This window comes from Xenopus laevis, chromosome 4L, assembly GCF_017654675.1.
Source record: "Xenopus laevis strain J_2021 chromosome 4L, Xenopus_laevis_v10.1, whole genome shotgun sequence".
NCBI classification, from domain to species: domain Eukaryota; kingdom Metazoa; phylum Chordata; class Amphibia; order Anura; family Pipidae; genus Xenopus; species Xenopus laevis.
Window position 1 is genome coordinate 112,767,455 of NC_054377.1, and position 58,685 is coordinate 112,826,139.

General features: G+C 40.0%; 2 protein-coding genes across 7 annotated transcripts; both read right to left on the reverse strand.

The window, feature by feature from the left end:
- Window positions 1–6,130: 6,130 nt before the first annotated feature.
- cebpg.L (CCAAT enhancer binding protein gamma L homeolog) lies at window positions 6,131–17,100 on the reverse strand. The gene is given in 2 exon segments (NM_001095901.1): window positions 6,131–8,080; window positions 16,938–17,100. A coding segment is annotated over 1 exon segment (432 nt). The 5' UTR covers window positions 8,031–8,080; window positions 16,938–17,100; the 3' UTR covers window positions 6,131–7,598.
- Window positions 17,101–27,057: 9,957 nt separating this feature from the next.
- On the reverse strand, window positions 27,058–43,886 carry pheta2.L (PH domain containing endocytic trafficking adaptor 2 L homeolog). Of its 6 annotated transcripts, none has more exons than XM_041589238.1 (3): window positions 43,484–43,886; window positions 41,743–41,927; window positions 28,890–30,163 (listed from the first exon to the last, which is right to left on the reverse strand). In XM_041589238.1, the coding sequence occupies exon 3, from the start codon at window positions 30,138–30,140 to the stop codon at window positions 29,379–29,381; it is 762 nt and encodes a 253-aa protein (XP_041445172.1). In that variant the 5' UTR covers window positions 30,141–30,163; window positions 41,743–41,927; window positions 43,484–43,886; the 3' UTR covers window positions 28,890–29,378.
- Between the last annotated feature and the right edge of the window lie 14,799 nt (window positions 43,887–58,685).

A 58,685-nucleotide genomic window follows, 5' to 3' on the forward strand; every position in this document is an offset into this window, starting at 1 on the left:
TCCAGAATTCTCAGTTTGTCAGTGCAACAGTAGAAATACTAAGGTCATACTATCAACAAATTAGGTGTAAGTGGTTATGGCATGCATCAGGAGCCAGGAGAAAGGAAAGCTACCTACATCAGGGGTCCCCAACCGCCGGGCTGTGTCCCGCCTGCACTGGGTCGTCGAGCCTACTGCGCAAAAAACGAGGCATGCCCCGAATTGGACGTTGTCACGTCCAAATTTGCTGTCGACCCCCGCCAAACCAAGCCCCCCCCCCCAATTTGGTCCTTGCAACAAAAAAAAAAAAACTTTTTTGGCACTGGTCCCCATTCCAAAAAAGGTTGGGGACCCCTGACCTACATTACAGTATTTGGCTAAGAGCAAATTTTCAGAGTATCCGATTGACTAAAGCATTGCTTGTGAATATTGAGCAATGTAGTCATGCAGGTGAATGGTCACACAAAAGCTGGCCACAGATGCAAAGATCCAACAATGTATTATTGGACTTTCCCATCTCCCGACCTACCACTAACCATTCAGATCAAAGTCTTACCACTCCGACCAAATAAAGAAGTTAAAGAACAGATCAGCCGATGTTCTGCCCCTGACAGCAATCGTACGATAGACAAAGCTAGTGACAGTCTCCCACTGAAAATCGTACGATCGGCAATACACGCAGAGATATTATCGGCACTTTCGAACCGAACCAAACGACCGATCTCCGCCGGACGAAAAATGTCGGGACTCTCCACACACGTTCCTGAAAATTGTACGAATCGTACGACTGGTCAGTTGAAGCCCTACATCAGTTTAGCCAAATTCCATGTATATGCATAATATTAACTGTCATTAACCAACTAATTTTTTCTATTCTGAGTAAACAACTTTGGAGTATTCCTCCCACAGGCCCTCTTACACACAATATGCCTTCCATTATTTGTAAGTTGTGCTTGTGACTATGCATGGCTTACTGAAGGTTATTACTGTCTCCATCAGTGTCCCCTCATTTGTGAACCACTGACTGTGAACAAACTCCAATTATTGATTATACTTCATTTGAAATATTGATTTTGCAGTCCACTACCAAAAATGTCATTAGGTCATATGGCTCCCCTGTGACTCTGAACCCTCAAAATCTTAAAACAGCTCAAATCTATAGTTTAATAAATGTGTAAAGTAAGGTGCAATTCAAAGAAATGCAGGGCTTTCCTTTAACATGCTTACAAAGATGTTGTGGTACATTGAATAAATTCGCCAGAGAGTAATGGAATTTCACACTGACAAACTGCCAATTTGTATTTTACTTTTTGATAGCCATGATCCTGACAGTTTATGACTCACAATATAGTACAGGTACGGGACCTGTTATTCAAAATGCTCAAGACCTGGAGTTTTCTGCATTATGAATCTTTCCGTAATTCAGCTCTTTATATCTTAAGTCTACTAGGAAATAATGTAAACATTAAATAAACCCGATAGGCTGGTTTTGCCTCCAATAAGGATTAATTATATCTTAGTTGGGATCAAGTACAAGCTACTGTTTAATTATTACAGAGAAAAAGGAAATAATTTTTTTTAAAAAATGGATAAAATGGAGTCTATGGGAGACAGCCTTTTCATAATTCAAAGCTTTCTGGATAACGGGTTTCCGGATAACTGACCCCATACCTAATATAGCCTGTAACAATGGCTGTCTCAAAGGTTAATTTTCTGACTTGTCTGTACCCATTTTAAAAAAACATGATGTGTATACGTTTATGGCTGAACCCTTTATATCATAAATCGGCATGTCCACTTTTACTAGAAAATGCTTTCTATTGTATATGACAAGTCTGTTGCAAAGCCGTCTTTGAATGCATTGAATAAAATCACAAACCAAGAGATTACATGATTGCTGCATAATCACAATTAGACAGGCCTGCAAAACCACTTTCACTTGAAGGCAGTCTCGCAGGAGAAGATACTTTATATTGACACTGCACAGCTGCTCTCATATATGGGTTGATGGGCCCCGAGAGGCAGGATTGCAGTATAAATGGTCATGCTTCACAGGTTAACACATAGTTCAATCCAATAGATCAGCATGGTTCAATATCAGTCACAGGTCAATTCCCTTTAGAGTATGTTTCAGTTTTACAGTTAGATACTAGATACAGTTTCAGTAAAATAGTTTGTACCTCCAATGCTTTAAAAGGACAATATTATAAAAATATGTATAAATATGTCTTGGCATGAAACCCGACCCATACCTGCAACCTGCAATACGCAACCCGGACCCGCATTCTTACCTGATTGGACCCGCAAAAATACCTTATCCACAACCCAAACCCATGACCCGCTGACCATCAAGAATCAGGAAGTGCTGTCGTTCTAAACCGGAAGTGACATCATTTGAAGTAGACATGATCAGAAAAATAGGAATAAAACAGGAAGTGTTGTCATTGTAAACCGGAAGTGACATCATTGGAAGTAGACGTGATCAGAAAAAAGGAGTAAATATCGCTATTGAGAAGACCCGCGGTCTGACACGAGACCCACAAACCTACAGAACCGCTGACCCGCGTCCATACCCGCACCCGGAAATTCTACCCTCAACCCGCTGGGTATTGCAGGTTTTTGCGGGTAACCCACTGGTACCAGACCTGCTGCAGGACTCTACCTTACAAGAATTTAACAGCAGAATGAGTGAGATAATACAGCTTAGTAAGACAAAGGAAACAACTGTAATGCAGTATTAATTATGTCAAGTTCTTAAATTGGATATATTTAGTAACAGTATTAACCTGAACTAATTAAAGTGCATAAAATATAAATATATAATGAAATAAAATGTAAACCCTTTAAATAAATTATTGTAAAATTGACAAGAGTGATCTTCTGAGCACTTTTACAATTTACATAATTTTAGAGAAAAAAAACGTGAATCCTGCTGTTCATTGTACCAACTTGACACTGTTGGTAGAAAATTATGTTCATGAGAAAAGGAAAGTGTTGTGATGTTGCTCTACTTGAAACTGACCAGAGATAACTCTCTGCTTACTAGATATGCACTGAATCCAGGATTCGGTTTGGTATTAGACCTTTTTCAGCAGGATTCTTTTTTTTGTTAAAAACTAGAATATGAATTGCAAAAGTGCTCAGCTTTTTGAGTATATATACTTGTTTCATGGTTTTACAGTTCCTTTAAACCAGTATCAGTGCTCTTGTGATATTGATGCATAGTAGGGTATTGCATTTTCCCCATTAATTGCTAGGGAGTGTGTAAGAATATCACAGATGCCTTGATGGCTCGGTACATATAAAGATTTTTGGCCTTCTACTCACAATTTCCCTGATGCTTAAACACAAAACTCTACTGGGTGTCATAATCACTAAGTAACTGGAAACATCCCATGCCTTCATTAGTATAACAATTTATACATCATTACCGTGTCTGTAAGGTTTATTTACCCTTTTATTTATATTCTCAATCCAGTATGAGACACGCAAGTTTACTCCAATCTGCCAGGCCTCTCACTACCTATTTGCTATTCCAGCTTTGCACTGATGGTATTTTTAGTCTTCCCATTTTGACCTCGTGTAAGACAAAACTCAGTTAAGGAAAACCTTTAGTAATAGTCAGGCAATTTATTCACATAGAATACAACATAACAGTTTTGTCTGGGTAAGCGGTTGGAGTAACACACAGAATGTCACCCAAGGACTCACCAAAGACCCACCTCTTGGTCCAGGCGTTATATAGCTTTCAGAAGGCATTTACAGTAATTGTGACAAGGGGTACACAGAAATACCATACATGGTCTGGCGAGGAGACTTACTGGCATATACATTTATACATTCCTGTAAGATGTGCAGTTTTGCAACATAAGAGTTTTCTGGTTCCAACTGTCCACAGCCTCGTAAACATCTGTTGGCTAAACATAGCCATTGTGGTAAAGCCAGTAATTGAGCAACACTTCTGCAAAAGGGGCCCCAAGAGACATGCTGACACTCTGGAATCTAAATAACAGAGTGGAGATCATTTATTTGTATGGCCTAGTATAAGTTATAGAAGTGACCATTGTCCACAGTTGACCATCAGCCCTTATAGTCCATCCTGCCTTGGGCCCTATAGCGTTATGGCGATATAGAGGGCGGGGGTAATAGATATTGACCCTCTGACACTAGCCATTCGTCCGTCATAGCAAATAGACCGTTCCAGATATAAAATATATAAACAGCACTTAGTGGGTTTTTTTTTTCTAGCAGTTACCAATTTTTCTATTCTGTTTCATAGTGTGATAAGAAAGGTCCAAGTCCAGAGATTCAAGGGTTCAGCTTTACATAACTCACTCATGTTTTTCAGTTTATCTAAGAAAAGCCTAAATATGGCTAGAAGTTCTGAATATTATACACTGTGCTTCCTGTATGACCTCCGGGGTTCAGCAACTCTTACCAGCAATGATCCATAACTTCTAAGTTGTCCATAACATCTTTCCATTTTCTGACTGTTAGGCCATCATTCAAGCGTCTGTGTCACTGCACTGCTTCAGAACTGAGCAATTGTATACATTGCCTGGGCTGTGGAACAAATTGACTCACAGTCTACTGAAGAGCAGCCTTATAATGTGTTGAGAATCAGCAGAAAAAAAGCCGAGGAGATACTAGGGCTATGGTTGGAGGCACAGACCTTCACTGATAATGAGCAGAGTTGGTCTTGGGCTGGTACAGAAGCCTCTAGTTAGCTTATTGCGACATAATTTGGCACATCCCTGTTGCATTTATCATGTCATTGTTTGTGTAGGCATCTCGTGAGTTAGTAGTATCTGTAGCTTGTAGTCTGCAAAGCAGCAGCTGGGTTTAAAACTATAAGTGTGGAATATTTTTTTTCTTTTCCATTGTATATCAAAATCAGAAGACATGGATAAAAATATAAACGTACAAAAAAAAAATGGTATTTATATACACAAAAATTCTGTTTTCATTCGACTTATCAAATTCCATTCGGAAAAAAAAAGGGGCCACATAATATATAGCAAGTACAGGCAGTCCCTGGGTTACTTACGAGATAGGGCCTGTTGTTAAGTTGAATTTCTATGTTAGTTGAAACATATACATTTACTTATTAAATGCAACGTCGACAGATGTCTGTCTTAACATAGTGTTTATTTTTACCTTTCTGTGCTCCACAGTAGACGACACATGCCAGAGGGGATTGTGGCAGGTGGTTTATTAAAGCTAAATGCTAATAAAAGTCAAGCAAACCATAGTATGTTAATGTAACAGCCCCCATCTGTAAGTGTGAGTTGTAAGTAGGGTGTATGTGACTCGAGGACTCCCTGTATAGTAAGGCACAGCATTCATTTACATACATATTGAATCACATTCATACTTCAAACCATATGTTAGTTAGGAATGCACAGAAAGCAGAATTTTTAAAATGGAATCTGAACTAAAATGTGCATATTATTATATATTTGAGCAAAAAATAGGACAATATCTGTGGACCAAAGATGTACTCACATGTGCAGAGCTTTAAAGTCACAAGAGATTGAGGGCTGTAATTAAGTTCTCCTAAAATACTACTGAATCCAAATTCTGCAAAATCTTCTGGATTTGGAGTATTATCCATTATATAAATTTATTCAGAAGTGGATTAGAAGATGCAGTTTGGCAGAGGGGGGAAAGGAGAGGTGGGTTTAAGAGTGAGTCATTTTTATAAGAACTGATTTTGTCTAATTAATTCAATGCAACACAATTATTTTAAGAATAATTTTTATTAGGGATGCACCGAATCCACTATTTTGGATTCGGCCGAACCCCCGAATCCTTCTCAAAAGATTCAGCTGAATACCGAACCAAATCCTAATTTGCATATGTAAATTAGGGGTGGGAAAGGGAAAACATTTTTTACTTCCTTGTTTTGTGACAAAAAATCTTACGATTTCCCTCCCCGCCCCTAATTTGCATATGCAAATTAGGATTCGGTTTGGCCGGGCAGAAGGATTCAGCTGAATCCAAATCCTACTGAAAAAGGCCGAATCCCGAACCGAATCCTGGATTTGGTGCATCCCTAATTTTTATATACCAAACATTTGGGCTCACGGGTGGTTAAAATGTTTCTAGGTGTTTGGCCTCATTTGCTGTGCTTAAGACATAATACATCAGATAACAGTAAAATAGAATTTATTTACATTAAAAAAAAAATCAAAAACTCCAGCTATTGGAACAGAAACACCAATTGTCAGCCAGCCAATGAATGTGTTTTTCCCCAACAACTAGAGAGGCCATAGTTTTGACAATCCTAATCTAAAACATTTCATAATGAATACATATGAAGGGGATTCTAAAGACTGTATATAGTCTTGCTAGGAAGCCTGGTGAAAAAATAGTTTTTACTTCTGCTGTCAACAAATATATACAATCAGAATGGTTACATTAAATATATGATTTCTATAAGTTCACCACAAACAAAAGGGGCAATATGTACCTATGACTAATCCAAAAATGGTTACTTGAAAATATTAAAAGGGATACTGCCATCTGAAGTTTGTTTTTTTATTCTCTTATCTATCCAACTCTACACAGCAAGATTTGGTCATTTGGTGAGGTAAGCATACAAGCCTATCCTCACCCACTTTGTGGTCCATATGCTGTTCAAACCATTTGACACTAAACCAGCAATCACATAATTTGTGGACATTGCCTGCGGCTCAATAAGCGGTCAAACAAACCTAGTAAATCTCGAAGGTCAGAGAGAGTCAACAGCTAAAGCAGTCTGTGCATGGCCTGCTTTCTATCTTTAAGTCATGGTGGTGTAAATGTAAACAATAAAAACTCTGAGTCATTCGTATACAGAGAATTGCTGCACAGAAGTTTTTTGCTCTTTTGGTTTGTGCTTTACAGCCATATATACAGTCATATGTAGCATATTGCATTACTCCAAAGCTCACTTGTATTTTCTTTTCTGCTCCATAACACTACTCTGATATGCATTATCTTGTGGTTTTAGGCAGAAAATGATCTGGATGACAGTATCCATTTTGAGTGCACATGGAGTAAGAACTGTATTTTTATATCAACTGCCTCCATCTTGCTTTAAGAAAGTCATTGTGAGAGGTGGAGGTGCCCGTACATGGGACAATATCGTGTATGACTTGCTTTTGCCTTCAACTGCAAAGAGGGATAAAAAGCTTCTACCTTATGTGCTGCATACACTCTCAGACATAATAAATAAGTGAATGAGTGGATTATATCATTCAATTACCTCCTGCAGTGAGTATTGAAGAGGCAAGAGTTAATATAACAACAATCCATGTGAACGATATCTTTTTAAACTAACCCTATTTATCTGGTTTGTGCTGGACAAAGGTGAATACTGCCCCCCAGCTTCCTTTCTGTAATAACTTTCCAAAGCAAATGAGTTGCACCAGATGAGCCACAGACAAACATCAACACCAATACACTCCTGCATAAATTATTGGATCCCAGACTGAAAGCAAAATCAGTTACTACAGCCCCTGCTGCTGCATGTCGTCTGTAATTAAAAGACAATGCAGGATTTCAGGGGACTCTCCACCCCTCAAAAAAGTTATTCTTTTCCACCAATAATCAGTGGTAGATCTTCAAATCGGTTATTATCCAGCGGACTCCTGTCCAGGTGTACTGGATTCTGGCTGCACATTGTCCGACAGGTTGTGTGCATGCTCTAAGAACAGGTCCTTCAGCACACTCAGCTCCTTGGTAAGAAGCTTGATTTTGGCCTCCAGTCTTTCGTTCTCTTCTTTCAACTGGTTGACCCTTTGCAGTGTGTCTTGAGCCTTCTGCTTGCTTTTTAAGCGGCTCTTCTTGACGGCCATGTTGTTACGCTCCCGACGCTGACGGTACTCTTCGCTCCCACGTTCCAAACGTTGACTCTTTTTGCTGTTTTTGCTTGGAGGGGTGGCTTTGCCTCCACCTCCAGGGTTTAGCGGCACACGCTGTGGTGTTGCTGGGCTACCTGGCAGGGCATCGCTCAGGCCCTCAGATGCGGTGGAAGGGGACTGGTTCATTTGGTCTAACTTGTCCATAAAGATAAATTTGGAGGACTCTATGTAGTTTAATGTTCAGTAAATTATACCTGAAATCAAACAAACAAATATTACTATGGATAGAAAAATAAAAACTTGGCACAGTACGCTCACCCACAGCTATAGTAAAACACTACAGTAACATTATATTATAGTAAAACTGCCTATTTGTTTGTCTATTAAAGGAACAGTAACATCAAAAAACAAAAGTGTTTTAAAGTAATAAAAATATAATGCAGTTTTGGCCTGCACTGTTAAAACTGATGTGTTTTCTTCAGAAACACTACTATTGTTTATATAAATAAGCTGCTGTGAGCAGATAAGCTCTGTAGAACATAATGGTCTGTTATCCACTATTTTACCTGTGCCATAAAGCCTTTTTATACATTTCTGAGATTGCTACACAGCAGCTTGTTTATATGAACTATAGTAGTGTTTCTGAAGCAAATCAGTTTTAACAGTGCAGGGCAACAATACATGATGTTTCATTATATTAAAAAACTTTTTTGGGGTTACTGTTCCTTTTTATAGACAGTGGCCAGTCTTAAGTATGCATAATATGAACAGTACACTCTCTCTCTCTCTCTCTCTCGCCCGGAGCAGGTCCAGGAGCTCCGGGCGGCGCGTCCTTCCCTGCCGGCGTCGCTCCCAAAATGGCGGCGCCCATGGCCGCCACGTGGGTAGCGGCGCCGGCGCCTCTACCCACGTGGCGGCCATGGGCGCCGCCATTTTGGAAGGACGCCGGCAGGGAAGGACGCGCCGCCCGGAGCTCCTGGACCTGCTCCGGGCGGCGATCGTCAGTCACAGAGTCCTGATGCGCTATGGGAGAGGGAGGTGAGGGATCCGATATTACGGGATTTGAATTTCTTATACGCTGTTTGCTTGGGGAAGTGCAATCCTTATTCTCAGCAGGGCTGTCTATATGACTAGAGGAGCGTTCCTGTACAAAGTACAGATTGATTTTCAATCAGCCCCTAGGCTTATACACGAGTCAATACATTTTTCCAGTTTTCTTAGGTAAATTAGGTACCTCGGCTTATACACGGGTCGGCTTATACACGAGTATATACGGTATATATATTGAATAAAGTACTCCCTTTTGTAAAATATAAGGATATTATAAGTTACCGAGGAGTTTCATGACCATATACAGGTCATGGAACTCCAAGGTAACTTCTAATATCCTCATATTTTGCAACTGGGGGTACTTTATTTATTATAATACACAAACTTCAGTGAGTCATGTGACAGAAATGACATCAGAACTCACCGTTTATAACTGATGACATCAGAACTCACCGTTTATAAGGATATAATTTACAAGATATTCATGGCTTTTGTGTATTATATATATATATATATAAAATACACAAAAGCTATGGATATCTTGTAAATTATATCCTTATAAACGGTGAGTTCTGATGTCATTTCTGTTACATGACTCAATAAAATCTCTATATTATAATAAATAAAGTACCCCCAGTTGCAAAATATGAGGATATTAGAAGTTACCTCGGAGTTCCATGACCTCAGTAATTTATAATATCCTTATAATTTACAAGAGGGGGTACTTTATTTACTATATATTCACCCTCCAAATTTGTATTGATTATAGAATAGTGCTGTTTGCTGTTTATTCCCTATCTTTAGACAAAAGCAGTAACTACTGATTTCCCTGTTTGTCACAGACATAGGACACACAGGAGCAAGGGAAACAGAAAACTCTTAGATTAATGCCACACAGTGTGTTTTTCACTGGCACTAACCTACACTGAAACACAGGGGAGGTTAGAACACCAGTCTGCCGTTCACTACTCCTAATATTACTGAATGTATAGTGCCCTACCTGATACACAAAGAATAGTGACAGGTGGACAATGGTGCCAAAAAAAGCTAAGTTCAGTTACCTCCAACTGCCACCTCTCTGCGTTTGCCCTGAATGGCACTTTAGATTCAGCAGCATAAGCAACAGTGACGTTTGGATTGTCACATTTTTTGCCTAGAGACGCAGTCAAAATGCTGTTTGTCAGTAGTCTTAATTCTCAGCTGAAAATACACAGACTTGACTCACATGGTCTGGAAGAAATGTTGGGTTAGCAGGAGAGGCTAAAACAAAATTTGGCATGTATACAGAAGGTGTATCACTTCTTAGCAAGATTTTGTTGCTTAGTGCCTGATGTTGCTTTTTTTGCCATAAAAAGTCTTACTTTATTTTTGTAAACATTGTGAATCTTGTGATCCAACAATCACACATGCTAGTTGTATTATTAATAGTTATAGTTGTTTTTCTTGGTGAACTCCCTTGTGGTTCTCATTCTGCTTTGTGGTCCCAGCTGCTACAGCTGCTTCGCTTCATATGTAAAAACTCTAATGAGAATACAGGCTGCTTGTGTTTGGGCTCACTGTGCTTATGCGCTGAAGGAGTGAACACATGAATTCTAGCACCAAGGACATAAACCCTGTCATCGCTACCCTCCATGACATGGTGTATGTTTTTGAAAATACTGTGTGCAGTTACATGATGAATTGCATCACATTATTATTAATAAGCATTGGGGAAGAAATAAGTCATGCTGGCCAACAAGACTAAATATAGCCCTAAGGCCAACAGAACTACTCAGGGAGAAATTTTCCTTGAATTTCGTGCAAAGAAATTCCTTTGGGTGCACACTTCAAAACAGTGTGTAAAATCTACCGTAAGCACAACATTATGAAAGGTGGGTGATGTACCATAAGCACACAACAACTTGTTTTGCTATGCAACAGTAAAGTGTTTGGTTAATGAGGAACAAGGTCCCTTGGGTCTGTAGGTAGCATAAGGCAACACAGGATGGATCTGAGACACCTTTACCACCCCTAAACAAGCGCGCACACATCTGTTACCTTCATTATAGTGTCATGGGAAACAGGAGTATTTGGAACAAGTTATTTCATCACCAACCATAAGAAGGCAATTATAGGAGTGTAGACAACATTATCATTTTGGTTACAATTCTGCTTGCTCAGAACATTAAGAAAGGCATGGATACCCATCCTAATTATATATCATTTATAGTTATATTTTTCTGTGGGGCATGTGCATACTCTTATCCTTTATTTGCTAAGTGTACCCTTCCCACTCTTCAGTACTGGAGTTACATTCTAGTCGCCATTCTTACAATAAAAAATACCCGCCTATTTCCTTCACTTGAGTTATCACCATCTTTTCCCTATACAACAGGTTATCAGGACCCACCCTACATATTTCGATAATATCATATTTTCGATAATATCAGTTGCCAACATTTTCCTCTTCTGCCATGAGACCCATTATAAAATGGAAAAAAAAAAAGAAGAAGATTATTCCATATTTATAAGAAGCAGAAACTCCTTTTATCATTCTCATTCGCAGTCATAAAAAAAAAAAAATCATTCACAGACAAATATAAAAATACTTATGTCTGCTATATTTGGCCAGTTTGTATTAAATTCCTTTTGTAGGCATCTACTGCTCTCCCTGTATTTTTTGTCAGTTTGGAGCTGGTACATAGAATATCCACAAGATTCACTCAAACCCATTAACAAGATTTTAAGGTCCCCGGCATACCAAAGGGATCCATATATTAGCCATTTGCTGACCACTACTGTATCCCCATGGGGGTTGGGGGGTACACTCGACCACTTCCCAGAGCTTGCTGCCTACCAATACATAAACACACCAACACTAATTTATTTAAATAGGAAATAAAGAACAGCATGAAGTGAAACATACAGTACAAACCATGGAGACCACTTAATGTGGATATAGTGGATTCTTTGTGCTGAAGAATAGATATACACAAGGAACACAATGCTGCGATTACTTATCCTTTTGCAGCCTCTATACATAGAATGACTTCACTGTATCATTTCAGAAGCATTGCATCATCCCCATGCAAACTCAGTCCTGCAAATCCTTCAGAGAAACAGCGCACTTCAAGCAAGAAGCGTTTCACGCGGCTACAGCACTACTTCTGCCATGAAACCTCACAGGGGAGAATCATTTGTTCAGCCCAGAGAGAATATCAGGAGACAATTGGTAGACTGCAGTTTCCACCATTTCAGCAAATTTTTTCCTAATCTGCATGGTTAAATCTACAGTTCAATTTTGGCAAGTAGAAACCTGAAGGCTACTATAGCTGCCGAGTGACTGCAGTTCACATACATGTGTATAAAATAAAGTGCTTGTAATATTAACAGATAGGTATGTTGTTCTCATATCGAAAAGACCAAAGGTGATTTGGCCTACTAGGGAAGTGATTTTTCTGTAAAGTGGCCATACATGGGTAGATTTAATCTGTCAATTTGGGCCCTTAAGACCGTTTCAGCAGTTTATCTGTCCCTGTATGGGGACTCACGATGAGCCCTCCCGACAGATATCTAGCCAAAAATCAGGCAGGTTTGATTTTTCCCTTCAGATCGTGAACTGCAACGGCTAACTGATGCGGACATTACTCTGATGGCTCTTAATCCCGCCATTATAATACGATCATTTGGCCCTAGAGCCAACAAGTTTATTAAAGCCAGATATTGTCCACCTTTGCTGGGCACATTGGGGAAAGATCAACTCCTCTGGCGACCTCACCAAATGTGCGGATCTGATAAAGTGTATGGCCACCTTGACATGTCAGACCACACACATATAGTCAATGGGTTCAACACAAATTACATATAATGATTAGACTACTGTGGCATGGGTCATTCCCCTGATCTGCTCAAATATGATGTAACAATTTAATTTAAGAATGAAAACAACTATATAAATATCTGAAAGGACAAAAAAATCATCTACTTTATAATTAGCCAACATAATGCCCCCAACTGAAAGGATTATAACACTGCTTTATCATGGTGCTCATCCTCTAATTCAGCTTAGTCAGCTAAAGTGCAATGCTATGAAGTGTCAAGGATTACGAGGCATTAGACTGCCACTGCTATCAGGCAGAAAGGACTGTCAGTCAAACCACTTCCCACTGTAATCTATGGGAAACATGGTGCCCGAAGAATATGTGCTGGCGAAAGAAGGACTCAGACCCTAATGATATATGGGGTGTTTTATGCACATCTCCTGCATTGATATCGAGAAGGGCCGCCATTGCATGAAGGACAGAACTTCCCAGACAGTGTCTAGGATATATGTAGTTAAATATATCAGCAGAATACAATATCCTGTGCCTGACACAATAAATGCCAGCACATATGTGCCTCCAGAGCCAACCTCTTCTAGACAGAGATGCAAACTGCATGTTTGGAGGCCCTGTTTTGTTTCCAGGGCACACAACGCCACCAAAATCCCACTCAAGGAAAAAGACTTTCAAGGGTGACATACAGCAGTGTGGATACTCTAAACACACAACCAACTGTATCACCTACCAGGAAGGATTCTGGAAAAAGTGCTGTCACTTTTAATTATTTCTCCTGGAAAAAGTGCTGCCATTTTTAATTGTTCTTCCTGGAAAAAGTGCTGTCACTTTTAATTATTTCTCCTGTAGTGACAGGACAAGGTGCAACACGGATGGATTTTCAGTGCACCTTGACCTAAACAGGTAACAGTCTATGAGGCTTAATAAAACATAGAGGCACATTTAGCAAAGGTTGAATTTCGAATTCATGTGAGATTTTAAAAACTCCCCTAAACTTCCATAAATTCAACCAATCGAAATGTATTTAAAAAAAATCTAATTTTTAAAACTCCGATGAATTTAATCGACCCGAAAACTCGAATCGAAAACTCAAATGTCAGGAAGGCTGCAAACAAATCCAAATTGATCCCTGGACCTCTCCCATCGACTTAACAGCAATTTGGCAGGTTTTAGGTGACGAATAGTCGAATTCGAGTTCTTAAAGGGCCAGAGTATGATAAATCTCGAAAATCAAATTTGAATAAAAAAACTCGAAACTAATTTGAATAACTCCCTAGTCAACCATAAAAACCATAAAAAATTTTTGAATTTTCAATTCGACCCTTGATAAATCTACCTCTTACTGTTGGTAGAACCGCCATATTGAATATGACAAGGCAGAATAGAAGTATCTGATAGAACACTGTATCCTTTTTGTCTTAGTTTGGAGTTCCCTTGGATGTGAGACACCCATGCTGTTAAATTCCTTGTGTAATCAAATGTGGCTCACAGCTATATGTAGCTAAATATGTGCCAGAAGAAATTCTGTTGTTGCCTGCATGGGAACACACGACTTATTAGCAGTTCCTGAGTATGATGCAACATGTAAGATTGGGGCAGCAACACTGATGGTTCGGGAATCAGAATACAGCGAGGCATGAGGCATTTCTGAGGCAACTTCCAGCAGATCTATTAGGCATATCCCCTCTCTGTCATCCTGAGTCATACTAAGCATTAAGCACAGTATGGAAACTCTGAGACAGTCATAAATTATTCTTAAATAGTTATACTTTCTGTATGAGGTAAGTGAGACCCAGCATTCAACTAAACATGATCACACTTGCACAGTACATGCCACCATCAATTTGCTTGTAATCCGAGATTAGCATTCAATGCAACTCACTGCGCAGGTTAAACTACAGGTTTTTTTACCAAGAAACTTATTATAGCAACTTTAGCCTTTGCTCTTCATCTTATAGGGGGGCTTGTAAAGTAACTCTAAGCAATGGGCTTCCAGTCTTATATTATGCAATGCGTGTAGCAGTATTATTCCTGGGAGGAAACCCACACAAACACAGGGTGAAGCACTGTTGTAAATATTTACAGAGCATTTCATTTTTAAATATCATTGGCATTGTAAGTGACTCTGCCAATCACTGATGATTCAGGTATAAAAGTCCCCTGATTCTGTCCCAAGGCACCGGCTTATTCATACAACTCAGTCATTAATGTAAGCATCAGTTTGTAAGCGGTGAGGGAAAACTTGCAATTTGCTACATTCATCTCTAGTTTATTCACACCACAGTATACTGGCCAAAAAGAAAATGCTTATGATACAATCTAATAGTTTGGAAAGAAGTGAACTGCGTGTGGCTGCACCTCCTGGTAATGACTGTTATATCAAATTAGTACCATATTATGCTTACAAATGGTACAACATGCTACTACTGGTTATATATACAGAAAATCTGCATAACAGCCTGTGGAGCTGCAGGGCAGACACTAAGTAAGGGCATACTGCTTAGCACCCTAAGAACTCAATCATTTCAAATAATCATGTTTCTGAATACACTGGAAAGCCTATAATAAACAACACCATGCTTTCGAGCCCATATGCCCACTATCACTGGGCTATAAACCAATTCAGTTGGCTTCTGCCATAGTCATAAATTGCTGTAGCAACTGAACTGGTTCGATAACTGCACTATTGCAGTACTTTATGAATACTAAGCTCATCTTTGTTTTCGGATACAGTATTGGAATGTGGCAAAAGATCCAGAAGAACAGCATTACCAGGACACATAACACATTAAGGCAGGGGCTGCTCCCTCTACATGGGTTGTGTTCCCACCAGTATCCCCCACTCTCCCAAAGGATTTTACACCCATAACTTACAATACTCAGAATTGCCTCTGCTAAAACAGCAAAGCCAATTATCAATACTGTCTATTGCAGGGGTCCCCAACCTTTTTTCACCTGTTAGCAACATTCAGATTTAAAAAGAGTTGGGGAGCAACACAAGCATGGAAAATGTTCATTGGGGTGCCAAATAAGGGCTGTGATTGGCTATTGGTAGCCCCTATATGGAATGACAGCTACAGTAGGCTCTGTTTGGCAGTACATCTGGTTTTTAAGCAACCAAAACTTGCCTTCAAATCTTGAATACAAAAATAATCACCTGCTTTGAGGCCACTGGGAGCAACATCCAAGGGGTTGAAGAGCAACATGTTGCTCACGAGCTACTGGTTGGGGATCACTGGTCTATTGTGTAGCTGTGAAAAGTAGCTTGTACTAGTAGCTCTGTGTGTCTTCGCATAAAGGCACAGACACGTGCTGCTATTTCGGGAGATTAGTCGCCCAACGATAAATCGCTTCTTCTTCAGGCAAATAAATCTCCCCAAGCTGATTTCCCGCCAGCTAGAATGTAAATCGCCGGCGGAATGGCAGTCAGATCGCTTTGGCTTTCCGAAGTCGCCTGAAGTTTCCCCATGAGGCAACTTCGGAAAATTAAGCGTTCAAAGTGCCATCCTGCTGGCGATTAACAGTTCGGGGAGATTAGTCGACCAAAGTAGAAGCGATTTGTCGCTGGACGACTAATTTTTCCCGAAATAGCAGCGTGTCTCTGCCCTAAGACATGATAGATGTTAAAAGGAATGAGTTTGTTCCTATGTGCAAAGGCAAAGCTAAGCTATACAGAACAGTCTGGATAGGAGGACAACATAGTGGGATGGCCTGTAGCACCCACTGAAAGTTATAGCTGAATTGAAACGTGTGGACTAAAGAATTATTGCTTAGAGCAATAGAGTTGCATGACAGGGTGTGACAGTGAGCTGACTGTAGATCAATACAAAGCTTTAGTGAGTAAGTTCCCTGTGTGACATCTCCCTGAGAGCCCATGCTGATACGTAACACGAGGCTTATAGGTTTGCTGGTGTATTTATCCTTATTGTTTGAGCAGGGTAAAGCTGCCTGGGCTCTCCAGCTGTTACACACACATACAAATGTCAGTCTCAGTAGTAGAGTTGTGCCACAGCTGAAGGCCACTAGTATCCTGACTAAAGGCATTACCCCAACTTTCATTCCAACTCCTCTTCCCCTCTCGGTTCTGTGACTGCCATGAAGTCTGTAAAGGTACAACTGCCAGTATGTTCTACCAGCCGTCCCAGACACACTGAGTGCTAAAGGGAAACACAGCAGAACACCTGCAGAGTGTCAGGTAAAATACACCCGTTCTGAGATGTTTCGACATCAAATCAGTCCAATTTACCTGATGGCTTCGAGGTTCTCCTGCCCGGGGAGGGAAGCCGATCCCTCCCCCACGACTTGCTTCCCCTGTCCCCACTAGGGATCCGTAGGTTACTCCTCCTCTGGGCACTCGGGGCTCTGGATCATGCGAACAGCACAATAGATTGTTGCGAAATCACTCGGATCTTTCCTCTCTCCGACAGCATGATGCAATCCCCCAACCGGCAGCAGAGGCAGCCAATCCGCCGCTGGCAAGTGGTAAACGGCCCCGCCCACAGATCACAAGTCCCTTTTTTTTCATGTGAAACTTTATTGGTTTGTGTGACTAAAAGTTTCCCCGTGAGATACATTAAAACAGACTTGTTTGCACTCATTGTCTGCACTTCTTCTTTACACCTTATTTTATTGGGATATGCTGGGAAAAGGAATGTGCATCCAGACTATTTTACTTAAATCAACACTAACACCAAAAAAATTAAGTGTATTAAAGTAATGAAAATATCATGTAGTGTTTCCCTGCACTGGTAAAACTGATCTGTTTGCTTCAGAAACACTACTATAGTTCATATAAACAAGCTGCTGTGTAGCAATGGCAGAAATTTAAAAAAAAAGTCTATATGGCACAGGTTAAATAATGGATAACAGATAACATTATGTTCTACACAGTCTGCTCTGTAACCCATACCTCCCAACATTTTGGAAGTAAAAAGAGGGACAAAATTTTTTTTCCCGCATGTAGCGCAGCAATTTTTTGACCACACCCCTTTCTGTGGCCACACCCCCTAATTACCATGTTTGTTTTACAAAATTTGGCAGGTTATGAAAGTTTGAAAATATTTCTCCTTATCTAAACTGTGTTTTTGTGTCTCAGAATTGTTACAAAGTATCTTATTTGCACTTGTTAGTTGTTCTGGGCTCTCTGCTAAAAGCCAATTAAGTAAGAAACTTTGTTTCTTTTTCTGGCTGTTCAGTGCAGAGAAAAGAGGGACTTTCCAGTACAAATGAGGGACTGTGGGTTGAGCTGTCAAAAGAGGGACTGTCCCTCCGAAAAAGGGACAGTTGGGAGGTATGCTGTAACCTGAGCCTTTTCTCCTTTGAATGGCTGCCCCCATTGCTACACAGCAGCTTATTTATATAAACAATAGTAGTATTTCTGAAGCAAACACAGCAGTTTTACCAGTGCAGGGCAACACTGCATTATATTTTTATTAAATTAAAAACACTTTAATTTTTTGATGTTGCGGTTCCTTTAAAAGGACCACGCGTGGTATACCTTCATTTTAGAGTTTAGTTTTCCTTTTCATGGTCAAAGTGCCTGGAATTCAAGTGAGTGTTGTTCCTCTTTTCACTGTACTGTACATGATTGTTGGCATAAAGCTTAATCAAAATGTTACCAGCAGCAGGCAATAAAACAAGGCTTTGTGTTCAAAATAAGTCACTAGTGTATGGGGTTGTCCCAAGGGTTTATGAGGTTCGCATACAGAATTAGCGGTTTCCATGGCAGAAGGGAACTAATATTTGAATGCAACAATGCACCACCACTGCAGCTTACATGTATGGAATGGTATTGGTAATCAAATCTGATGACATAAAGATTCAAATGTGGTATTTGTGGGACATTTTTACACATGGGACATATTTTGCCTTCACTAGTAAGTGGTGGGGGGCTGGGGGTAATGTTGCCACCTTTTTGGAAAAAAATACCAGCCTTTTACCTATTAACATTGATATCAAGCATAATATTTACTGACTAGGCCATTAAAATACTGGCCAGGTGGCAACCCTTGTACTGGGGATACCTTCTGTGCCCCAGTTTACACTGTAGTGATCACTCGTTTCTGTGAACTACAAGCTCTTTACTTCAATGGAAATGCCACAATCTCTCCTTCCCTCCCCTGCAAAGGCATCAGCAAAGAGAGATATCCAGTAAATGACATATCAACTCATTCAGGAACAGCCTTATCTGGCCCCCTCACCTGGTCACGTGAGGTTGCAGCCCTATAATTTGTACTTGAATTATTTTTAACCCCACCAATGAAAACTGCCAGGCCCGGATTTGTGGAGAGGCCACCAAGGCCCGGGCCTAGGGCGGCAGGATTTTAGGGGGCGGCATGCCAACCACACCCACATTGGTTTAGAAACACTGGAGAGGCCCATGAGATACAATAGTTTTTAAAACTTCCTGTACGCCAATCCCCACTGCTCTGGTCCTGATGAAACTTTGATTGAATAAAAGTGAGGTGACAGGGCAACAAACGACATCGGGACTAGGGGCACCTGCTATGTAAATCCGGGCCCTGAAAACCGTTGAAAATTTACCCAAATATCAGAAACAAGCAACAGGAGGATGGTTAGGGGTGTAATAGTGCATGGGTTGGTGTCACTGCCTGTGATCTTATTCTGCCTTTGGTGTTTGCTAAACAACCTGTTGCCTGTTATTACATTACCACCTAAAGATGAGGTCTACTTTTTGTTAAAAAATTCTTATTGCTATAAAAATTTGACAATAGAGACTTGTTAGCAAAAAATCATTAGTTTCCTTTAAGTCTTCTAATAAAACTGGCTCTAAACCAATGTAAAGTCCAGCTCTGTCCCAATGAAAGAGTGGGTCTCTGACCTCCACCCCTAATACCTGTTGCAGAGATTAACAGCATGTAACAGGACACATCCAGTCCAGTGCATAAAACACATTAAGGCCTGTACGTCCTGGCTTGGCTCTGTGTTCAAGAAAGGGTTTTTGGCCTTTAAAAAATATCCACACTTTAGTGTCTCTCTTTATCCATGGCATTAGTATCTAGTCTTTCTAGAGCAAACAGTCTTTAGTAGAAGTCACAGCTAATGTTTAGTTACTGGTTCAGTCTGAGATACCATGGCGCACAAAGAGATTTGTCTCCCATGGGAAATCTGTGCTGCCAGAAGGTGACAATTCTCCTGACAATACCTTGCCATCCGGATTCACTAGAGTTGCCGCATTTAAAACACACAGTAATTGTGACAAAAATGCATTCTTTCCAATTTTCTGATAGATACAGAAGGCACAGTAGTTTCTGTCAATTTGTCTCCTGTGGGCCCAGCAGTGTCAGGTGAGCAGTGTAAGGTTCAGGTTAGCTGAGAGCACAGTATTAGTTTTAGCACATAAATTGAGTCTAACACCACCTTTAGAGTAGAAGGAAAGGCAACCATGTGAAACATCTTCCATGTACTAGTCTCTCAACTGAACCGCTAAACTCTTTTTAAATATTCGCCAGCTCACTGGAGATATAGCCAGTTGAAGCTCCTCTACTTCTGTAGAACGCCACCTTCAAGCTACTTGTTGTCACTTCCTCAAGTTCTGGTAGATAATGCACATGTGCGTGAATAGGAATCGCATAGCAGGAGATGTGAGGGGTAAAAAAAAGTTTAAAAGACAGCTGTATAGAGCAACGCACATTTCCCAGGGCAGAACTTCCAAACAAGGAAAGGAAATAGAGCAATTGATATACAGGTAGTCCATTTTCTTGGCTGACACTGGAAGATTGTAGCAATTCTACTGAGCGCAGAGCAGCGATGTAGTGGTATGTTACTATACATTATGGGGCAAATTCACTAACGCGCGAAGCGCCGAACACTAGCGTTAATTCGCTAGCGTTTGGCATTTTCGCTACTGCGCAAATTCACTAACGAACGCTGGCGTAGTTTCGCTAGTGTTACTTCGCAACCTTACGCCAGGCGAATCTTCGCTAGCGACGAAACTACGCAAATTCACTAACTTGCGCAGTGTAGCGAACGCTACTTTTACGCTAGACTTCTTCGCCACCTCAGACCTGGCGAAGCGCAATAGAGTAGATAGGGATTGTTTCAAAAAAAGTCAAAATTTTTTGGGGCTCCCCTTCCTCCCCCCTACTTTTCCTGACTCATGGCAACTTACCTAGACAGTGGGCACATGTGTAGGGCAAAATAAAATTTTTATTTGCAGATTTGAAGGTTTTCTAGGCATTTGTAGTGCAGATACGTGTTCCTCCATTGAAATTTGAATTTCGCACCGTATGCAAATTAGCCTTCGCTAGCGCAACTTCGCTTTATATAGCGAAATAACGCTAGCGCAACTCCGCAACCTTTCGCTACCCCTGTGCGCAACTTCGCATTTTAGTGAATTTGCGGAGCGCTGGCGAAAATTCGCCTGGCGAAGTGCGGCGAAGTTGCGCCTGGCGCAACTTAGATTCTTAGTAAATTTGCCCCCATATGTTTAACATATACAGATATACTTGTTGTTATCCTTTCTTTCTCCTTTCAAGGGGTTGTTCACCTTCAAACAACAATTTGTTTTCAGATAGATCACCAGAAATAACTACTTTTTCCAATTACTTTCTATTTTCACCATGAAACAGTTTTTCTAATATTGAAGTGTAAAGTGTCTTTTTTCAACTTCTAAAAGCAGCTCTGGGAGGAGGGGTCACCGACCCCTAAACTGTTCTAAATCGATACATTTAGTTGATACATTTCTTATTGTCCCTGCTGAGCAGAGTCACTGGGTTTCATTACAGGCGGCTGTTAGAATTAATACAATAGTTGCTAATACTCCAGAGATGCTGCTGAGAAATGTATCAACTAAATGTTGCAAAATTGTAACAGTTTAGAGTCTGCACCTGAATTACTGAGCTGCCAGACTGAAACACCAGAGACACGAACATTCAACTTTAAACTTAGATTTTGGAAAAAAAGTAAAAAATAAATAATGGAAAGTAATTGAAAAAAACTCTTTATTTCTGGGGAACAACTGAACAACCCGTTTAAGAGTTCAATGCAGCTTGGCAGGCTTTAATTGTGAATAAAATCAACAGCTTCAGCACACTTGGATTATCAATCCTACTTCAACACACATATTGGTGTACAAAGAAACAAAAGATGCCCAGCACCTACAACATTAGAGCATAAAGTCCCAGAAGTCTCTGTCAGCCTTTAAGCATCAGTCTCTTAGGAAGGTTTATTTATGTTCCTCTCTCTAGTGCTATATCAAAACTGTAGCTCAGAGCGGAAACCACAGTCTTCTACCTAGCTACTCACTCTTACATACACACACTGGGAAATGATGTTTTTTTGGCCCATCTGAGGCAGTGGAAAAATACATGGCGCAGAACCAGAGAAACATGGGACAGATACTGCATCCAGGACTTTCCCAGGTATTGTCAGTCATCCTCTTACAGAGGCAAAGCACTGCATGTGGCACTGCCCTAAAGGTGGCTACACACTCCCTGACTTGACAAGTACTTGACTAATCCGTCTGCAGGGTGAGTGGCCAAATACATACATGGCTAAATATTATTGTGGGTGGCAAGAGGGCCTAGTCCCTAGTTAAAATCCCTGCTTTGGGTTTACAGTAAAACAGGTTTAAAATCATGAACAGAAATAGGTATGATTCCAGTGTGTGTGCATGAAAAAGGAAAATTTCACACAAGCTATTGGTTGGATGAGCTGTTAACAGACACCTCAGTGCCAATAGAATGGTCAGACTATAGTGATATTTTTTCCTTTGCAAATGAGAAAATCACTATCTTACTAACCTGCCCAACAATATCTACCATACAGGTTTGAAAACTCCCTTGGCCAAGGACCAAACCTGTACGTAGCTCAGTCTGTATGATCCAATCATTGTCCATCAGCCCAATTTGACACAGTGTGTGTGTGTGTGTGTGTGGCCAAATCGGGACAAGATCTGCCGTGTACAGCCAGTGGTAGGTTTACTGTATTGTGCTGATTGAAGAGATACAAAGTTTATATGTTATTCATAAACCAGTTTTATGGTTTTACTAGTTCTTTAAAACAGAATGGTCTAGTGTTGTTGGAAAACATGTTCAGAATTCTGTGACAAACTTCATCCACACCTTCTTCCAGGTCTTGCTTGTTCCTGGCACCATGCAAGCCAGACGAGAAAATTAACTCCTAGTTACTAGAATATTGGAGGCAAATGTCTGTTTTAGCAAATGAGCTGTGATATTGCATTATCCCATACATCGTTCCACTTTCCCATAGTTTTGAGGCCACCATTTTAAAGGTGACAACAGAGCTGTCAACCTCTGGGAAAGAAATGCTGGGGTCATGCATGACAGGGCGCCCCCAGAAGTGACATCATGCATATGTGCAGATTGCTCTCCAGGAGCTGCCAATTTCTACCCTCGCAAGTGCACTCCCAATGATATCACTGAATGCTTACTGCACATGTGTGTCCCGAATTTAAAGAGAACCTGCACAAAAAAAAAAAATAATAAAGAGTTTACAGATATTAGCAGTTTACATAGTTTAGCAGTTTAGGGTAGAGGTACACAATGCTATTTGGGGGAGATTAGTCACCTCTTCTTTGGGTGACTAATCTCCCCGCAATGCCTTCCCACCGGCTAGAATCTAAATCGCTGGCGGGATGGCACTCGGAGCGTTTAGTTTTCAGAAGTCGCACAAAGTTGCCTCACGAGGAACCTTCAGACAACTTCAGAAAACTAGAGATAACAGAGATGGAATGCTCAAACTCCCACAAAATGACATCCAGTTGCTGGTGTCTGGTGCTGAACTGGAAGATCCAAGCCTGCCACGGGATCATAAATATCTCAAGTCAGTTTTCCAGCAGCACACCAAGTCAGTTGTAGTGATTGCAAAGGTTGATTTATTTGCCCAAAATCCACATATCAAACAGGCAACGTTTTGGGCCCACTGGACCCTTTATCAAGCCTCTTTCGGGCCCACTGGAACCTTTATCAAGCCTCTTGATAAAGGGTCCAGTGGGCCCGACACGTTGCCGGTTTGATATGTGGTTTTTGGGCAAATAAATCAACCTTTGCAATCACTACAACTGACTTGGTGTGCTGCTGGAAAACTGACTTGGAACTTCAGAAAACTAAGCGCTCTTAGTGCCACCCGGCCAGCGATTTAGATTCTAGCCGGCGGGAAGGCATTGCGGGGCGATAAGTCGCCCAAAGAAGAAGCGATTTGTCGCTGGGCGACTAATCTCCCCCAAATAGCATTGTGTACCTCTACCCTAAACTGCTAAACTATGTAAACTGCTAATCTCTGTAAACTCTTGCAGAGTATGTCAGGGTTATATAAAGGATGATAATTGACTTGTCTTTTTGCTAAAACTCATTACTTTATGTATGAAACCTCCTTAAAGTTCTAGATGGGGTCTTTCTTTCAACTCACACCTGATAATTCTATTACTTGCTAATTTGATGAAGTGTTGATAAAGGTAATGTCAGATGGAGTGTTTTGCTTCCCCTAATTTCTTGCTTGCAGGAGGGTGGCAAAATGCTTGAAAATACCCATGCATCGATTAACAAGGGAACACTACTGGGGCACCCATGAGTCAGGTTATATCTATATCTATGTTAATTTGATCATGGAAGTTTTGGAGCGCCTGACCTGTAAGCCCACTGGCAGGGTCAGAGAGTATTTTAAAGAGACACCTGAAATTAAATAGTTTTTTAAAATATATCACAACATTGTCTTTGCATGAGCTTTATAATTTTGCTTTTTAATTGTACTTCCTGATGCTTTTACCTTACCTATCACATTTTTGTGCAGCAGTAGTCCATCCGTGTTGAAAAGGGACAGTCATGTTGGCTTAAATGCCCTTCAGTAGCTGAGGGGGGTTGCATTCTGTCTGAACTAAACCCTCCTAATGTGAAAAGCCCCTTCCATTACCCTCCGTATTGCCCCTTCCCTGCTTTTGTCCAGCATAGTGACTTAGTGAAAAATGTGCCCCTTATTGTAAAACTCGTGTATCTGTGCAGAGTAGCGCAGCAGACTCAAGGGCACCATTTTCCGCATCGTCTTCCTTCCCTTCGGCCATTTCCAGTTTCCAGTGCATATACTATCTCTGTGTCGGCGTTCCCTTCCTGAAGAAAACCAAGATGTTGCCCTTGAGCTCTGCTGCGATACTCTGCACAGATACGCAGTGATTATTTTGAAAATGCTATGCACAAAAAGAAAATCCACCTCCTCTGTCAATTTTCACTCCATGCTGTGTATACATTTAGTTATAAATATAACTAAAATGAATCATGCTAAGCCACCAGATGTTTCAGAAGCCAGTTTATTTATAGAACAAGCAAACAAAATAAATACGGTAGCAAAACTAATACTGTAAAAAAATGTTGCTTTACATATATAACAGTACAAAAAAATGGTTATGTAGTGGCACTGCCACAACAACACATCTTCATTTGGAAAAGTGCGGAAAAATACTTTAACGTTGTATCCAATATTCTATTAGGTATACACTATGAGGGTTATTTATCAAAGGTCAAAGTTTTAGAGCTTTGTGAGCTTTTTTAGACCTCGAATGAACTCACAACACAAATGGTTTGTAATTTAGGAAAAAACTTGATCGTGTTTTCGAGAGAAACCCACCGAAAAAAACTGGAACATCATGAAGGTTCAAAATGGTTCAAGGGACCTCTGCCCATGAATTCTACATGACCTCGGCAGGTTTTAGATGGTGTATTTTCAGATACAAGCAATTTCCAGTTTGGCCATATAATAAATCTCGAAAAATGTAGTTTTTTTTTTTTAACTGAAGAATTGATTACTAAAAAATACCCTCGAAAACTCAAATTTTTCAGGTAAAACACTACTAAACCTTTGATAAATAACCCCCTATTTGCGGACGCACTGGTGTCCCCAGGCACTTTGAGAAACACTCCAAACAGCAGAATATATTTTACATGTCAAGAGTAAGCAGATTAATATCAATAGCGTTTGCCTTAACATAAACTGTAGTGTATCTATTTGAATATCTAATTATATGATTAGTCTCAGAGCATGCAATGCCCTTCAGTAGTTGAGGGGGTTGCATTCTGTCAAAGTTGCCTATATTTAGTACCAGCACAAAGGGAATACTGATATAGCAGAGCTCTCTGGCACCTGTAACATTACACACCATATGCCAAAGTGAAAACTATTCTTGAGCCTTAAGCATGCAGACTGCAAAACCCCTGTGGACAAACAAGGAAGTCAGCACAAATAAATAAATACATGTTTTACAAACGTTTTTTTTACTGACATATCATTATACAGTTGTGTATATTGTAGAAAATAAATCCAAGTGCTGGATATTTCTTCACTGCATTCCACTTAACGGAGGAAACGTCCAACAAAGTGAAAGCATACCTCCTTTTTGACATGAGCTCATTGAGATAGTCTTATGTAAAAGATTTGCATAAACATGAATTGCTAAAATATGTTTATATTTTTACACATAGAAATTCACTGGCACACAGGAATCAAGTTAGCAGGGCAAGCCCTTGCAATTTTATTAATGCAGTGCAACGTTTTTTTGCTGGACAAAGAAACATATATATATGTATTTATTTCCGGCAGTTCATACAGTATTTATTCATCTAATTATATAAGCCCCGTTGAATGAGCTCATGCCAAAAGGTAAGGAGGGGGTTACCCAGTTGAATTCACACTGCCCTGCAGCCATTACATAGAGGTAAACCTCCTGAAAAGCATTGTCAAACTGTTTTAATCAAGTCGATACAAAGTTGTCCTTATTGTGTAAATCCGTGTATTTGTGCTACTATACAGGCTGCAGTCCCTGTGTGCAAGAATTCCAAGTAAATATAAATAGTACCTGGAGAGCAAACTTTGTCTTTAAAATTTCATGTCTTTATTTGCAGAAAATCAAGCACGGTTTTCTGCAAATAAAGACATTCAATTTTAAAGGCAACGTGTGCTCTCCAGGTACTATTTATATTTACTTGGAATTCTTGCTCTCTGACACAGGGACTGCAGCCTGTATAGAAGGGTGTTATTTATATTTACTGTTTTAATCAAGGTTTCACATACTTAACATATTCAACATTCAGGCTCTGCTCTTCATCTGCTTGAAACGTCACTTCTCAAATTACAATGAATGTTACAGGTGCTTGCAAACATTATCCTTCTATCATTTTTTGGCTCTGCAGGAAAAAAAATCTAGACATTTGAAAAACACATATTCCAGATTATAAATATAAAAAATAAGAAATCTTATGGACTCAAATATGCAGAAAAAATTAAAGGCACTTTCGGTTTTACCAACATGTAGCAAAAGCTACTGCCATTTAGGGCAGAAAAGAGCTACTCGTGGTCAATGCATTTTAGGTTAAAGGGGAACAACCTCCATTTAACTCTTTTTTTTTTTTTTTTAACAACCTACCTGCACAGGCCCCCTTCCAAGACACACACAATCTGTCTCATCCCCTGTACCTGTGTACTTGGCTGCTGTGTTTACAGATTTCCCCTAATTTCGGAATAAGTTATATTTGTATTAAATTGGTATAAAACTACACCTTACAGATGAATTTGCCTTCTTTTGACAAAGCTAGAAATTTTATTAGATTTCTGATGAATCAGTAATATCTGCAATTTTAATTTCCTCTGAAATGTTAGGATAATTGGTAAGATTTGCATTCCAGGCATTCCATTTCAGCAGGTGGGGGTACACTATCATCTGGAGAGCTAAAGTTTGCCTTATAGATATGGCCTCATATCAGTCCCCATTCTTTTATTTATTCAGTAAATAAATGAGGTAGCTGGATCTGGACGACAGCTGTCAAATATTTAGTTATTAATTTTGGCTTTCATCAATACACCCTTCTTTGTCACATTCCTAGTCCCAAGGGGGTGTGGTGTTGCACCCCTAACTTTTGCAGATAGCAAAAGTAGACAAAGGTAGCAGTACCTTTTGAATTATGGTACATGAACCTCAAGGAACTCATTTTAGTTTCTCGACTTTTCGCTCTAGTGAACGGACGCTACTCTGCAAATTCACTAAAATGCGGATTTTACTGAACGTTACCTTCGACACATCAGACCGGGCGAAGTGCATTAAAAGTAGCTAGACCTTCCTCACTTACATTATATTCTGTGAGCCTAAAATGCATCAAAATCCAAAAAACACTGGCGTCTTTTCCTTTTTTCAGCCTGATTGCCTGCAAAAGACCTAACTTGAACTTTTTTTGGGTAACCAGTTTTCCCCATACACACATATGGAACATTAATTTTACAGTGGGCACGTGTGTAGGGCATTAGAATAAGTCTATTGTCTTTATTAAAGGGATACTGTCATGGGGAAAAAAAAAATGTTTTCAAAATGAATCAGGTAATAGTGCTGCTCCAGCAGAATTCTGCACTGAAATCCATTTCTCAAAAGAGCAAACTGATTTTTTTATATTCAATTTTGAAATCTGACATGGGGCTAGATATTTTGTCAATTTTCCAGCTGCCCCAAGTCACGTGACTTGTGCTCTGATAAACTTCAATCACTCTTTACTGCTGTTCTGCTAGTTGGAGTGATATCACCTCCCTCCCTTTCCCCTCCAGCAGCCAAACAAAAGAACAATGGGCAGCTCCCTAACACAAGATAACAGCTGCCTGGTAGATATAAGAACAACACTCAATAGTAAAAACCCATGTCTCACTGAGACACATTCAGTTACATTGAGAAAGAAAAACAGCAGGCTGCCAGAAAGCATTTCTCTCCTAAAGTGCAGGCACAAGTCACATGACTTGGGGCAGCTGGGAAATTGACAAAATGTCTAGCCCCATGTCAGATTTCAAAATTGAATATAAAAAAAAATCTGTTTGCTCTTTTGAGAAATGGATTTCAGTGCAGAATTCTGCTGGAGTAGCACTATTAACTGATGTGTCATGATGACAGGATCCCTTTAAGGTTCCCTGGACATGTGTTTTTAAAATGAACGCTAGCGCATCTTCACTATCAAGTGCTCACATTGCCAAAGTAAGGCTAGTAAAAAGTCGCCAATGTTCGCTGCCTACAACGAAACTCTGCATTTTAGTGAATTAGCGTAGTCTGAGTGCATTTGCACCTGGCAAAGTGTAGCAACGGGTCCGAAATGGTCGCTGGCGACAATTCACCCTTTAGTAAATCTGCCCCTAAAATTAATATGGCTAGAAATGTCATTTTATATATTGAACATATTGAAGCAGTCTAAACATAAAGCATTAGTAGTAATGATGCAGACCTTCAAAGTTGTTACACAAGTTTCCCTGTTAGGAGTGTCTTTGACACACACGCTCTGTGTGCTTTGAGCAGCTGTTGAGAAGCTAAGCTAAGGGGCCCTCACAAATATACAAAAAAATACCATAGTAGATGTAATCTACCCATTTCACACCTTTGGTCTAATTCTTGCCTGGTCACTTTGATCCTCATTAATTTATACCATGTCCCCCTCTGCATAGCTCACCTCTTCATATGACTGTGTCAGTTTGCAGTTCAAATTATGCTTCTATGTAATCAGCTTTGACGATGGGACTGAAATGTTTCAAAAGCATGCTGTAATTATCATTGTAGTTACCCAAAAAAAGTATCTTTTGTTATGTTTCATCAAAAGTTTTACCCTATAACTTCACCGAGTAAACACATGCACTGTCCTTTTCTGTTACACACTATAAGATCACAAGTTTTTGGAACTTTAGAAATGCATTTGAGTTAGTTACTCTCACTCCTTTGCTCTTTTTGCCAAGCTTTTCGAAGTTCCTCGACTTCCTTCCCATACCATTCATGCAACTTTGAAAAACAAAATGTACCAGGACATACTGGGCTTTCTAAAGACACTGGCATAGAGGCTGAAGAAGCTCCATTAACCCAGACTGCACCACGTCTACGAGGGGGCAAAGGTGGAGGTAAAGGTGGAGGTATGGCATTGCCACTGACTCTGGAAACAGTCTCCAAGTTTGAGTCTTCAGGATGGAGGAAACCATTGGACAACTCAGAAGGTCGGGAATTCTCCCACTTCGTCCTGGAAACAGCTCGGGATCTACCCCTGTGACGTGCAGGTTTCCTTCGGATGCTGGTCTTCTGCATAAGCTCTAGTTGCTTCTCAAGTTCCCTCACGACCAGCCTCATATAATCAAAGCTAGCTCTGGACAATGCCTTCACCCAGCACTCCATCTCTTCTTGACTTTCTGCTGCCAATATGTAAGATCGAGACCCAGGACCATCGAATCTGACACAAAAGGCATGTTCTTCATTAGAATGGCATAGTTCTATGGTGCATCCCTCAAGTACCACCACACCAACAGGCTCCCTATTGCCCTGCTCCTCAAAATAAAACAAGAGGTTGCCCTTTAGAACAAACCAACGTTTCTGGTAGGCTGTGTGCTTTACTCCTCTTTTGTACAGATATCCAGTGCAATCTGCTGGGGAGCCAGAGGTTGCATAATGAGCCATACTCCTCTCATTCAACTTCATACTCTTTGCTTGGAGGGTATCACCTACAGGTAGACAAAAACCAGCAACAGAATAATAAATATGTGTGAGGGTCTGAGTAAAACTTATTTCCTCTTTTTTAAGGTTGATGGCTTTAATTAAATGGCTTAAAATAAATTAAAGTCACTTTTGTTCTGTACAAGCACAATCAAGATTGACAAGCTCTCTATATATTAAGCTCTTCCTTTTCTAAAAGCCTAACAGGCTGCAGCTGGCAGAAATTTGTCTTAGCAGAGGGCTTCTCAGTGGACTGATTTGTTTTGAGAAGGTATACTGTCCCTTTATGACTACCATAAACAAAACTATTCTTTTTTTTAGCACAAAACAAGTAGAAACAACCAGTAATACCAAGGCAATTATGTTTAAAATCCACCTATAACTTTTGGCCTGAACGCCCAACATTAAACAAACAAGACAAGCACTACCATGAATCACGGTTCTCGGATATCAGTTAAAGGAGAACTAAGCCCTAATGATATAATGTTTCAGGCCTTCAAAGTGCATAGGGGGTTACCATCTTGGATTTTGTTAGGTGTGCCAATGACACTGATTATGCTTAGTATGCTCTGGACAGCTGTTAAGAAACTAAGTTTAGGGGCTTAGCATATAAACTAATGCTACAGGGCTGATTACTAAATTTTGATACACATTTCAATGGTTTCTAAGATGCCATTTAATGAGAAAAAAAATCTCAGGTAGCTGACAGCAGCACAGAGTATGTGCTATGAATCAGCAAAAAAGAAGATAGGGATATACAGGGGAAACTTCGAAGACACAGATCTTCACTGCAAAAGCGATGTGGTTGCTTTGGGCTGGTGCAGAACCCTAAACCACAATGTGCAGCATCATTTCTACCCTACATCTTTGTTAAGCTTTAGTCATCCTTTAAAGGAGAACTAAACCCCCGTTAATCAAAAATCCCCATCTCCTTCCGTCCATTGGCCCCCCTCAATGCTTTCTCCCTCTTTATTTACTCAGTGGAAAAAGTATCCCTGTCATAATTATGCAGAGTAGCGCAGCGGAGCTATTCTGCACCATCTTCTGTATCTTCGGATACTCTACTTTTCCTTCGACAATCTTCGGAGCTTTCTGCGCATGTGCAGTAGGCATGAATACTATAATGATCCCAACTGCACATGCACGAAAAAGCTCTGTGCCTGCACTCACTTCCGCAAGGAATCAGAAGATGGCGCCGGAGAGCTCCGCTACTCTGCATGAATATGCCAAGGTACATGACAGGGACACTTTTTCCACTGAGTTACTAAGGAGGGAGAAAGCAGTGAGGGGGGGGGGCAATGGACAAAAGGGGATGGGGATTTTTGATTAATGGGAGGTTTAGTTCTCCTTTAAGGCCAGAGAACACATTCCCATTATTTGGCATGCATTCCAAAACAACTGTGTCTGTATAGTAATATTGCTAGTAAAGCACATGAATGTGTAGTGCGGTAGAAACATTGGTGTTACCTAGCCCTTATGGCTATCAAAGAGATGCCTCCATGTGGCATACCTTACTTCCAACTTTAGGCAACCAGAACTTGTGGCTATCCTGCTGCTGCCTGGTCATAACAAAATCAGGCCAATGACTTTTGTGGAGTTTGCTCCAGGGAAGACTGAAGGTCTCCAAAGTCTTATGATGTGTTCTGCAAAATGATGCACAACTTTCATATAAACTACTCTACAATGGAATACCTTATTTTATGTATTAGAGCAAATAGAGTGCTCTACATATGGGCTATTTCCAACAGATGGCACTATTCAGCTATATTCCAATAAACAGAAAGCCTACATTTAACTGCCAGCCAGTTTCATACTGCTTCTCCTGTTACATACCAGGATCCATCAGTCCTTTCCTTGATAAAACCCTCCAACATAATACACTCCATTACATCCAACTTTTACATGTTTGCTTCCCTTGGAATATACATTAACATTTCCTACCTTATTCCTGCTCTGCCCCCATAGCACCCACAAATAATAAAAAATTAAAAACAATTGCAAATTATCTCACAATATCCCTTTCTACATTAAAAGTTAATTTAAAGGTGAACAACCCATTTAAAAAATCAATTTTACTCCTAAATCTACAGCCAATGACACTCAGGGGCCAATTCACTAACTTCGAGTGAAGGATTCGAAGTAAAAAAACTTCGAATTTCGAAGTATTTTTTGGGCTACTTCGACCATCGAATGGGCTACTTCGACCTTCGACTACAAATCGAAGGATTCGAACTAAAAATCGTTCGACTATTCGACCATTCGATAGTCGAAGTACTGTCTCTTTAAAAAAAACTTCGACCCCCTACTTCGGCAGCTAAAAGCTACCGAAGTCAATGTTAGCCTATGGGGAAGGTCCCCATAGGCTTGCCTAACTTTTTTTGATCGAAGGATATTCCTTCGATTGTTGGATTTAAATCCTTCGTTTCGAAGGATTTAATCGTTCGATCGAAGGAATAATCCTTCGATCGTACGATCGTAGCATTTGCGCTAAATCCTTAGACTTCGATATTCGAAGTCGAAGGATTTCAATTCCTAGTCGAATATCGAGGGTTAATTAACCCTCGATATTCGACCCTTAGTGAATCAGCCCCTATGTGTGTATGGTATAATAAATTTACATCTCCAGTAACCATGCCTAATTTGCAAGTATTTCCCGCATTAACCACTATTTTAATGTTGTGTGTGCTGTAAACCACAGGTTTCTGTCTGAACTGCTCCTATGCACCAACTGTAGGATAGCCAAGTAAAAAAACTAAAGCCACAGATGCCACAAGCCAATATTTTGCTCTTCTTAAGTAGAAAACCCACCCCTAGACCTCTTGTCCAGTAAATCTAATTTAAAGTTATTTTATTCCATGGGTCTGGAGAAGTTTCTAACCCAGAGCTGTGCTGCCATAATAATTTTTCACAATCATTAAGGGGGGTTTTTTTCTATTTTTTTTATTAAGCAAAGCTCCCATCCATGATTTTGCCTTATTTATCATTAAAATTACTCAAATCGGATTGGGGGAAAAACTCTATAAAATCAAGTGAAAACCAGAACTGTATGATTTATTGGGACTTTTCTCCCGAATTGCTCGATTTTTTCGTGTTATTGCCCGAAAACCATGAATTTTTTCGCACTACTGGTATTATCTTCAAATTGGGATAGGGACATCTGCCATTGATTTATACATGACCTCAAAAGGTTTGAGATGGCGGATTTTCGGATTCGGGTTTTTTGCAGCATCGGGATGCAATAAATTTTGAAAAACTTGTTTTTTTTCCCAACAATATGTTCAGTGAAAAAATTCAAGTTTTTTCCCCAAAAAGCCCAACCAGGAGAAAAAATCAATAACCCCTTAATGTATATAAAAAATTCTAATTCTGCTGAGTGACAGCTGAGAAGGGTAAAAAGAGTGCAGTGCTGCGTTACTTAGCAGTTGGATACAATGGGGAGTGCCTAACATATTGGCACCCTTCAGTAAATTGTTCTTTTTCTAGTCCTTTACAACAAAAAGGTATTGCATCTCTGACACACACCAGCATGCAATCTGGTCTCCAATGCATAAATTGGGCCCACTGGCTGAAAGGTAATTTTCTTCTATAGAACTTTTATCTTCATTTTAATATCATAAGGCAAGACTTTTTGGATTTTTTGGGTTCAATCCCACATTATGATACATCATTTGAGTAGAAAGGATAAAAATAAATAATTTCTCATTACAAAACAAAATGCTCCTGTGGCCAAACCAGGAGGGCCACTGGCATGTCCCTAGTTCTAGCCCCACAAGGTCCTGACACAGGGTTTAGATTTGGCAACTGACTCATCAGTCTGCTGATAGAGTTCTAAGGGAATGCAGCATAGCAAATTACCAACCACTGCTGTAAAGTATTTATGCCACTGCAGGCATCTTCATTCACTTTTTCTTTATATTATATAACTGCATACAATACAATTTATATGTAATTAGTGTTTTATTTCATTTTTTTCACAAAAGTAAGGATAGAAAAGCAGGGGCTGACAAAGCAAGTTTCATGACTGAAGGCTCCATCTGCTAATAGTGGAATCTGATCTGTGCATATTAGCATTACAAGGGCGCTGTCAGTGTTGAAGAAATGCGAGTGTGTTTTGCTTTCCCTTACAAGCCTGCCTGTCATGATGATATACAAAGAGGCCACGCAGTGCATCATCACACCCACAGACATATTATATATAGGACATATAATACTGCATAAAATGGAAGAATATGTAGGACATTATTGTGGCTGTGATGCCATTGAGAATGGACTGTTCATAGTCTTTTTGCACACATTATAGCACATTTAAAAACAGGTGTAATGCATCACAACTAGCTTTGGAAAGGCATGCAGTTGGAGGATTCACTTAGTTTGTTTCTTAAAAATAAACCAGCTCTCATGTATATCCCAGCACAGAGTACTGTGGTTAAAAAGGTTGTTCACCTTCTAAACATTTTTTTTCAGTTCACTTGTTTTTACATTGTTCACCAGAAGTAAAGACTTTTTTCAGTTACTTTCCATTTTTTTTTAGTTTTTACCGTTTTTCCAAAGTTGAATGTCCCTGTCTCTGGTGATTGAATCTGGCAGCTCAGTAATTCAGGCGCAGACTCTAAACTGTTACAATTTTGCAACATTTAGTTGATACATTTCTCAGCAGCATCTCTGGAGTATTAGCAACTATTGTATCAATTCTAACAGCTGCCTGTAATGAAACCCAGAGATTCTGCTCAGCAGGGACAAATATAACAAATGTATCAACTAAATGTATCCATTTAGAACAGTATACAGGGTCGGCGACCCCTCCCCCCTCAGAGCTGCTTTAGAAGGTGAAAAATTAAACTTTACACTTAAATATTACAAAAACAGTCACACATAGAAAATAGAAAGTAATTGGAAAGAGTCTTTATTTCTGGTGAATTATCTAAAACCAACAGAACTGAATAAAGTGTTGAAAGGTGAACAAGCCTTTTTCACACAGAAGCATTGAAAAACCAAATCTGTCCATCCAGTCTATAACCCAGCAACAATACATACAAATTTGTCTCCACTACAACACCAAAAAATAAATATGAACAAGGTTAAGGTATACCCACGGCTGACAAAACTAGACAGAACACAGACAAACATTGGCAGTAGATGTAATAGCATCATAGCCTTACAAAAAATTCAGTGCTTGAGCTGCCTTAGTAAACTGTAGAGAAGTGATTGTGAAGTGGAAGCCTCAAGGCGCAACAACAGTTCAGTCATGATATTGTAGGCCAGAAAAACACAGAAAGGGACCACCACCAAATAATGAAGCACATATGAACTAATAATCACCAACAAATACAGCCGTGTTTCATAGTGTCTCTGGAAATAATACCAGAAGAATATTCATTGTTAGCCTAAAAAGTGTTTTGTGGGCAAGCAGCTGCACACAAACCTACCATTACCCTGTGGAATGGCAAGTGTCAGCTGGAGCAGTGTAATGGCTACCTCATGTGGACTCAGGAGCAGTGTTCTGTAGAGTGATTAATGTGCTTTACAATGAAAGAAGGGTTTAAATTTTCTTAATGTGTAAGGGCTCTTACACATGGCCATTTTTGTCTGCGCTCCCCTGCGTCACGCTTTCTTCCATTCAGTCGCAGGGGAGCGCAGGAATAGACGCAGTCAATAATTTTGAAGGCGGCTGTACTCACACAGACGTATGTATGCTCCAAACGCAGCTGAGATGCAAAATGCTGCGTCCCAACCTGCGTTTGTCGCTTACATGCGTCTGTATGAGTACAGTCCCCTTCAAAATATTTGACTGTGTCTACTCCTGCACTCCCCTGTGGCTGAACGGAAGAAAGCGCAACGCAGGGGAGTGCAGGCCGCGTGTAAGAGCCCTAAAAGCTGATAATAAAGTTCAGTTCTGGAGGATTAATGGTCTGGGTTGTTTTTCATGGCCATTGGTTACAGTAAAAACATACCTTAACTTTACAGAGTGTAATCTCTTTCTTAACAATTCTGTGCTTTCTACTTTGTGGCAAAAGTTTGGGCAAGGCATGATTCTGTGTGTGGCGCCCACCAGGGCTGCCATCTCAAAGGCCCACCACCCTAGCCATGGAGGCCCCCACATTGTTAAAATCCCCAGCGGCAGCCCCTGAACACAAACCACTGTGCTGCTCACCCCTTCAGTGCTGTACCTCTGAGATGTGCCAAGTAATTTCTCTCCTTTCCTGCTGCCTGCGCCTGTTGCAGCTGTATACCCTGGACCAGTAAACCACTGGGTTTTCTTCTGGTGTCCTGCCAGCCCAGTCCACAATAAAGGTATGTCAGGGGCGATCCTGGCCCCTCCGCTGCCTGAGGCAGCAGCAGTTGCTGCTGCCCCCCCCCCCCCCCCGGAAATTCGCTCTTAAATTACCAGGAGCAGCATTTTTGCTGCCCCTGGTACCTAGTGGGGCGATGCCGCCTGAGGCAACAGCCTCAACTCGCCTCATTGGTGAAGCACCCCTGAGGTATGTACAAAAAAGTGTGCAGAGCTCTGATCTCAACCCCACAGAACATCTCTGGGATGAATTGAAATACCAACTAAAAGCCAGGCCTGTTTGCCCAGCATTGGTGACCAAATTCAGTGATGCACTTGTGGCTGAATGGAAGCAAATCCCACAACATTGCACCAACATCTAGTGGAAAGCCCTAAAGAACAGTATAGAAAACTTCATGTTAATACTTTTGCTTTTGGAAAGAAATGTTGGTTTGGACAGAGATGCTGTACAGGGAGATACTTTTACCCATATACGCTGCAATACATATTTTGAAATGTCTTTATTGTTACATGAATACAGGAAAAAATACCACTGCAGCACCTCTTGGTTGCAAAAAGTGACAACTTGAATTTATTAGGTCAAACAACCAGGCAACGTTGTAAGATGCCTGGTGACATTTCGGGCTTACTATTGCCCTTTCTCAAGACTTGAGCCTTGAGAAAGTGCAAGTGTAAGCCCGATACGTTGCCTGGTTGTTTGACCTAATAAATTCAAGTTGTCACTTTTTGAACAAAGAGGTGCTGCAGTGGTATTTTTAACCTGTATGTCTATGCAAACCCCTGTCAAGGGTTTCCAGACTGCTTTGCACCCAACCTACAAGGTTAAATAAGGTGCCACACACAATATTGTCTATTTTTTATTGTTACTACATGTCTTTTGAAAGCTCTTCCATTTGGTATTCAAAATAGGCCCTGGCATTGCAAGTACACAAAGGTCCAAACAGCCCCCCACCAGCCCAATAAATAGTGACTGTCTATGGCAGCTTAAAGTAGCCCCTCTGGCATTTGCCGGAATCCACAGATTGCCAGTCCAGCAACAAATCCACGACCCTGTTCAAAGTAACTATAACTTTTCACAATTCAGGCTACTTACCCTTTTCCTCCAACATTGCTCTAAATGAATATATTTTGAAAATAATGCCCCATTAAACCTCTCACTATAAACTAGCTTGCATGTTATGCTCAGGATCATTAGAACTTTCTCTCACAGTAAGTAGTCTCACATAGTGTGTGGTCAGATGTGTGTGACTTATAATAATAATAATAATAATAATACTAATAATAACAACAAGACAAGGCAAACTGATACCATTCCACACAAGTCTGTCCATTAGCCTCTAATGGTTGCATCCCCAACTTATATTATTAAAGAGGGTGTCTACTTTTACATTAAATTTTAGTACGATGTAGAGAGTGATGTTCTGAGAAAATTTGAAATTGGTTTTAACTTTTCATTATATGTGGTTTTTTAGTTATTTAGCTTTTTATTCAGCAATTCTCCAGTTTGCAATTTCAGCAATCTGGTTGCTACAGCCCAAATTACCACAGCAACCATGAATATGGACAAGAGACTGGAATATGAATAGGAGAAGGCTGAATAAAAAGATGAGTAACAAAGCATCAATAACAATAAATTTGTAGCCTTACACAGCATTTGTTGTTTTTTTTTTTAACATGGTGTCAGTGACCCCCATTTGAAAGCTGGAAAGAGTTAAAAAAAGAAGGCAGATAATTCAAAAACTATAAAAAATGAAGGCCAATTGAAATTTTGCTTAGAATTAGCCATTCTATAACAAACATTAAACTCTATAATAAAAGTTAGTGAACCACCCCTTTAAACAGATAGGCATGTACTTACATATATAACAAAAGATATATTATATACATCCAACCTGCAGCATTCTATCTGTAAATCATCCATCATCCCATAGACAGAAAAAGGCTACTGGTTACTGTAAACAACTGAAAAATTAAGACCAGTACATCCAAGCATGTAAGAAAGCCTGGGTTACAAATACTTTTCTGCTTTCCTGTGTTAAGCCACTTCCTCCCTGAAATGGGCAAATAACCATTCCGTGCAGATTACTATAAGCACTTTCAAGCAGCAGTAAACTACTGGAGCATATTTATTACAGGAACAAAATCTCCAAAACAATAACTTCCAAGGCTACTTACTGTATAAGCGTATATAGATCTGGGGCATTTTAAATACACTCAATCTATTGCAATCTTACCCAGTTTTGCAGCCAATCATTATAAAACAGTAATAACAGACAAGGCCTTATTTTTTGGGGACCAATATACTAGGTACACCCAAGTGGATTAAATCATTACGGTTTTTTTTCTGGGCTGATATTTTGTCACCACATACTTCTGAATCCACTGAGCATGAATGGTGATTCGACATGACCTCATAGGCTCCCTCCACTCTAAGGGGCAAATTTACTAAAGGGCGAAGTGACTAACGTTAGCAAAAGATTGCCAGCGTGAAGTAGTTACTTTGCCGATTTACTAATGGGCGCTGGCGTAACTTCGCTAGCGAAGGAGATAGACTCTAGCGCTACTTTGCACTCTTACGCCAGGCGAAGTTTTGCTCTGGCAAAAGAGCGTTACTTCGCAAATTATTTGCTGCAACATATACGTCCATTGTACTTTAACTTCCCGCACATGCAAACAAGCCAACGCTAGCACAACTTTGCTTCGCGCAGTAACACTAGCGCAACTTTGCCAGAGTTTGGCGCCCTGGACGCAACTTCGGATTTTAGTGAATAACCGTTGTCCTGGTGAATCTACGCCTGACGAAGTGTTACGATGTGATCGAAGCCATCACTGGCCAATTTACAAGGTTAGTGAATTTGCCCCTAAGACTTAACCTGGACCAAGAATGTGTAAAATTTATTTATAAAAATATTAGGGATGCACCGAATCCAGGATTCGGTTCGGGATTTGGCCATGATTCAGCCTTTTTCAGCAAGAATCCTTCTGCCCGGCCAAACCGAATCCTAATTTGCATATGCAAAATATTTTTTGCAATAGATTCGGCTGAATCCGCATATGCAAATTAGGGGGGAGGGAAATTGCATGACTTTTTGTCACAAAACAAGTAAAAAATGTTTCCCCTTCCCACCCTTAATTTGCATATGCAAATTAGGATTTGATTTGGTATTAAGACAAATCTTTTGCACCCCTAAAAAAAAATAACCATTCCTTTTTAACATGGAGCTTATGACCCCCATAATAGGCCTGGGAAGCAATTCAAAATAGGCCCTGACAATTCACGTACACTGAAGCCCAATAAATAAGGCTTCTTACAGCAAACCCTCTGGCATTTGCCAGAATCTACAGATTGCCAGTCCCATAATTATTTGGTGCATTTCTAGAGGCATAGCTTAGCCAAATACCAAATCTGCACAAAAGAATCATCTGAATACCAACTTGAATCCAATCACTAGTTTGCATATTCAAATTTGAGCAAAATGAGCATAAAAATCATGCAAAAAAATGGTTGCTTGTAGCAATCAATCGCTTTTGGCCAAATCCTGAACTGAACTTGAACTTGGTGCATCTCCACCTACTACCCTATACTGGAAGGACAAAACAGAACCGAGAAAAGACAGAAGGTTCTAGACTGGTGGCCTTTCTAGCAAAAGCCTTTTGTTTGTAGGCACTAGCACAAAGGGACTCCCTAATCATTGCTTAACAGGGGTCTGAAGAAAAGGGGTCTTCTTTAAGATTGAGGTGAGTGGGGACCTGAAGAACCTTGCCCTTTAGGCCTTTTGCACTGTGGGTCCAAGATTTTTGCCAACTGTTTTTCCCTTTTAAAGGGGTTTTTCACAGTAACATAACTAGGTGGGGGCAGGCCTGGGTGCGGGCCATGCAGATTCCCCCAGTGCCGGTTTTCTTTGCGACTGCAGTCTGCTACAGCGGGCGTGATCTGCCGAGTTTACTTTTAGTATGATATTCTGAGACAATTTGCAATTGGTTTCCATTTTTTATTATTTGTGGTTTTTGAGTTATTTTGCTTTTTATTCGGCAGCTCTCCAGTTTGCAATTGCAATCTGTTTTCTAAGGTCCAAATTACCATTGCAACCATACATTGATTTAAATAAGAGACTGGGATATGAATAGGAGAGGGCCTGAATATAAAGATTAGTAAGAAAAAGTAGCACAACCAAAATAGTATAGCTTTACAGCACATTTGTTTTTATAGTAACCCCTATTTGAAGGCTGGAAAGAGTCAGAAGAAAAAGGCATATAATTAAAAAACTACAAGAAAGTAGGGATGCACCAAATCCACTATTTTGGATTCGGTCGAACCCCCGAATCCTTTGCGAAAGCTTTGGCCGAATACCGAACCAAATCCTAATTTGTATATGCAAATTAGGGGTGAGAAGGGGAAAACATTTTTTGCTTCCTTGTTTTGTGACAAAAGGTCACCGGATTTTCCTCCCTGCCCCTCATTTGGATATGCAAATTAGTATTTGGTTCGGGTGGGCAGAAGGATTCGACCGAATCTGAATCCTGCTGAAAAAGGCTGAATCCTGGCTGAATCCCAAACCGAATCCTGGATTCGGTGCTTCCCGAAAAGATATAAAAATGAAGGTCAATTTAAAAGTTGCTTAGACCTGGCCATCTATGACATAAAAATATATATATTCAGTGCAGAAACCCATGGGGATGCAGTCTTAATTACTTGTAGCAGTACTTCTTACTTGTTTTGGCAAATAAACATATTTTAACCCAAGCCAATGCAGAAAGAACAGGCACAGTTATAATATAAAAACTGATGCTTGAATTTGAACGAAAATGATCACACATACTCTCATATCAATCAAAATAAACGATATTCTCGCTCTACATAAATAAAGTGATTCATCCAGACAAAGGCCTCACATTAATTATTATTCACAATTGTTTTGACTGCACGCATTAAAATCCTAGTTGCGCAGGAGGAAGTTATTATCGCTTGTAATTAAAGGCAACAAATAAACACGCCTCTACAGAACAAAGCAACATTCATCTAAGGATCAATTATATTATGGCAACATACGCACACATACAGCATCAGATGGTACTTCTAGCATCCTTCTCGTTCCTTTACATTCAAAGATGTCCAATAACCCCATTTCATGAGGGAATAATAAGGGGTGTAACTACAAAGGAAACAGATCCTGTGGTTGCGGGGGGGGGGGCCAAGAGAGTAGAGGGCCCAGTAAGTGAGCGATTTCAATATATCAATTAATTAATCAGCAATTAATGAGCGATTTCAATATATCTTAGTACAATAGGTTAACTTACCAATGTTGTGGGATGCAGTCACATCTAGTTACACCACTAAGAATAATGACCCAGTCCTGGATTTCTTTAAGCCTAAATTCCTCTCATACTTAATGGTCAATTTAAGTGGGTCGTTATGACACTCAAAACATGGGGTTGGCTGCCGTCTGCATATTTGGAGGCTGAGCGTTTTAGATCAGGGACAACTGTAAAGTGTTAAATCAGGGCTGGTTACTGTGCAGTGGGATCTGTAAGCAAAGCACGTGAGCGTGTAAATAACATGAGTTTCATATCCAGATGTTAGGGATAAAGAAACTGCTGATGCTATTAGGCCTTGCATACGAGCAGGCACCTCGACTATGAACAGAACATCATGTATTATTATGTTTATTAGCAATGGTCAAGCCTTGTATATAACTGAGGGAGTGGGCACCTGAACTATGAACAGAGTATCATGTGTATTATTATGTTTATTAGGAATAGTCAGTAGAACACATGGGTGCTAACTATTCAGCAGGAAAAGCTTTGTACCTCTGAGATAAACAAAGCTTTTCCTGCTGAATACACATGTTCTACTGACCATTCCTAATAAACATAATAATACATGATACTCCGTTCATAGTTCAGAATGTTTTGGGAGTTTCAGTTGAACTGCGGCAAAGAGGCCACAAACATCTCGACCCATGGGCCCACCAACTTTACATCTAGTTTCATGTGTGTCATCTACATCACTGTCTTGATCAGGGTTGCCAGGTTGGTGGTTTTTCCAGCCAAATGGGGTTACTAATTTAAAGCCCAGGCGGGTTTTGAAAGTACAAACTAGCCAAGGTACGGATTTGGGCTCCTTTTTGGGCCTTTGGCTGGTTTTTCCTTGCCCTAATGTGACAAGCCTAAGTCTTCCAATGCATGTTGGGTAATGTGGTGTTCCCAACTGCCAAGTTCAATGTAAGACTCCAATACCCAGCATGCAATGGGGCTGACATATGAAGAAGTCGGGAGTTACCGGATTTTGGGCTCTGTACCCCAGTATCCCGTCCCTCTTAAGCTTTCTTATATTTTCCAGTGACTTTCCTCAATTTCAGACAATTTTGGGGCAAAATCTGTTGACTCACTAAAATGTCTAGAGGGTGACCTGTTTTTCCAATATTGAATGAAATTGTAAATGAATTAGGGCCCCCTCTGTAGTCACATCCCCTGGTGACGGGCTTATCTGTCGTTTTGCTTCATGGAAAAATTTGCGAGTTTTCCCATATATTGATCTTTCACTGCACATATTGTGCTATTTATGGACTCTACTTTTGAAGTGTTTTGGGCGGGTTTTGTAGCCAAATTTGGCTGTTTTTGAAAATTAGACCTGGCAACCCTGTTGTTGATATAACAATGGGGAAGTATTCTGATTTGAAATATATTATTTGGTTTTAACCAAAATACCATAAATATCAATATGATTTTATATAAATGTATGCAGAATAAGAAGATTAATGGGGAAGTATTAATGTACAGAGATAGAAGCTACCATACTGCACCATGAGCCAAAATAAAATGTCATATTAACAAATGTTTCTTGGCTTCACCGAGCAACAACATTTAAATGCAGTCCCCGTAAACCCCGGTTCTTATCTGTATGGAAAGCAAATAAGAACATATAAAAACCTGGCGGCGGTGCCTGAAGTCTCTTGACGTTGGGATGTGAATAATGAGCGGCCGGAGCCTCGGTACCATTAGTCCTGTATCACAGCAGCTCCGCGGCCCGTTAACTCACCTTTCCCTTAACCTCTGTCCGTCCCGGTATCTTCCCTTCTCTCTCCGCAACTTCTCCAGGATCGTTCCTCGGCTGCAGCCAAATCCCGGCACTAGGAAGCCCAAGGCCGGCTCTTACGGCTCAAAGTTCCCCATAGCACTGCCATTCCGAACTCCAGGCTTTCTCTAAACCCCTCCTGCGGCACAACAACAGGGATCGTGTGTCCTGCACTTTCTGTGCCACGTTAGAAGGGACTGAGGGGGATTAGTCAGGGAGCTGCTCTTTCTATTCACTGCCTCACAGCGCTGCCTTGTGTTTAGTATTTGGCTTGGGAAATCTATGCTACTTCCTTGTGTGTATGTGACTGAACCCCAGGCATTACCTGAGCAAAAACAAACCGCACAATTCCACCTTAGGGTGATTACTGGTCCGGCTGCCTTTGCCCCGCCCCTCTTTCTCCCTTTTCCTCCCCCTCCTCTCTCTTCCCCTCCCCCTCCTCTCTCTTCCCCTCTCCCTCCTCTCTACCCCTCCCCCTCTCTCCCCCCTCCCTCTCCCCTCTCCCCCCATCCCTCTCCCCTCTCCCCCCTCCCTCTCCCCTCTCCCCCCCTCTCCCCCCCTCCCTCTCTCCCCTTTCCCCCCCTCCCTCTCTCCCCCCTCCTCTCTCTCTCCCCCTCTCTCTCCTCTCTTTCTCCCCCTCCATCCCTCTCTCTCTTTCTCCCCCTCCCTCCCTCTCCATCCCTCTCTCTCGCTCTCTGTACTGCTCTCTATTCAGGGCTGCCTGATATTTGGAAGAGAGACACTATTGGGAGTGGCCTTGCATTTAGTAAATTTGTCCTTACAAAGTAATAACACTTGAAGTATTTTTTTTGCTTACATTTTTATTTTTTACAATATAACAGCGAGTTGTAATTATCTTCTCAGGCTCCTTTCTAATGACAAGCCTACATGACCAATATCTCTAGCAGAGAAACGCCCAGATGTTGATTGGACAGGTTTGAAAATTCCATGATGGGGGATACACAGGCCCGGATTTGTGGAAAGGCCGGGCCTAGGGCAGCAGAATTTTAGGGGGGAGGCATGCTGCCCAACCACAACGGAAACACTGGGAATTTACTTGAGATACAATAGTTTTTAAAATTACATGTGCACCAATCCCTAGTACTCTGGACCCGATGTTGAAAATTTGTAGATGTGCACAAAGGGGAGGGGACGGGGGGGGGCGATGTACAGCAGCAGGCCTAGGGGTGCCAGCTATATAAATTCTACCCTGGGGATACAGACCTTCAGGGTGAGGACCACATCAACAAGCCAATAAGGTTCTTGTACCTTAAGGCACCCATATTAGCAGATTACACTGTGATGTTCACCATCTGCCATTATGTCAGGTGCTTCTTTGTGTTGGTGTGAGTGTGCTGAGGCTGGGCCAGCGGAACATTGGATAAAAACCTGGCAGGTCCGGAGACCCGCACGGCCTGCACTCCCCTCTGATCTCTCCCTCCTCCAGCCCCGATAGAGAGAACAGGTAAGTTCAGGGGCCCAAAGGACAGTTGTGGCTGGAGTGGAGGGGGGCCTCGGACCCTTCAGTTCAACACTGTACTGAGAGGATCCTTGCCGTGGGGGCAGATGCTCTGACTGCACCAGGGTCCATGCAGTTTGCCATATTTTTAAGGGGGTATAGGGTGGTGTGCTTTTGGCAGGTGTTGTGTTGGGGACCTGGGCCAGTGGGTGTTTAGTCACCGATCAGAAATTTTATGTAAAAGTAAAGTAAAACATTTAACCTAATTAATACATTCCATAGTATTAATTTTGGCAAAACTGATGGCTATAGGATAACAGGAGAACTGTCACTATTATAAAAAAAAAGCCACTATACAGTAGTGAAAGCTCAATGTATGTATATTTTTATTTGTAAAGCGCTCCTTGAGGGCAAAGCACTGTACAACAAAACATTAAATTAGTAGTAACAATCAATGGAGTATTTCACTTTAGAAATGAACACAAGAAATTTGAGAAAAACTGCAGTCAGGCCTTATTTTTTTTATGTTGTAGCACAGTCAAACTGGGTTGCCGGAACACCGGGAGAAAATCTGGTGGGCCCTGGCCTTCATGGGCCCCAGTGACCCAGCCCACTCCCTTGGCCAGAATGTAGCCTCTCCCCCACCGTACCCGCTAGTGGAAAATTAAGGAGCAGGTAAGTGGTGCATGCTCATGCATACTGGTGGGGGGGGGGCTAGATTGGGCACCACGTGCCGGGAAGAAGGCCATTCATTCAGGCCTGGATTTGTGGCAAGGTCACAAAGGCCCAGGACTAGGGCGGCATGCCACCCAGCCACATCCTAAGGAGCAGCTCCCCGGTGTGGCCTAGGGGCGCAGCAAAGCGAAATTCCGGGCCTGCCTTCAGTCACATTCCCAGTGTGGCCCGGTTCAACCCTGTTGCAGCATTTTGTTCAGAACCTCTCCAGTCAGGAATTTTAGCAGCAATCTGTCTGTTAGGATACATTCAGACAGTGGTTTTACTGGTAAACTGGAAAATCTATAGAAGAGGGCTGAAACAGAATGATAGAAAGTAATAAAAGTAACAATAATAGTAAAACTGTTGTCTCATACAATAGTTTTTTGGCTGCTGGAGTCAGTGTCTCCCAACAAACAGATAACATTTTAAACAGCAAGCTGGAAAGAGACAGAAGAGCAATGCAAATAATTCAAAAACTATAAAAATGAAGAGTAATTGAAAAGTTGCTAAGAATAGGGCATTTATAAGGAACAAAGTGAGGGTAGAGAGGAAGCAGAAGGTACCAATAATAAAAATAAATAAAGGGTAATTTAGTTGTCCTCTAATCTCTATCTCTTTCTCGTCTACACAATGTCTGTTTCCCAGTTACAGTGTTACATTATAGTATGTAGTCCTGTGATCTACTTTAGAAGACATTCGAGCTGCATAATTGTATGTTTCCTGGTGGTAAAAAGGCTTCCTGTTACAAATGCTGTGCCCATGAATGGATTTGGCATTGTGGTGCCTTACACCGCAAATTATGTAATCAGTAAAGTAAAAAAGTCTGAAGAAACTGGAACCACAGAGATAGAGAGGAAAAAAAAATAACTGGAATAATTTTTTATTATACATGGATGTTTGGATTTGACATAAACCCTCATATGTAATAAAAGGCACTACAGGTGCAATGGCCTAGATTTTTTTTTGCCTTTAAATAGGTAACCAGGAAATGCTACTTGCTGATTGGTTGCTATAACTTACTGCACCTAGGTAAAAATTGCTAAAATTGGTAAATCCATTATTTAACAGGTTTAAAAAAATAAAAGATATGGTTATTGGTAAATGTACATTCTACAGTATATATGCTCTAAATAGAGTTGGTTGAGCATGGAGTGTTGTGGTCAGCCAATTCTGGTTTTGTATTCTGTGTGTGGGTTTGCACCTGTCACCTGAAAAAAAATTGATGCAGGCTATTAACATCTTCAAATGGTTCAAGTGACCTCTGCCATTGACTCGTACATGACCTTCACAGGTTTTAGAAGGTGTATTTTTGGATCAAGCTATTTCCAGGGTCAGAGTATAATAAATCATTTTTCTAAAAAAACTCATTTTTCTAAAAAAATATTTGAGGATTTTTTCTACCTGAAAATGTGAGTTTTGACGAAAAAAATCAACTCAATAACTAGATTTTCCTCGAAAACACAGTGCGAATCTTAATAAATCTGCCCCTTAGTGTCTGTGCAACAGAATGCATTTTCTGAAGGTAACTATAACCATGATATGGATTTTACCTTGACACGGTATTGTGGCTTGGCGGTTTTATGAAAATAATCATGTAACTAAAAACCAGGGATACCCTGAATCCAAGCAATTTTAGCAGGATTCGGATTCAAGAGCCTGGCTGAACCAAATCCTAAGAAAAGCAAAAAATTTCCACCCACGCTATCAATTTTCAAGCATTTTGGGGTTTTTTTGGTATTCTTAAGAGGATTCGGGGTTCAGTTGAACCCTAATTGGCAGGGTTTGGTGCATCCCTTCTAAAAACCCTTATATTTGAAAATATGCTCTTGCACATATACTTGTAAAACAGGGAATGAGGAAATGTGCATTGATCAATCTCCTGTATTATAAAGTATGTTTCTCATTGGTGTGTGTATGGGAGAAGGAATCTATGAAGATAGTAGTATGCTTTGAGGAAACTACAGTCGATTTTCTGTGTGCTGTGATTGAGTATATATGTAGAGGGGCTGTGATGGTAGAAGTTTTTGTTGGGTAAACAGAGCAGAGTATATGTGTGTATATGTGCGTGCGGAGGGGCTGTGAGACTATACATTTTCTTGGAAGGCTAGACCAGATACTTTAGGGTAAATAGTGCCCTCTGCATAATAGTTCATATGCTCAAAGGAACATATGAAATCTGTAAAGTAAAAGTCACGTCACCTGTAGATGTATATGTATGTATATTTTTATTTATATAGCACTACTTTATTGCAATAATAAATACAAAGTTGCATTGAAGATTAAGAACTAAGTCTAGATTGTTTCCCTCTGGAACTTATGGCCTGAAGTTTTGGCCAGGATGAGCCCAGCAGAAGAATAGGAGAAGTGCTAGCTTAAATAAAATAACTTTGGGAAACAGACATGCAGGATCAGACAGTCTGGGTCAAAACCAGTTATTGTTCTGAAGCAGGGTTTCACTGGCCTTCCAACGTACCAGAGGATCTCCTGTAGCCAAGCCCTATTTTCATCATCCCCTTTCTTATTTCCAATAAAGGGCAACAGGACACCTATTACATTTAGCATGTCTATGGCTAATTGTTATGAGAATAAGAACTCAGAATCAGGTTCTCCTGTGTGCCTTAGTATGCCCAGTCCAACCCTGGTTCAAAAAAGATCCTTAAAGAATATCTACTGTTGTCAGCTATCGTCAGAGGGTTAGTTACAAACCAAATCAGATACATTGCCGTCAAAGACAAATCAGGCCAGACCAAGGTGAAAGTGGAGGATCAGAGAAAAATACACTTAGGGGGTTATTTACTAAAACTTGATTTTTTTCTGGTTGGTCTTTTTGGAGCAAAAACTCGAATTTCTCAAGAAAAAAAAAATCAAAAATTTTCAATATTTTCTTTCTTTCTCTGACAGCCCAGCAATCATCCTTGGGGATTTTAACTTCCATATCAATGATTCTTCACAATCATTGCCCTCTCATTTTCTCTGCCTATCCTCCTCCTTTGAGCTCCAGCAATGGATTTAGTCATTGCTAAAAAACTATCTCTCTGGTTTTAACAGTGACCCCTTCCCCCTTTCCGATCATCATTTGGTTGCATTTTTGCACCTGCACTACATTAAAAAATTGCAAGGGCTCGCCCTGCAGCCTAAAATCCTGTGTGCCGGCGAAATTCTTTCCTATGCATTTTCCATCTCTTACTCTAATCAACAGTATCGGTCAAGCTGACACTGCTCCTCAGGACTGCTGATTTCTTTTTCCTGGTCCTACTCTCCATTTACTATCTCTGTCGATGGCATGCTCATTAAACCTGTCAACTTAGCACGCTGTCTCTCTCTTTCTCTGATCATATTAATACCACTGTCAAAACCTGTCACTTTTTCCTTATGCAATATTGCCAAAATCCGTCCCTTTATTTAATCTGCTACAGCCAAGACACTCATGCACTCACTAATTCCCATCTCTCCCCTCTTCAGTCTGTATTAGAAACTGTTGCCAGAATTCTGCTCCTCTTATCCAAAAGGGTACAGGCCCCTCCCCTGCTGAAGTCCTTATCATGGCTTCCAATTAAACAAAGAATAACTTACAAACTCCTCATAAGTTTCAAAACCTAATTACATCTCATCTCTTGTCTCTATATGTTCCTGGCCGAAACCTCCACTCCTCTCAGAGCAACCACATGGTTGCACCCCCCACTACTACTGCTGCTTACTGCATCAAACCCTTCTGTCTTGCCATTCTTTATATTTGGAATGCCATTCCTGAATTTCTCCAGAGAGAATCCTCCATCAATGTCTTCAGAACTAAACTCAAAGACTCTTGGAGCACCTGCAAAACACCTGAACTGGGAACTGGCACTTATATGGCAGTGTCACCCACTATAACCTACAGCACTTAATATTCCCCATATTTATGTCTGTAAGTTACCCTTCCATTTAGACTGTAAGCTCTACGGGGCAGGGGCCTCCATCTTTTTGTCTCCTTGACAAATCTGCACTTAATCTGTATTGTAACTTTACTTTAGATTTACTGTATGTGTATTGTATTTTTTTAGTTATATGTCTTTATTATTGCAACAACCCCCTGTTTGTTCTACTAATGTATAGTTCTGCTGTACAGTGCTTTGCCCTCAAGGAGCGCTATACAAATAAAAAATATACATACATAATAGGGGTCAGTTTATGAATGGAATTTAAGGAATGAAGCTCTTTCTGGTTTTCTGCTTAATGGAGAAACCAAACAAGTCTTCTTTTAAACCTGAACTAGTCTGTAAAGTAAAACTATAGATAAACTTACATCGTGTCACACCCATTTTTTTTTTTAGTTTCACAGAGCTTCTGATTAAGTGAATAAGTCAAGCAAGGCTATCTCTCTCTCTCTCTCTCTCTCTCTCTCTCTCTCTCTCTCTCTCTGCTATATATGGAAAGCATATTTTAGATGTTAGAGACACTTCCTGTTTTACCAGGATGAATTGCTATTAGATTTCGTTTTGTTCCTGTTTGAACTATCATCTCTTCCACTCATTTGGGTGTTTGGTTCAACACTATCTGCAAAGTAACAAATCAGATTTGCTTGGAATCCATCAATACATTAGTAAATTTAAACATTATAAATATTATGTAATATACTGCAGAATAATAAGAAATTGAGTCAGAATATTGAGTTAGTTCCAAAGAATGAACTGGGAGAAATTGGTTGCAAAGGGGACATGGTTAATAGTGATGAAATGAGTAACAGGCAAACTATACTATGGAGAATTATAAAGAACAGCATACAGAACATGGTGATTGATACAGTATCTGCCCCCCTTGACTCTCTGGATGTTTTTGGACATTTCCCTATTTGTCTGCATTGCAGATAACACATCACAAATCTACCACTCTATTTATGAACCAGTTTTATGAAACGTGCACGTTTTTGAGATGTTACATTCAATGTACATAATATAAAAACCTACATCTGGATATTTTTTCTACACAGCTGGGATTTACTGTATGATGTTATCCTAAGCCACAAGAGTTGTTTATATCATTACATATGTTATGTGCAAAACCTTTTTCTTGTTGTTGTTTTTTTTAAGAGCATTATTCTTTAAATATAGCTTTAATCATGACTCAACACAAATATGACAAGCTCTTGTATGACTTTATCTTCTCCATTGCTGCATAAAAACTCCCAGGACTGAGAATAAACTCTAGCCGTCCACAAGAGGAAACTGGCATTTTACCAAAAAAGAAAAAAAGTGCATTTTAAAAGGCCACAAAAAAATGCGCTGATGTAATTCTTATATGTAACAAGGCATTATGATCTTAGCCTGGAAATTATTGGCCAGTATATTTGACATGGTGGGCAAGTTATTTGAAGGCTTGTACAAATTTCTTATCCTGCTGATCTGAATCCCTGAGTTTCATTAAAGGCAGCTGTTATAATTGATACAATAGTTGCAAATATTCCACAAATGCTGCTGAGAAATGTATCCACTAATTAAGAAAACTGTAACAGTGCAGACGCTGTGCCCGAATTACTACCACAAGGCTGAAGGAGGAACATTAAACTTTAGGCTTCAATTTTTGAAAAACTGTACAAAATAGAAATGGAAAGCAATTGAAAAAAGTCTTTATTTCTCGCATACAATTTGAATGAGAACTTAAAAAAGTGTTTGGAAGGTGAACAACCCCTTTAGGAAACACATTTCTAACAAAAATGTAAGATATTTGCAACTTTAACTGAGATTTTTCCTGGATGCAATAGCCTTTGTCATAAGTTTCTATTAGGGTGGTGGCACATGTTATGGTTCGGGGGAAATTAGTTGCCCAGCATCAAATTTCCTCTTCTTTGGATGACTAATCTCCCTGAAATGCCTTCCCGCCAGCAAGAATGGCATATGAACTTTTCCAAAGTTTCCTTTTGAGGCAACTTTGAAGTGCTACGTATGCCGTCCCATCGGCAATTCAAACGCTTGCCGGCAGGAAGGCATTTGGGAAGATTAGTCACCCGAAGAAGAGGAGATTTGTCTCTGGGCGACTAATCTCTCCCAACTCTTACATTGTGCAACCAGCCTTATGGGCAATGGGGATTAATTGTTATTAATTAATTACAGACAAATGTGGATGAGCTCAAGAATAAATACAAGTACACAATGCAATTGTACTTTTTATCAATCACAATATCTAGCCGAGTGACTACACACAGATTGGGGCATTATGTTTTCTGCTAAAAACACAGAACAGCAATGGTTGTCATTTAAAATAATATTAAATTGTTACTGCACCTTATGTGGCTTAATATATAGGTAAAGAAGTTAATAAGTTAATAAGAATAAAGAGAAAGGAATTTAAAAATTACAAGTCTGTGGGGACAGAAGATGCATTTAACAAATATAAACACTATAATAAATGTTGTAAAACAGCAATCCGGAAGGCAACGTTTAGAACTGAAGAGCACATGGCGGCAGAGGCTAAAACTAACCCAAAAAGTTATTAAAAATGTTAATAGTAAAAAGATGCAGATTAAGAGTGTGGCTCCTTTAAATAATAGTACCAGTATAGTTGTAACAAATACAGTAAAGGCTATGTGCTAAATCAGTTCTTTGCTTCAGTGTATACAATAGAGGAGTCAGCGTTCCCAGACCCACCTCTTAGCTGCACTGTTGGCTCAGCTCAATCTAGTCAGTGGCTTTACTAAAAATGAATGCGAACAAATGCCAGGGCCAGATGGAATACACCCTCAGGTTCTACTAGAGCTTAGTTCAATTTTAGACCGGCCTCTATTTCTGTTTTTTTCAAACTGGTATGGTACCTATGGATTAGAGGAAAGCTAATGTAATTCCTATATTTTAAAAGGAGTTACTATCTCAGCCTGGCAATTATCGGCCAGTAAATTTGACAACTGTTGTTGGGAAATTATTATTGTTAAGGTATCACATTCAAAATTTTGTACTTGAGAACGGCAGTATCATCTGCAATAAGCATGGCTTTATGAAGGATAGCAGCAAAGAAGATTAGCCAAACAACACAGGCTGGTGTAGCGGGGATCTCCCCTGCACGTTTATTTCGTCAAGTGATGTAACGTTTCGGGGGCGTGCCCCTTCATCAGACATGCAGATTCACTTTCAAACAGTGTTTAAAAACCCTTGGTGATTTGCATAATTAACACAATGATTCAAAATATGAGTGAATAAGTTAAGCGAAATGCATTGTGAACAGTACATACTAAGTGGACATTTTTATCAAAAAACTTTAGAGACATTATAAGCACTTAAAAAAGATTTTTAAGAAGTTTTAAAAGACATTAAAACTTTTTTTGAAAAAATGATTTATATGAAAAAATAATAATTTGTCCCAATTTTCAAGTGATAAAAAATCCTCTTCTATACAGGACAGACATCAGACATCAATCAGCGTATCCACAGTATGGAGGAGGATTACAAGGCCAAATCAACAACGGACGACGGCTCTGCACTCAGAGAATTGGATCAAAAGATAGAAAAGCTACAACAGGAAATCTTGCAGACAAAACTACGCAAATTTCGGAGGGATACACGAGATTACTAGAGAGGAGAAGTATACCTTTGGAAAGATTCAAAGAGAGCTCAGCACAAAAGAAGGGATGGCCTAAGATACCAGCAAAGTACACCAGTTTCACATTCCAGCGGCACCGAGAATACTTCGGCAGCATCTTCGCAAGATTTATCTACTACTGTACCGGCTTTTTTAGGAGGGGGCCCATACTCCACCAGGGCAAAAAGAAAAGAACAAGGAAATCCACCAGGCACTCCGTATGTCGGACATTACAAGGGACAAAGGAAACGGAGGTAAACAATGTTATTAACTTGTCTACCTATACCTTGACTGATGCTGAACTTTCTGTGTTGAACAAAGGGTTAAATTTTGTGCCTGTTTGTACTAACTCTCAGTTTGAATTTACGAAGGATTTTTACAGGTTTATAAGATCACTTAAATTAAAAGCATTTTTTTCAGATAAAGAGGGCATTCCTAAAAAAGATGAAGTCTTGATGAGTTTAAAAAATAAACTGGGTAAAAAAAGTAATTTTAACCCCCCTGGAAGTTTCCCCAATATAGAAAGTTTTGAAACGCTGGTAATGATGGATATGGAACAACATTTTGATAAAAATAAAATTAGGGGCAAATCTAAGAACATGCCTCCTAATATTACTAAACAAGAAAAATGTGCTCTCACTACCTTGGAGCAAAATGAATCCATCATCATTACCAGAGCGGACAAAGGGGGAGCCACGGTTATCCTCAAAAAGTGCGATTCCATCCAAGAGGCACAGAGACAGTTGTATAATGAAGTCAATTATAAAAAACTAAAAGCAGACCCCACTGATGTTTTCCAAACAGAGATAAATATATACTTGAATGCGGCAGTCATGGAAGGTATTATTATGGATGAAATGTCCAACCTGCTAAGTCGTGAATATCCTACTGTACCGTACATATATTTTTTACCAAAAATTCACAAAGACTTAAAAACTCCACCTGGTAGGCCTATAGTATCCAACATTGGGTCTATCCTACAACCTTTAACGATTTATGTTGACTCTCAACTGCTGGAGGTTAGATCTCGTTTAAAATACTGTCTATCGGATACTACTGATTTTTTGAATAACCTGAAAAGTATAACGCTGCCAGGTGGTGAATTTCTGCTGTGTTCCTTGGATGTTAAGGATCTGTACACATCCATCCCTACCGATGAAGGGGTGGAATGTGTCAGATCCTTACTATCTCGTACAAATTGTCCCAATCACAAAATTAGTTTTTTGTGTACACTCCTCGAAATGGTGTTATCAAAAAATTATTTTAAATTCGAAAATGAATTTTTCTTGCAACTGCAAGGTTGCGCAATGGGGGCAAACATGGCGCCCAGCGAATGTGTTCATGGATTTCTTCGAGAATACATATATCCTGGCTAATACTGAATATGGTGGCTATATTCGACACTATATGCGCTATGTGGACGACACGTTTTTCATCTGGTGTGGCAGTAAAGATAAGTTACTTAAATTCCTGGATCACCTTAATAGGGTCCATGGGACCATCAAATTCACTATGGAATATCATCCAGACACATTGCACTTTTTGGATGTCAATGTGACACACTCTGAGGGTAAATTTGTCACATCTTTGTATAAAAAGCCGACTGATAGAAACACCTTGCTCAAAGCCAACAGTTTCCACCCTCCGGCTTTACTTAAAGGGTTACCACGCAGTCAATTAACCAGAGTGCGGAGAATCACTTCCAATGATGATTTGTTTGAAGGAGAATCGTCTCAAATGATAAAAAGTTTGCAGAAAGAGGTTACGATGAAATAAATTTGCTAGATACAACCAAAGAGGTATTTAATACACCAAGACAGGCTACCTTAATAAAGAAGGACAGAAACAAGATGGCACAAAATAGAATACCTTTCATTTCCTTGTATGACACCAATGCTAGACATGTGCGTAAAACAATCCTCAAATATTGGGGAATATTAAAAGCTGACCCAAAATATGGTAAAATATTGTTTCAGTCCCCCCTTTTTTCATATAAAAGGGGAAAATCGGTAGGAGACCGTATAAAACCCAAACAAAGAGATCAAAAAGAGAATACTATCACATGCAATGAGGTCAATGGAACATTTCCTTGTAGGAAATGTAGCCATTGCAATGGTATCATACAAGGAGAGGTAGTACAACATCCACTTAAGGGAACTAAACATAAAATAAAAGGATTCCATATATGTGACAGTACCAACATTATTTATTGTATTAAATGCCCATGCGGGCTAGCCTACATAGGACAGACAAGTAGAAACATGAAAACTAGATTAAACGAGCATAAATCGGTCATACGTAACTACAAGCCCCCTAAAGAGGAATATAAGGATAAAACAGGGAAGGAAAAGAAAAAAGAAACCACATTGGCACGCCACTTCCAGGAAAACGGACATGGCGTAGCCCAGTTAAGATGGCAAATTTTGGATAAAATATATGGAAAAAATGAGAGAGAAATAAAAAGAAAATTATTACAAAAGGAATGCTTTTGGATTTGGCAATTGCAAACTAAATATCCACGTGGGTTAAATGAGGAGTATAATATGAACTGCTATCTGTAGCTTAAAATGTATCCAACTTATAAGTGCTTTTGGAATGTATCAAATTTTTTAACTCTTTTAGAAATTGTTTCTTTGTATTTTTTACATAAAATGTTTCCAGTTTGAAGCACTAACTTCTGATTTTTTATAGATAATTGCACTGAACAACCTACTATCCAGGGACAGCTTATGGATAGGGTAAGATAGTCTTATACATTGGACTCATTTATACTGTAATAATGTTTTTGTGCAACACACACAATTGTATTTATGTTTTTCCCTATTCATTAGGTTTTTGGACCTTCTTCTTTATATTTATTGATTATTATATAAAAAAGCTTTTTTTGCACTATTTTTGCACAACTGTTGAATTTTTGTAGCATGGATCTTCCTGTATAGAAGAGGATTTTTTATCACTTGAAAATTGGGACTAATTATTATTTTTTCATATAAATCATTTTTTCAAAAAAAGTTTTAATGTCTTTTAAAACTTCTTAAAAAGCTTTTTTAAGTGCTTATAATGTCTCTAAAGTTTTTTGATAAAAATGTCCACTTAGTATGTACTGTTCACAATGCATTTTGCTTAACTTATTCACTCATATTTTGAATCATTGTGTTAATTATGCAAATCACCAAGGGTTTTTAAACACTGTTTGAAAGTGAATCTGCATGTCTGATGAAGGGGCACGCCCCCGAAACGTTACATCACTTGACGAAATAAACGTGCAGGGGAGATCCCCGCTACACCAGCCTGTGTTGTTTGGCTAATCTTCTTTGCTGATATTTCTGGGAGAGGCGCTGACCCCTCCAGCCAGCACCGGGCAACTATCACCAGGAGAGACCTAGGGGAAATTAGGTAAATTGTTTTGCTTTATGAAGGATAGGTCATGTCACACTTTGATTGCTTTTTATGATGAGGTAAGTAAGATGCTGGACAGTGGAGGAGCAGTAGATGTGATCTATTTGGATTTTGCCAAAGTATTTGATACCGTGCTCCACAAACGACTGCTTTCTAAACTTACGTCTATTGGGCTTAATGAAGTCATTTGCACATGAATAGGAAACTGGCTACAGGATCGGTACAGAGGGTGGTTGTTAATGTTACATTCTCTATTTGGAGTAAGGTTCTTAATGGGGTCCCTCAGGGCTCGGTATTGGGCCCACTTTTATTTAACTTGTTCATTTATGGCTTAGGGGAGGGTATTGTAAGTAATGTATGAATGTTTGCAGATGATACAAAACTATTCAATCCAGGATGCAGTATCCTTGCAGCAGAATCCTGACAAACTGTCAATCTGGGCAGCTAAGTGGCAAATGAGATTCAATGTTGATAAATGTAAAGTCATGCACCTGGGATATAAAAACAGTGTGGGACTGGCCCACTGGGATACCAGGAAAACTCCCGGTGGGCCTAGGTGTCAGTGGGCCCTCTTGCTTCTAACCATTTGGCCAATTTCATGGTCATTCTCTAGTTCTTTAAGGGGCTTAATAATGGAAGAATAGAGTATAGTATGAAGAGATAAAAGACTAGGAGAATAAAGAGGTTGTGTGAAGAGAGAAGAAATAATAGTTTGAATAGTGGGCCCACGGTCTAAGGTTTTCTGGTGGGCCCCTAGCATCCCACTCCAGCACTGTGTAAAAATATGCAAGCCACTTATACCCTTAATGGGACTGCATTAGGCAAATCCATAATGGAAAAGGACCTTGCAATCCTTGTAGATAATAATCTTGGCTGTAGCAAGCAATGCCAGTCAGCAGCTGCAAGGGCAAACAAGGTCTTGTATTAAAAGGGGCATAGATTTGTGGGGGGTTATTCTTCCAATGTACAGAGCACTGGTAAGGCCAAATTTAGAGTATCCCGTACAGTTTTGGTCTCCAGCACTCAAATGGGATATTTTTGAATTAGAGAGGGTCCAGAGAAGGGCAACTAAGCTGGTAAAAGGTATTGAAAATCTTAGCTATGAGGAAAGACTGGCCAAATTGGGGATGTTCACGCTGGAGAAGAGGCACTTAAGGGGGATATGCTAACTATGTATAAATATATAAGGGGATAATAAAATAATCTCTATAATACTTTATTTACCAGTAGATTCTTCCAAGACAAGAAGGCATACATTATGATTAGAAGAAAGGTTCCGGCTAAATATTTGGAAGGGATTTTTTTTTTAAAGTGAGTAACATTCCCTTTGTATTTTCTGATTTGCATTCTATTCATAGTGTGATTATAGATTAGGTGGCATGATTGTTATTAAGTATTTTGCCTTTACATGTGGTTCATACTGTAACATGCTGCACAGGCATGTGTGCATGTTTTTCTTCAAGACAGTTGAGGAAGTGCTTTTCTTCTGAAAATACCAGGGTTGAATTTTATCTTTCAGCTAACACACTCAAGATGCCATCTATTGGCAGTAGCTGGAATATAACGTTTTTCTTCTAGGAAACCAGACTTCAAACAATAATTCATGTTTCAGGGCTTTCCTCTTCTTCTGTTTTGCCTTGTAAATATCTTTGGAGTTATACTTATACTTCAAGCACAGTAGTGGCCAGTGCAAGTATCTTGCATGCTACTAAGTTGAGCTCTAAAATATTGCATTCAAGGAGAAAACAATGGAGCCTTGAGTTCAAATAGAGCTGTTGTCACTACATTAGTAAAGAAGTCCCACTGATCCATCTTTTTCTCATAAACCACCTTTATGTCTCCCAATGTCCAGCCCTCCTATAAGCCTACATTTATCCTTAATGTTGCTTGTCAGCTTGATCACTTACAATGGACTGGAAGAGTTGAACAGTTACAAAAATAGAACCCAACTCAACCTTCACCTAGACCAACCCAAAGTGTGTAGCCATTTCTGTGACCAAAGCCACACCCAAGCAGACTAGTAACCTCACAGAAGGTTCAGATTGG

Excerpts from the sequence above, each read along its gene's own strand:
- pheta2.L (XM_041589238.1), bottom strand. The coding sequence starts at position 30,140 with ATGAAGTTGAATGAGAGGAGTATGGCTCATTATGCAACCTCTGGCTCC.